The sequence below is a fragment of the Leucopleurus acutus genome (assembly GCF_964270905.1).
Source record: "Leucopleurus acutus genome assembly, chromosome: 20".
In the NCBI taxonomy this organism is placed as follows: Eukaryota; Metazoa; Chordata; class Mammalia; order Artiodactyla; family Delphinidae; genus Leucopleurus; species Leucopleurus acutus.
Genome location: NC_139162.1, coordinates 44,225,387 through 44,278,375, shown reverse-complemented (window position 1 = coordinate 44,278,375; position 52,989 = coordinate 44,225,387). Strand labels below are relative to the sequence as shown.

The 52,989-nt window shown below is 37.4% G+C and overlaps 1 protein-coding gene across 2 annotated transcripts; it reads left to right on the top strand.

Moving 5' to 3' along the window:
* Nucleotides 1-2,707: 2,707 nt before the first annotated feature.
* LOC309977045 (uncharacterized protein) lies at nt 2,708-32,296 on the top strand. 2 transcript variants are annotated; one of them, XM_082862968.1, is made up of 6 exons: nt 2,708-2,747; nt 4,447-4,539; nt 6,562-6,635; nt 26,050-26,176; nt 26,446-26,532; nt 30,093-32,296. In XM_082862968.1, exons 3-6 carry the CDS (start codon nt 6,627-6,629, stop codon nt 31,811-31,813), a joined length of 1,944 nt encoding a protein of 647 aa, XP_082719094.1. In that variant the 5' UTR covers nt 2,708-2,747; nt 4,447-4,539; nt 6,562-6,626; the 3' UTR covers nt 31,814-32,296. The 2 variants fall into 2 exon arrangements, with proteins under 2 accessions (XP_082719094.1, XP_082719095.1); XM_082862969.1 differs by lacking the exons at nt 2,708-2,747; nt 4,447-4,539 and having other exon boundaries at nt 6,486-6,635.
* The last annotated feature ends 20,693 nt before the right edge of the window (nt 32,297-52,989 follow it).

Here is a 52,989-nt window from a genome sequence, read left to right as displayed (position 1 = left end):
CTAGCCTTAGAAACTAACAAGGAAACCACATTTGCCTTGGAAATAAATTAATTAATTAATAATAAAACCTGCACATAGGAGAAGAAATGGGATTTAGGCCTGATGTGGTTAATTCAGACCATTCCGTTTATCATCAGGCAGAAAAGGAAGTTGAAAAAGTAACCTGAAGTATTAGGAGGATGACACTTTTGAAACAACACAGCAGAGATGCCCATTTCCATCTCCAGGAATCATACCAATCCTTCAAATAGCTAAGCACCCTAAAGAGTCACATTCCCCAATGAGTCATACTGATGAAAGTTAAGATGACTCCAGAATGCAGATTCTGAATTGGAAAATGGAAAAGAGATATTGTAATCAGGGAGACCCTGTTTATTAGTTAAATAAATGTATATTGGTCCTATATCACACCTATATTGAACAAATTCTTCTGAGTGGGGTGAGTCACCTATACACACTCAGCAGAAGTCAATGCCACATTCTTGAGTCTACATACCCCTGAAATGACAGGAACCCATGTTCCCCTTAAGGTCCTGGAAGGGCATGTAAAGTTGGTGAAGATGTGGGAGTTGGACAGGAAGAAGAAGGAGTTGCTCGGGAAAGTTATTGGTTAAATAAATTATAAAATAACCATGTAATAGAACATTTAGATACACAAATGCAAAGTTGTAGAAAATTTAGGATATGGAATATTTTCAAGGTATAACATCAGTAGAGAAATCACTTAACAAAGCAGGTTGACCAATACAATTGTATCAGTATAGGGTGATAGAAAATGTCTAGAAGTTTAAACAGCAGTTTCAGTTATCTATTGCTATGTAACCACCCCCAAAAGTTTGTGGCTTAAAACAAAACCATTAATTAGCTCATCATTCCGGGGGTTGGCAATTCGGGCTTGGCTTGGCTGAGTGGTGCTTCTGCTGATCTCACTCATGTGACAGCAGCCAGCTGGTGGCTTGGTGGGGGCTGGATGGACCAAATGGTCTCAATGAAACATCTGGCAGTGGTTGTTGTTAGCTTGGCCTCTGTCTCCAAGTGATCTTTTGTCTTCAAGCAAGCTAGTCTTAGCCTTTAGTACCTGGTGGTCTCAAGGCAGGAAGAGGGAAAGAGCAAAAGCTGCAAGACCTCCTAAGGCTTTATCTTGAAAGTCTCACTTCCACCACATTTTATTAGTCAAAGTACATCACAAGGCCCTGCCTAATTGTAACCTAACCATTTCAGGAGAAAGAGAGCAAATACTTCCCTTTTCTGAAAAACTAAAACAAAGAGAATAACAACAACAAAATCCCTGACCTTGAGCTTGGTTTTCAGATATGCTCTGTAACATTTTCCTTTCCCCAGGGCTTTTCTTTCAGAGAGCTGCACTGCAGGGGAAGGGTGAAGAGAAGGGGAGTAAGGACTCATGAGACACCAGACCTTTCTTAGAGCATGAACTGGCTAAACTGGAAGAAATTCTTCAACACCACCCAAGCTCAGTCATCTACCACACACATACTCAGATGGAAGTAAAGGGGAGATGGGAGTACTAGTAACCTTTCTTAGAATCAAAGGGAAAGGCCAGGGTCACTGATAACCAGAGCTGAAACTTTCTCTAAGTTCACAGCAAGTTTCCTGGGGAGACAGCTTTGGAAATGATGTGGTTCTGAAACATGGACCTTGACCTCAGCTCCCAAAAGAGATCCTCTGAGGAAGGAATCCTACTCCTAGGCTCTCTACAGGTCTTCCTAGGACTCTGCCTAAGGGACACTCCCAGCCCCAAAACTCATTCCAAAAACAGGTTTGTGCTTTCTTGCTTGTATATAACCTTTATCCCACCACTCAAATATCTGACTCCCCTTTTTGTGACTATTTCTCTGCAGCTGGTGTCCTGGCTATAAAGTGGGAGAAAAGAGAAAGCAGTGATAAAAGGATACAGATACTAAGAAACAATAGAACCTAAAATTGGCCCCTAGGCAGGCAACACTCACTCCACTGATATCTTTTGCGTTAAGCACTGGAGTCTGGGCACTGGAGGTGGAGGTGCTGACAAAAGCAGCTCAGGCCGTGCTTCAGTGCAACTCTGGTTAATAAAGGCATCGTCGTCTTGACAGACACAGATACACTCTCAGGGAGATCTTCAACAGATCGCCTCAGTCCCGACGTTAAACCAGAACTGCAGAAATGAAGCTTTACCCCGTGACACAACCAAACTCCCACCCGGTCACAAAATTAAAAGCCTCTTCCACCATACTAGGTAACAACAGCATCGTCTTCTGAAGGGCGGTCTCAAGCCCCACAGTGTCACCTACCTCAACATCACAGCCGATCACGGTCACCCAAAGGGTCCCGCATCTTGCACCAGACACGGCCTCATCACCGCACACACACCCCGCCTCGTTACTGCCACAAACGCTCACACACTCTTATACACGCCTACACATGCCTGAGCTCCAGGCTCCACACGCCCTGTGTGCGCCAGAGGGTGGGGGCTTCCTCACCGTGAGTGCCCGCCGTGCCCAGACTCAGGTTACCACTCGGAGTGCGACGACTGAGAGGACCTCAGAAGGGAATCAGAGGATGAACCAAATATCAAAGTTCTTTTCAAAAGCAGCCCAGGGGCTGTGGGAAATGTAGTTCAAGGCCGCAAAAACCCGGATGTCGAGAAGGCGCGCCTGAGACGCAGCGGCGAAGAAGGAGCCGCGGAGCCTCTTGGGAGGTAGAGGCCGCGCTGGAGTGCGCAAGCGCAGATGGCTGGCCAGTAGGCGAAGGTGAGCCTGGTGGGTCCTGCTGGCGCTGGGCAGGCTGGTGATTGTGGTACCCGGTGGGGATTGCCGAGCAGGGAGGTGGGAACCAGGACTGGGAAAAGCGAGGAAAGAAGACAGAACCTGGGCTGAGAGAAGGCCGGGGAGGAAAGCGAGGGGGGAAACAAGAACCTAGGCAGGGGAAGGAACTGGGAGCCAGGGCTGGGAACGCCGAGGCGGGTGTGAGCTCGGCCTGGCACACACAGGCGTTCTGTTTGTGTAGCTTTTTGTGCCTGGTCTTGTGTGTGTGTGTGTGTGGAACGTGTGTTACTCTGTGGAACGTTATGGAACCTATTGTTTATGAAAGTGAGAGGGTCTCTGCGTGTGTCTAATTTTTAAATTAGGTGCGAGTAGATTTGTGTTTGAGACTGTATGCGACTTTGGAGAGGCAACAGTAAGGGGTTTGTGAGTAAAATTTTGCAGCTTTGTGTAGAATGATGTAATGGGCTCTGAGAGATTATGCATGAATTGTGTCTATGGGATTGGGATTGTGTAGTGGATGATATAACTGAATATGTCAAATTTTGAAGTATTTGTGCACACAAGTAATTGCACAATTCACGGTGACTAGGAATGTGTCAGGCTCGTTGTGTGACTGAGATGGAGCATTTGAGATTGAGCATTTGAGAAAGTAGATGCAAGACTAGTTAAGTACTATGTATTGTTTATATTGTCTGAATATTGTCCATTTTATATGCCTGTAGAATTTGACTCTGGCAATTAGACAAGTAGAAAAAAAATAGAGATTTTAGAAACGGAGAGGAGGAGGTAAAATTAAAATAATTTTCAGATGGAACAATTGTATATTGTGAAACCCCATATTGACTAATGACCAGTATGTTGACATAAGTAGAACATCATTAGGAGAACACAAAAAACTTTCTCCCATAACTGCTACTCTCAGAATTTCTATTTGGGTGAATTCCTGGACAGTAAAGTTTCAATAATTTCTTCAGTCATTATGAAGATAAAAAATCTGTTGAACATTTAAACACAAGATCAGTCTCATTTAGCTGAATAAAGTATTCACTGTAGAAATCAATACTTCTATTTTTTTTAAATTTAATTTTATTTATTTTTTAAAATAAATTTATTTATTTATTTTTGGCTGCATTGGGTCTTCGTCACTGTGTGTGGGCTTTCTCTAGTTGCGGCGAGCGGGGCTACTCTTCGTTGCGGTGCGCGGGCTTCTCATTGTGGTGGCTTCTCTGTTGCAGAGCACAGGCTCTAGGCACACGGGCATCAGTAGCTGTGGCACGCCAGCTCAGTCGTGGCGCTAGAGCTTAGTAGCTCTGCGGCATGTGGGATCTTCCTGGACCAGGGCTCAAACCTGTGTCCCCTGCATTGGCAGGTGGATTCTTAACCACTGTGCCACCACGGAAGTCCCACTAACTTGTTTTGTTTTTTGTTTTTTTTTACATCTTTATTGGAGTATAGTTGCTTTACAATGGTGTGTTAGTTTCTGCTTTATAACAAAGTGAATCAGTTATACATATATATATGTTCCCATATCTCTTCCCTCTTGCATCTCCCTCCCTCCCACACTAACTTGTTTTAAAAGCAAAAACTCTCCCTCCTGTTGGAAGTCTGCTGCGCTAAAGAAAACATGATTAGTTTCTTCTCTAATTCCTCAACCTCTATTTTGTCCCCTCTTTACTCCCTCTAGATTGATAGTCTGCAGCTGGAATGGATTGGGAGCTGGAAAAGAAAAGTCAGGGACAAGAAGAGGCTAACATGACTGGTACCGTTATAATTTAGTGTAAGTCATATTTACCTTCTGAGAGACCCCACTACTGGGAACTTCCAAATACAGTTCCCTTTTCATGGGCATGGCCACTTCTCTAGATGCCTCCTCTTGGCATGCAGTGGCCCACCTACTCTGGTAGGTCTTGTTCTCTCCCATCAGTCCTCTTGGACAGGATCCAAACCAACCTAGGCATGCTCCATCCGTGGGTTCCATCTGGAGCTCAGGTGATAATTAGCCACTTTAGTCACCACCACCCTGCTCCCCCCCCCCACCACCCAAATCCTGGAAACATGTACGTTTCCCCCCCAAATTCTCTCACCACTTTGATTTATAGTGGCATCAGGGTCTGAGGAGCCCCTTGTTTATTATAAGGGAGTGAGAAGCACCTACTTTTCTTCCCCCTAGAAAACTATGTTCTAAAAATAATTTGCTCTCTTAAAGAGACATTCCCTTTTCTCAGCCTCTCGAAGTAGGAGGTAAATTAATGGTAGCAAAACATTACAGTCAGCTACTTTACAAGACTTTATCTTAGAATGAGGGACAATTGAAAGATTGTTTTGCCTATTATCTTTGGGACATCTGCTGAGTCTGAGGCAGAAAAATTTCTAAGTTACCATCCTGTTCAAAATAATGACAACAGTTAGAAAACTCAGCTTTGCTAGAAAAGACATTAACAAATCAACAGGTTTCATATATGTGTCTGTGCGTATGTGTATATATGCATCAAAAAACTATGGAAAGTTGCCAGTGGCCATCAAAATATAAGATACAAAAGACAGCATGATGTATAAAAAAATTTTTGATGGGACTCAAAAATTAAAGATTTAAATAAAAGGACCAGGGACACATGATAAATTGTCAAAACTCCCTAACATTTCATGGAGTTTCATTAAAATTTCAGTAAAATTTTTAAACTTTCTGAAGTTCTTAGGAGAAAATGAACAAGACAAAAATTGTTAAAGAAAAATAATGAAGGGGGAAGTAAGCCTACCTGATACTAAAACATGTTTGTTTGTTTGCGGTATGCGGACCTCTCACTGTTTTGGCCTGTCCTGTTGCGGAGCACAGGCTCCAGACGTGTAGGCTCAGCGGCCATGGTTCACGGGCCCAGCCACTCCACGGCATGTGGGATCTTCCCAGACCAGGGCATGAACCCGTGTCCCCTGCATTGGCAGGCGGATTCTCAACCACTGCGCCACCAGGGAAGCCCCTAAAATATGTTTTAAAGCTGTAATAACTGCAGAGTAATCCTGGCAATTAAATGAACAGATCAGTGGAACTAAATACAAAGTCCAGATACACTCAAATATGTAAAGGAAATAAAGTGTATGATAAAGAAAAACTATAAAAAATATTTTAAGTAATTATAGAATTAATTTCCTTCCTTTAAAAAAGATCTAATATCAATCCAGAAAATAAAAATAAGTTAATAGAAAAGTGAAAAAATTGAGAACTTTCACAGACAAGAAACTAAAGATGGATGGCGGTGGTGGCTGCCGTGGGGAATTTGCTGCCTGGCATGGCCTGGCTTTTATTTAAAAAACAAACAAATTAAGGTGCTTTTTAAACATTGTGAATAGAAGCTTATCTTCTCTCATAATAAGAAAAATAAGAACTAGAATCACAGTGTATACCTTGGTAAGCATCAGGAAGTTTGTATCCGTGGTACTCATGAGGGTATGGGGTGACAAGAATTTTCACGTATTGCTGGTCATGATGTAAATGGTAGAGCCTTAATGGAGAACAGCTTGGAAGTAGGTAATAATAATAGGCAGGTTAGGAGAGAAAAGATAGTTCTAGAGAGCTGGGGGCTTGCCCAAAATCTAACCCATTACCCCAGGAGCCTGTATCGCTGGCTTTGGGGATAAAATTTTTGTCTAGCTTATTCTCCCCCCATATTGGTGTGGAATATATAGAGTGAACAAGCACCAAAGCAAGGGAAATGGAGTCAGTCTTGAGTCGTAAGTCATAAGAGAGCTTAAAAGCATGTGTAGTGGCATGTGGCTTCTTTTCATCTTGCTTTTGCCTTCTTAGGAACCGCCCCTTTTCTAAAGAGGAGCCCAAAGGAAGACTGGTCATCTCTTGCAGATCTCAAAACCATGGCTCAGGTGAGATGATGGTTCCTTTCTCCTTTCTGAAATAGTTTTTTGTTGTTGTTTTTAAGAATATTTGAGCATTTCCCTTTCTTGTACTAAAATCCTCCTGTTTATCTTCCCCTTCATGAAAGCAGTCCCCACTTGTTCCCATATTGGTCAGATAAGCTTTTACCTTCCACGAGTGCTCCTTCTAATTTTAAGCAGTGTTCACACATTAAGTGGGTATAATCATTCAACATCTTTTCTCAGTGTTCTTCCAGAAGCAGTGCTAGAACAAAAATGCATTTCCTCAAGTTAAATGAGAATATATTACTTCATGAACCTGTCTTGCAAAGATAAAAACAGGGGCTTCCCTGGTGGTGCAGTTGTTGGGGGTCCGCCTGCCGATGCAGGGGACGCGGGTTCGTGCCCTGGTCCGGGAGGATCCCACATGGCTCGGAATGGCTGGGACCGTGGGCCGTGGCCACTGGGCCTGCGCGTCCGGAGCCTGTGCTCTGCAACGGGAGGGGTCGTGGCGGTGGGAGGCCCGCGTACCGCAAAAAAAAAAAAAAAAGATAAAAACAGTCAAGATGGAGATGGAATTGATAGATTGCTATTAGTTAAGTGGCAAGAAGTCCTGTCTTGAGGCTTTGAGACTAGAGCTATGCTTTGGCAGATTATGCAAAAACCAAGAATCCTGTATTTCTCCTCTCGGATCCTTGAGTTCTGCTCATAGCTGCTAATAATTCCTAAAAATCTGTGGTATGTGTTATAGATTTATTCCTATTTTTCAGTTTCTTCTAATTTTATGTTCACATGCAAGGAAGTAAATGAATATACTTAGATCACCATACTGAACTAAAAGTGTAACTCATGAAATAGTCTGCTTTTGATTTCAAAGACATTATTCTGGTTCTTTCTTTCAGAAAATTCATCTTTATGCCTGGACCTCTTTTTTTTTTTTTTTTTAATTTTTATTGGAGTATAGTTGATTTACAATGTTGTGTTAGTTTCAGGTGTACAGCAAAGTGAATCAGTTATACATATACATATATATGTCCACTCTTTTTTTAGATTCTTTTCCCATATAGGCCATTACAGAGTACTGAGTAGAGTTCCCTGTTCTATACAGTAGGTTCTTTTTTTTTTTTTTTTGCGGTACGCGGGCCTCTCACTGTTGTGGCCTCTCCCGTTGCGGAGCACAGGCTCCGGACGCGCAGGCTCAGCAACCATGGCTCACAGGCCCAGCCGCTCCGTGGCATGTGGGATCCTTCCGGACCGGGGCACGAACCCGTGTCCCCTGCATCGGCAGGCGGACTCTCAACCAGTGCGCCACCAGGGAAGCCCCAGTAGGTTCTTATTAGTTATTTTATGTATAGTAGTGTGTATATGTCAGTCCTAATCTCCCAATTTATCCCTCCCCGCTTTATCCCCTGGTAACCATAAGTTTATTTTCTATATCTGTGACTCTACTTCTGTTTTGTAAATAAGTTCATTTGTACCCTTTTTTTTAGGTTCCACATATAAGCGATATCATATGATACTTGTCTTTCTGTGTCTGACTTCTCTCAGTATGACAATCTTTAGGTTCATCCATGTTGCTGCAAATGGCATTATTTTGTTCTTTTTTATGGCTGAGTAATATTCCATTGTATATATTGGACCTCTTAAATACTGGTGTTCTCCAGATTCTGTATTGGTTCTCTTCACTGTATAGTCTCCTGTTCTTATTCACAATCTACCACTGTTATTCTAATGATGCTCAAATAATTTTAATGCTAAATCTCTGTTGTGGGTGTCAAAACTGTATCCAACCTCCAACTAGATACCACCTCCTGTGTCTTCCACAGATACTTCAGGCACATGCCCAAGATTTACCTCATTATCTCCTACCATTTTAGTCTTTTTTTTCTTCCCCTCAACCTGCTTATGGGCCCAGCCCCTACCCACCTGCTAACACAGCTAACTTGAGTTAAGTGTCTCTTTTCCACTGCACGACCATTTAGTGGTGAATCTTATTCCTTATATTTCAGTTCCCTTTATCTCCACTGATATCATCATGGGTGTCTCTCTCATACTGGTAACTTATCTTCCCGTTTAACACCTTTGCTCCTTTTCCCATCCTCCAAGTGCTCACCCCAGTGCTCCCTTATGGATGTTTGTGTTGCTTACACTTTTCTGTTTAACTCTGTGTGCGTGTGTGTGTGTGTGTGTGTGTTTTAAAATATACATGAAATAGGGCTTCCCTGGTGGCGCAGTGGTTGAGAGTCCGCCTGCCAATGCAGGGGACACGGGTTCGTGCCCCAGTCCGGGAAGATCCCACATGCCACAGAGCAGCTGGGCCCATGAGCCATGGCCGCTGAGCCTGCGCGTCCGGAGCCTATGCTCCACAACAGGAGAGGCCACAGCAGTGAGAGGCCCGCGTACTGAAAAAAAAAAAAATTGTGAGAGCTAAAATATACATGACATAAAATTTTATCATTTTAACCATCATTAAGTATATAATGTAGTTCCATTAAGTACATTCACAATGTTGTATAGCCATCACCAGTATCTATTTCCAGAACTTTTTCACATCCCAAACAGAAACTCTGTACCAATGACATTAAACAATTAACTCTTATCTTACAGTTTTCATAGAATTAGACCCGAAGCACATTTGAAGAATGTTTAAGACAATCTATTAGGGGAGAGGAAAATATTAAAATATGCATTAATAGTTTAATTCAAGAATAGTAATCAATAATGATAATATAGTTTTATAATTCATGAATATGAGGCACATCTCCTTTTATTTAGATCTTTAAATTCTCTGAGTAATGTTTTTTTGTTATCAGTGTACCAATCTTGCAAATGTTTGTTATATTAATACCTAGGTTTTATGCTATTGTAAATACTATTCATTTTTATTTCAAATTCCCATTGTTCATTGCTAGTATATGAAAATGCAATTGATTTTTTTATATTAACCTGCATTCTCAACTTATTCTAGTAATTTTTTGGTAGATTCTTTAGGATTTTCTACATAGATAATCATGTCATATGTGAATAGTTACTGTTTTCCTTCTTGCTTTCCAATATGTATTCCTTTTATTTCTGTCTTGCTTTATTTACTACATTGTCTAGAACCTTCAGTGCAATGTTGAATATAAGCGGTGAGAACAAACATTTATGCTTTATTCCTGACTGAGGGGAAAAGCATTTAGTCTTTGACAAAGTGTAACATTAGTGACAATTTTTACTTAGATGCTCTTTATCAGATTTATCAGATTGAAGAAGTTCTAGTTTGCGGATCATTCTTATCACAAATGGGTGTTGAATTTTGTCAAAAGATTTTTTGTGTCTGTTGGTTTTTCTGCATTATATGGTTTTTACCCTTTTTAAATTAACATGGTGAGTTATATTGATTGATTTTGAAGCGCTAAACCAGCTTATCCCTAGGATAAACCCCACTTGGTCATGATAGATTCTTTTTTCATATATTGCTTGATGAATTTACAAGTTTTTCTTGCAATATCTTTGTCTAGTTTCGGTATCAAGGTAATGCTGTCTTACAGAATGAGTTGGGAAGTATTATCTTATTTTCGGAAAGAATTTGTGTAGAGCTGCTATTATTTCTTCCTTCAATGTTTGTTAGAATTCACCAGTGAAGCCATCTGAGCCTGGAGATTTCTTTGTGGGAAGGTGTTTAACTAGCATTTCAATTTCCTTAATACAATTATGGCTATTCATGTTATCAATTTTTTTTCTCTTCAGTGAGCTTTTATAATTTGTGTCTTTCAAGGAATTGTCCATTTCATCCAAGTTATAAAATGTATTGTCACAAAGTTGTTCAAAAATCTACTCTTTTTATCCTCTTGATGTTTGTACAGTTTGTAGCAATGCCATTGATTCATTCCTGTTATTGGTAATTTGTGACTCATCTTTTTCCTTGGTCAGTTGGCTAGAGGTTTATCAATTTCTCTGATTTTTCAAAGTACCAACTTCTGGTTTCATTGATTTCCTCCATTATTTTTCTGTTTCCTGTTTCTTCATTTCTGCTCTTATATTTTTATTTCCTTTCCTTTTCATTACTTTGGGTTTAATTAACTCTTCTTATTTTGTATATGGGAGCTTATATCATTGATATGAGACTTATTTTTTCCAGTAGAACATTTAGTGCTATAAATTTCCCTCTAACAAATTTAGACATGTTGTATTTTCATTTTCATTCAGTTGAAAATATTTTCTAATTTCTCTCACGATTTCCTTTTTGACCCATTTGTTGTTTAGAGGAAGTGTGTTTAATTTTCAAATATTTGGGGATTTTCCAGATAGCTTTCTGTCATTGATTTCTAGTTTAATTTTGTTACAATCAGGGAACATGCTGTATATGATTTCATTCTTCTTAAATTTATGGAGACTTTTTTTGTACCATCTGATGGATGTTCTGTGTGCACTTGTAGAGGATGTATATTCTAGTGTTATTGGATGGAGTATTCTCTAAATAATCAGGTCAAATTGGTTGATTAGGATGGTAAAGTCTTCTGTATCCTTATTGATCTTTCAGTCTATTTGTTATAGCAGTGACAGAGAAGAAAGTCAAAATCTTACATTATAATTGTGGATTTGTCTATTTTTCCTTTTCAGTTCTATCAGTTTTTACTTAATATATTTTGAGGTTCTGTTTTTAGGTGTATTCATATTTAGGATTGTTATATCTTCTCATGAATTGACCCCCTCTATCATTATAAAATACCTTACTTGGGACTTCCTTTATGGTCCGGTGGCTAAGACTCCACGCTTCCAGTGCAGGAGACATGGGTTTGATCCCTGATTGGGGAACTAAGATTCCTACACCCTGCACAGTGCGGCCAAAAATAAATAAGTAAATATAAATAAAATGCCTTGCGTAATCCCTGATAATATTCTTTGTTCTGAAATCTATTTTGTTTGATACTATTGTAACCATTCTGGCGTTCTTATGATTAGTTTTTATTTTTTTGTTTGCTGTGTTGGGTCTTTGTTGCTGCGTGTGGGTTTTCTCTAGTCACGGCCAGCAGGGGCTACTCTTCATTGCAGTGTGCGGGCTTCTTATTGCAGTGGCTTTGCTTGTTGCACAGCACAGACTTTAAGTGTGCATGCTTCAGTAGTTGCAGAACATGGGCTCACTAGTTGCAGCACACAGGCTCTAGAGCTCAGGCTCAATAGTTGTGGCACACGGGCTTAGTTGCTCCATGACATGTGGGATCTTCCCAGACCAGGGATTGAACCTGTGTCCCCTGCATTGGCAGGCAGATGGATTCTAAACCACTGTGCCACCAGAGAAGTCCCTATTTTTAATTTTAATTAATATAAAATGAATTAATTTTAATTAATTAATTTCCAAAAAATGTCTTAAATGTCTTTTAATCTAGAGCATCTCCCTCCGTTTCTTTCTTGGTTTTTTTTAGTTGCAGTGTAGTTGATTTTACAACATTACATACATTTCAGGTGTACAACGTGGTGATTCACAGTTTTAAAAGGTTAAACTCCATTTATAGTTATTACAAGTATTGGCTATATTCTGTGCGCTATACAATATATCCTTATAGCTTATTTATTTTATACCTAGTAGTTTGTACCTCTTAATCCCCTACCCCTAGCTTGTTCCTCCCTCCTTCCATCTCCCCACTGGTATCCACTAGTTTGTTTTCTATGTCTGTGAGTCTTGTTTCTGTTTTGTTGTATACATTCATTTTATTTTTTAGATTCCACGTATACATGATAATGTACAGTGTTTGTCTTTCTCAGTCTGACTTGCTTCACTGAACATAATACTCTCCAAGTCCATCCATATTGTTGCAAATGGAAAATTTTCATTCTTTTTTATGGCTGAGTAATATTCCTGTGTGTGTGTGTGTGTGTGTGTGTGTGTGTGTGTGTGTGTGTACACACCACATCTTCCTTATCCATTCATCTGTTGATGGGCACCTAGGTTGCTTCCATATCTTGGTTATTGTAAGTAATGTTGCTGTGAACATTGGGGTGCATGTATCTTTTCAAATTATCATTTTTATTTTTTTCAGATACATACTGAGGAGTGGAATTGCTGGGTCATGTGGTAGTTCTATTGATAGTTTTAGTTTTTGTTTTTCCTAGTGGCTGCACCAATTTACATTCCCACCAACAGTGTATAAGGGTTCCCTTTTCTCCACATCCTTGTCAACATTTGTTGTCTGTGGTCATTTTGATGATAGCCATTCTTACAGGTGTGAGGTGATACCTTATTGTGGTTTAGATTTGCATTTCTCTGATGTTAGTGATGGTGAGTATCTTTTCATGTGCCTGTTGGCCATTTCTGTGTTTTCTTTGGAAAAATGTCCATTTAATCTAATGCCCATTGTTTAATTGGTTTTGTTTTTGGGTTTTTTTGATATTGAGTTGTATGAGCTGCTTATATTTTGGATATTAACCCCTTATTGGTCATATCATTTGCAAATATTTTCTCCCATTCTATAGGTTGCCTTTTCATTTTGTTGATGGTTTCCTTTGCTGTACAAAAGCTTTTAAAGTTTAATTACGTCCTATTTGTTTATTTTTACTTTTGTTTCCTTTGACTTAGAAGACAGATCCAAAATAATATTTCTACAAATTATGTCAGAGTGTTTTTCTGCCTATGTTTTCTTCCAGGAGTTTTATGGTTTTAGTCTTACATGTAGGTCTTTAATCTATTTTGAGTTTATTTTTATATATGGTATTAGAAAATATTCTAATTTTATTCTTTTACACATCCAATTGTCCCAGCAACCCTTATTGAAGAGACTGTCTTTTCTCCATTGTATATTCTTGCCTCCTTTGTCATAGATTAATTGACCATAAGTGCATGGGTTTATTTCTAGGCTCTCTATTCTGTTCCATTGATCTGTGTGTCTGTTCTTATGCCTGTAGCATACTGTTTTGCTTACTGTGTTTTTAGTATAGTCTGAGGTCAGGGAGTGTGATATCTCCAGATCTGTTCTTCTTTCTCAAGATTCTTTTGGCTATTCGAGGTATTTGTGTTTCCATACAGTTTTTAAATTATTTATTCTAGTTCTGTGAAAAATGTCATTGGTATTTTTTTTGTTTTCTTTTGGCTGCACCACACAGCATGTGGGATCTTAGTTCCCTGACCAGGGATCAAACCTGCACCCCCCTGCATTGGAAGCACAGAGTCTTAACCACTGGACCACCAGAGAAGTCCCACCATTGATAATTTGATAGGGGATTGCATTGAATATGTAGATTGCCTTGGGTAGTATGGTCATTTTAACAATATTAATTCTCCCAGTCCATGAACCTGGTACACCTTTCAACCTGTTTCTGTTATCTTCGATTTCTTTCATCAGTGTCTTAATACTTTTTCAAATACAGGTTTTTTACCTCAGGTAAGTTTATTCCTAGGTATTTCATTCTTTTTGATGTGATTGTAAGTGGAATTGTTTCCTTAATTTCTCTTTCTGGTAGTTCATTGTTAGTCTATAAAAATGCAACAGATTTCTGTATATTAATTTTATATCCTGCAACTTTACCAAATTCATTGATTAATTCTAGTAGTTTTTTGGTAGCGTCTTCAGGATTTTCTATGTATAGTTATCATGTCATCAGCAGTGACAGTTTTACTTCTTCCTTTCCAATTTGGATTCCTTTTATTTCTTTTTTTGTCTGATTGCTGTGGCTAGGACATTCAATACCATGTTGAATAAAAGTGGAGAGAGTGGGCACCCTTTTCTTGTTTCTGATCTTAGAGGAAATGCTTTCAACTTTTCACCATTGCGAATGATGTTTGTTGTGGGCTTATCATATATGACTTTATTATGTTGAGGCATGTTCCCTTTATATCCACTTTCTTGAGAGTTTTTTTATCATAAATGGATATTGAATTTTGTCAAAAGCTTTTTTTGCATCTATTGAAATCATATGGTTTTTATTCTTCGGTTTGTTAATGTAGTATATCACATTGATTGATTTACGAATATTGAACCATCCTGGCATCCCTGAGTTAAATCCTGCTTGGTTATGGTGTATGATGCTTTTAATGTATTGTTGAATTCAGTTTGCTATTATTTTGTTGAGGATCTTTGTATCTGTGTTCATCAGTGTTATTGGCTTGTAATTTTTTTTGTGATGTCTTTGTATAGTTTTGGTATCGGGGTGACATTGCCTTATAGAATCAGTTTGGAAGTGTTCATTCCTTTGCAATTTTTTGAATAGTTTGTGGAGGATATGTGTTAACTTTTCTTTAAATGTTCATTAGAATTCAGTTGTGAAGCCATCTAGTCTTGGAATTTTGTTTGTTGGGAATTTTCTTATTATTGATTCAGTTTCATTACTGGTAATTGGTCTGTTCATATTTTATATTTCCTGGTTCAGTCTTGGGAGATTGTGCATTTCTAAGAATTTTTCCATTTCTTTTAGGTTGTCCATTTTATTGGCATAGAGTTTTTTGTAGTATTCTCTTATGATTCTTTGTATTTCTGTGATGTCAATTGTAACTTCTTTTTCATTTCTGGTTTTATTGATTTAGACCCCCTCTTTTTTCTTGATGAGTCTGTCTAAAGGTTTATCAATTTTGTTTATCTTTCCAAAGAACCAGATCTTAGTTTCATTGATCTTTTCTATTGTTTTTGTTTGTTTGTTTTTAGTGTCTATTTCATTTATTTCTGCTCTGATCTTTATGGTTTTTTCCCTTCTACTAACTTTGGGTTTTGTTTGTTCTTTTTTAGTTCCTTTAGGTGTAAGTTTAGGTTTTTTATTTGAGATTTTTCTTGTTTCCTGAGATAAGCCTGTATTGCTATATACTTCCCACTTAGAACTGTTTTGCTGTGTCCCATAGACTTTGGATCATTGTGTTTTAATTTGTCTCCAGTTATTTTTTTATTTCCTCTTTGATTTTTTTCACTAATCCATTGGTTGTTTAGTAGTATATTATTTAGTCTCCACGTTTTTGTGTTTTTTGCAGTTTTTTTTCTTGTAGTTGATTCCTAATCTCATAGCATTGTGGTCAGAAAAGATGCTTGACATGATTTCAGTTTTCTTAAAGTTACCATGACTTGTTTTCTGTCCTATGATGTGGTCTACCCTGGAGAAATGTTCCATGTGCATTTGAAAAGAATGTGTATTCTGCTGCTTTTGGATGGAATGTTCTGTGTATATCTATTAAGTCCATGTGGACTAATGTGTCATTTAAAGCCCTTGTTTTCATATTGATTTTCTTTCTTTGTATAGACACATTGATGTATGTTAAAGTACCTTACTATTATTTTGTTACTGTCAGTGTCTCCCTTTTTATCTTAATATTTGGTTAATATATTTAGGTCTTCCTATTTGGGTGCATGTATTTTTACAATTATTACATCTTCTTGGATTGATCCCTTGATTATTATGTTTTGTCTCTTATAACACCCGTTGTTTAAAAGTCTATTTTGTCTGATATAAGTATTGCCACCTCAGCTTTCTTTTGATTTCCATTTCCATGAATGCCTTTTTCTATCTCATGTTCAGTCTGTGTCTTTATATCTGAAGTGAGTCTCTTGTAGGCAGCATATACACAGGTCTTGTTTTGTATCCATTCAGCCACTCTATCTTTTGATTGGAGTATTTAATCCATTTAAATTTGAACTAATTATTGATATATTCAATATATGTTCTCGTTGCCATTTTGTTAATTGTTTTGGGGTTGCTTTTGTAGTTCTTTTTTTGTGTGTGTGTGGTACGCGGGCCTCTCACTGTTGTGGCCTCTCCCATTGTGGAGCACAGGCTCCGGACACGCAGGCTCAGCGGCCATGGCTCATGGGCCCAGCTGCTCCACAGCATGTGGGATCTTCCCAGACTGGGGCATGAACCCATGTCCCCTGCATCGGCAGGCGGACTCTCAACCACTGCACCACCAGGGAAGCCCTGTACTTCTTTTTTGTTCCTTCTTCTTTTGTTATCTTCTCTTGTGACTTGGTGACTATCTTTAATGTTATGTTTGGATTCCTTCCTCTTTTTTGTGTGTGTATCTATTATGGATTTTTGTTCGTGGTTACCATGAGGTTTCTGTATAGCAATATATGTACATGTGTGTGTATATGTATATGTATATATGTATATTGATTGTTTTAAGTTGCTGATCTCTTAATTTCAAATGCATTTTAACAACCTTGCATTTGTTCTCTTCTCCCCTCACAATTACTGGTTTTGACATTATATTTTACATTTTTTTTTGTTTTGGATATCCCTTAACTGCTTATTGTGGATATAGATGATTTTACTACTTTTGTTTTAATCTATTAGCTTTGTGCATGGCCGATTTATTACCTTTACTGTATGAGAGTTTTCCTTTCGTAATTTTCACGTTTCTAGTTGTGGTCTTTTCTTTTTTGCTTAGAGAAGTCCCTTTAAAATTTCTTGTAAAGCTGTTTTGGTGGTACTGAACTCTTTTATCTTTTCCTTGTCTGTAAAACTTTTGCTCTTTTCACTAAATTTGAACAAGAGCCTTGCCAGGTAGAGTATTCTTGGTTTTTTTTCTAGCTTTTTCCTTTTCATCAGTTTAAATATATCGTGCCACTCCCTTCTGGCCTGTAGAGTTTCTGCTGAAAAGTCAGCTGATAGCCTTATGGGAGTTCCCTTGTGTGTAACTTGTTGCTTTTCCCTTGCTGCTTTTAATATTCTCTCTTTATCTTTAATTTTTGCCATTTTCATTACAGTATGTCTTGGTGTGTTTCTCTTTTGGTTGATCCTGTTTGGGAATCTCTGTGCTTCCTTGATTTGGATATCTATTTCCTTTCCCAAGTTAGGGTAATTTTCAGCTATTATATCTTCAAATATGTTGTTAGCTCCTTTCTCTATTCTCCTTCTGGGATGCCTGTAATGTGAATATTAGTGTCCTGATGTTGTCTCAGGGGCCTCTTAAACTTTCCTCATTTTTTTTCATTCTTTTTTCTTTCTTCTGTTCAGTGGCACTGATTGCCACTACTCTGCTTATAGCTCACTGATCTGTTCCTCTGTATCATTTAGTTTACTGTTGATTCGTTCTGCTGTATTTTAGATTTCATTTATCGTATTCATCATCTCTGTTGGGTTGTTCTTTATATTTTCTAGTAGTTTGTTAAAGACTTCTAACTTCTCGCTCTATGCATCCATTCTTCTCCCGAGTTCTTGATCATCTTTATGATCAGTATTTTGAACTCTTTCTCAGGTAAATTGCCTAACTCCCCTTCACTTAATTCTTCTTCTGGGGTTTTATCTTGTTCCTTCATTTGGAACATGTTCCTCTCTCACCTCATTTTACCCAACTTGCTGTTTTTATTTCTGTGTATCTGGTAGTTTGGTTACCTTTTCCCAACCTTGGAGAAGTGGCCTTTTGTAGATGTCCTTTGTGTCCCAGCAGTGCACTCCCATCTTATCACCAGAGCTGTATGCTCTAGGGTGCCCCCTATTGGGTTGCATGGGTCCTTCTATCATGACAGGTTGACAACTGTGGGCGGTCTTGTAGACTTGGTTGGCCTCCGGTTTGGTTGGTTGCTAGACTTTGCCTTGTGCAGAGACTGCTGGCCGCTGGTTGGTTGGGCAGGTCTTAAGGCAGCTGGCTGGGAAACCCCAGACGACCCCAGTGCTAGTGCTAGCTCACTGGTGGGCAGAATCCAGGAGACGCTGGGGCTGGTGTCCACTATTGGTGGGTGAAGCCAGGTCCTGGGGTCTGGCAGCTGAGCCCAGGGGTCCCAGAACTGGTGTCTGACCACTGGTGAGAGGGGCCATTTTCTGACACTGCAGCATGAGGCATGTTCCAAAGTTTGTGTTGGCCTGCTAATGGGTGGGGTCAGAGCCCATCCAGTCCCAGGGTAGGTGCTGGCCTGCTGGTGGATGGGCTGAGTCTACAGGCTACAGGCTGTGGTTGTCTGACTGGTGTCCACCTGCTGGTGGTTGAGACTGGTCCCAACTCTAGAACAGGCTCGCTGGTGTGTGGGACCATGGATTCTGGGGCTGGTTCCTGCCCACTGGTGAGTGGAGCAGGGTCTGGTTGCAGGGCCCTGGGGGCACTGATTCTAGTGCCTACACACTGGTGTGTGGAGCCAGGTCTTGGGACCTCTGGTGGGCAGGACCATGTTCAGGGTCGACTGTGGGGTTAGGAGGTCTTGAGGCAGCCTGTCTGCTAGTGGGTGGGGCTTTGTCCCTACCAAGTTAGTTGCTTGTCTTGAGGCGTCTATGTACTAGGACCTTTGGGCTGTTGGGTGGAGGATGGGTCCTGAGGCTGATAAGCTAGAGGGAGGAATCCAAAATGGAGGTTGCTAGCACAGTGTCTACATTGTAGAACAGCCCCAAAATGGCTGCCACCAGTGTCTTGTCCCTAGAGTGAGCTGTAATTGCCTCTGGCCTTTTTGGGAGACTCTCCAAGATGAGAAGATAGGTCTGACCCAGGCTCCTTTCAAATTACCACTTCTGCCCTGGTTCCTGGAGCATGTGAGATTTTTGTCTGTGCCTTTAAGAGTGGAGTCTCTATTTCCCCTAGCCCTCTGGTTCTCCTGAAAGTAAGCCCCACTGGCCTTCAAACCCAAATGTTCTAGGAGCTTGTCTTCCTGGCACAAGACCACTGGGGTGGGGGAGTCTGATAATGGGGCTCAGATCCCTCACTCCTTGGGGAGAGCTTCTGCAATTATAATTAGTCTCCCATTCATGGGTTGCCTACCTGGGGGGCTGGAACTTGACTACATCACAACCTCACTCCTACACATCTTGTCATACCTTCTTTATCTGTAGATCTTTTCTTGTAGGTGCCAGTCATTTTCACTGATCATTGTTCTGTAAATAGTTGTAATTTTGGTGTGCTTGTGAGAGGAAGTGAGCTCAATCAGGGTCTTTCTATTCTGCCATATTGGCTGATCTCTTTCAATTAGTATTTACATAGTATACCTGTTCTCCATTCTTTATACTTTAACCTACCTATGTTTTAATATTTATAATGAGTCTGATACTCTCCCTTTTCTGGGGTGGGGGGGGCGGGGCTGTGCCGCATGGCTTGTGGGATCTCAGTTCCCCGACCAGGGATTGAACTCAGGCCATGGCAGTGAAAGCCCAGGATCCTAACCAGGTAGCTCCTGATACTGTACCTTTTAATTAGAGTTTTTAGTCCATTTTCATTTAATGAGTTATCAATAAGTTGTTTAAATATACCATCTTGCTATTTTTTTGTTTTCCCATTTGTTTTTTGATTGTTGTCCCTATTTTTCTTTTGTTTGTTTGTTTTTTGGCTGCATTGGGTCTTAGTTGTGGCACGCGGGATCTTTGAGGCATGCGGGATCTTTTCTTGTTGTTGTGGCATGTGGGCTCTTTGTTGTGGCGCATGGGCTCCGGGGTGTGTGGGCTCTCTAGTTGTGGTGCACAGGCTCCAGAGTATGTAGGCTCTGTAGTTTGCGGCACGCAGGCTCTCTCATGGAGGTGCGCAAGCTCAATAGTTGTGGCACACACAGGCTTCGTTGCCCCACAGCATGTGGGATCTTAGTTCCCCAATCAGGGATCAAACTCATGCCCCCTGCATTGGAAGTGGACTTCACTGGACCACCAGGGAAGTCCCTCAGTATCTTTAATAGTTAAGGGTTTTCAGATTTTTTTTCTTTTGGTAACATGTTTTTTAAGTTAAAATATTTGTCCATTTCATCTACATTGTCTAATTTATTGCCTTTAATTTGTTTATAATTCTCTTATCCATTTAATATCTGTAGGATCTGATAATGGCCATGTGTAACATCCCTCTTTATTTCTTAATCCATCTAACTAGATGTTTTACAGTTTATTGATATTTTCAAGAATTTGGCTTTAGGTTTCATTGATTTTCCCCTATTGCTTATTTATTTTCTATTTTACTGATTTTTCCTAACTATTTCCTTTACTTGCTTTGGGGTTAGTTTAACTTATTCTTTTTTAAAGCTTCTTAAGATAAAAGTTTAAATTATTGATATTAAATCTTTCTTGTTTTCTAATATAAGCATTTAAACTTATAACTTTCTCTTTTAGCCTATTCTAATTACATCTTCAAAATTTGATCTATTTGTATTTAGTTTAATATATTTTATGAAAAACAATTTTTAAATTTTCTTTGACCCTAAATTGGTTACTTGGAAGTATATTGTTTAATTTCCAAACATTTGGGGCTTTTCTAGATATGCCATTTTTATTGATATCTAATTTAGTTCATGTGTGGTCAGAAAACATACTTTGTATGATTTGTCTTAAATCTGTTGAGACTTGTTTGTGTTCTATCTTGGTGCATAGTCCATTTACTCTTGAATAAAATGTGTTGTGAAATTATTGAAAGTGGTGGTCTATAAATATCAAATGCGTTAGGTGTCAGTATTCTTTAGAGATTCTAAATCTCTACAGGTTTTCCCCCTTTTGTCTAGTTCTCTCAGTTACTGACAAACATTAACACCAACCATGATTTTAGACTTTTTAAAATCTCATTTTACTTTTGTGAATTTTTGCCTCATGTTTTGAAACTGTTATTTAAGTACATATACATTTGTAGTTGCTATATTTTTCTCATGTATTTACTCTTTTATTATCAGGAAATGTTCTTTTTTGTCTGTAGTGGTAATACTCCTCAGCTTCTTTTACTATAGCCCCATCAGCTTTCCCATGTTTAATGTTTTTATGTTTTTTTCCTATCCTTTTATTTTAAACCTATTTGTGTCTATGGTATTTAAAGTATGTCTCTTGAAGACAGAATATATTTTGAGTCTTGGTTTTTTACACATTTTAATAATCTCAGTCTTTTTGTTGGAGTGTTTAGTCTTGTTGGAGTTAGGGCTGCCATTTCACTCTTTGTTTTCTGATTACCTAACCTGTTTTATTTTAATCTTTTAACCATACTTTATATTTTAGTGCAGTTTTAGGTTCAGACAAAATTAAGCAGAAAGTACAGAGAGTTTCCATTTATGCCCTTACCCCCTGACACATGCATAGCTTTCCCTACTATCAATATCTTACACCAGAGTGGTATGTTGTTAAAATCAATGAACCTACAATGATACATCATTATCATCCAAAGTCCATAGTTTACATTAGGGTTCATTCTTGGTGTTATATATTCTATGGATTTTGACAAATATATAGTGACATGTATCTACCATTATAGTATTATACAGACTAATTTCACTGCTCTAAAAATCCTCTGTGCTCTGCCTATTCATCTCTCCCTCTCCTCTATAATATGTGGCAATGGCAACCACTGATTTTTTTAAATTTTTTTTTATTTTATTTTAATTTTTGGCTGCATTGGGTCTTCGTTGCTGAGCTCAGGCTTTCTCTAGTTGCAGCAAGCAGGGGCAACTCTTTGTTGCGGTGCATGGGTTTCTCATTGCGGTGGCTTCTCTTGTTGCAGAGCACAGGCTCTAGGTGCGTGGGCTTCAGTAGTTGTGGTGCATGGGCTCAGTAGTTGTGGTGTGCAGGCTCAGTAGTTGTGGTGCACGGGCTTAGTTGCTGCACGGCATGTGCGATCTTCTTAGACCAGGGCTCGAACCCATGTCCCCTGCATTGGCAGGCGGATTCTTAACCACTGCACCACCAGGGAAGTCCCACCACTGATCTATCATCTCCATAGTTTTGCCTTTTCCAGAATGTTATATAGTTAAAATCATATATTATGTAGCCTTTTCAGATTGGGCTTCTTACATTTAATAATATGCATTTAAAATTACTCCTGGGCTTCCCTGGTGGCACAGTGGTTGAGAGTCCGCCTGCCGATGCAGGGGACATGGGTTCGTGTCCCGGTCCGGGAAGATCCCACATGCCATGGAGCAGCTGGGCCCGTGAGCTATGGCCACTGAGCCTGTGCGTCCGGAGGCTGTGCTCCACAATGGGAGAGGCCACAACAGTGAGAGGCCCGCATACCAAAAAAAAAAAAAAAAGATTACTCCTAACCTGTTTTTGTGCATCTGTTCCTATATCCTGTTTTATTTTGTGTCAAGCAGTACATTTTCATAATTAATTTTTATTTCTCTTTTGAGTTTGTAGTTATATCAGTTTGCATTATTTTTTTTGGTTGCTTTAGGGATTACAGTGTGTATCTTTAACTTAATCATGTTTTATTTAGAGATAGTACTGAATTACTTAAGGTAAAATATGTCAACTTGCAACATTGTATTTTCATTTATTGTCTTCCCCATGGTTTGTTTTTTTGTTCACCGTGTGTGTGATATTTATATTTGTAATAAATGGTGTTAGAATGCCTACTTTAAACCAAGGGTCTACAGCCCAGAGGCTAAAAACAGTCTGCTATGTGTTTTTGTACAGATTGTGAGTTTAAAATAGTTATACTTTAAATGTTTGAAAAAGTGCAAAATCAAAATATTTCTGACCTACATAATCAATATATTTCTCACCTACATAACTTATGAAATTTAAATCTCAGTGTCCATACATGAAGTTTTATTGAAACACAACTTTGCTCATTCATTTTATATACTGTCCATGGTTGCGTTCATACTAAAACAGCAGAAAGTGTTCACCAACCCCTGCTTGAAACACTCATGTTTTTTAAATAAGGAAGGAAATGAATATTTATAGTCTTTTATATACAATTTTTCTCAACCTCTTCATTCTTTCCTAAAGACCTTGTTTACCATCTGATGTCATTTTTACTTTCAGCCTGAAAACCTTTCTTTACCATTTTTGGTAGTACAGTTTTGCTAGTGATGAATTCTCTCAGATTTCTTCTGAAAGTAGCTTTATGTTGACTTTATTTTCAATAGGTAATTTTGCTCAGTACAGGATTCTTGGTTGATGTTCTCTGGCTTTTAGCAGTTTGATTAGGATTTACTGAGTGTGGTTTTCTTTTGTTTTTATCCTTTTGGGGTTCATTAAGCTTTTTCAATATGTAAGTTAAGTTTTGCTTACTTTGAATGTGTTAAGCCATTATTTCCTTAAAAATTATTCAGACCCTTTTTTTTCCCCCTATTTTTCTGGGACTCCAATTACAGCTCTGTTGGATTACTTTGAAATTGACCCACTGCTCTCTGTGTGTCTATTCATTTTTTCTTTTTCTTTCCTTTTCTATTCAGATTAATTTCTGTTGATCTAGTTATATATAGGCATACCTAATTTTATTATACTTTTATTTCACTTTGCAGATATTTCATCTTTTACAAATTGAAGGTTTGTAGCAATGCTGAGTTTAACGCAAGTCTATTGGTGCCATTTTTCCAACAGCATTTGCTCACTTCATTTCTGTCACATTGGCTATTCTTCAGTATTTCAAACTTTTTCGTTATATTTGTTATCGTCTGTGATCAGTGATCTTTGATGTTAGTATTGCAAAAAGATTACAACTCACTAAAAGCTCTGGTGATGATTAGCACATTTTAGCCATAAAGTATTTTTTAATTAAGGCATGTTCATTGTTTTTTAGACATAATGTCATTGCATTTAATAGACTACAGTAGAATGTAAATGTAACTTTTATATGCACTGGGTAACCAAAAAATTCGTGTGACTCACTTTATTGCAATAATCGTTTTATTACAGTGGTCTAGAACTGAATCTGCAATATCTCTGAGGTATGCCTGTATTTACAAGGTTACTGATTGCTCCTTTTTCTATTTCTAGTCTGCTACCTACATAGTGAAATTTTCATTTCAGTTACTGTACTCTAGAATTTTCACTTCGTGCTTTTTTAGCAGTTTATGTTTCAAGATTCCATGCCAGGTTTTTCATTACTTCTTTAGATACATTTAGAACAGCTGTTTTGAAGCCTTTGGGGCAAAATCCAATACCTGGGTCCACTAGGAATTAGTTTCCATGAACTTTTTCTGAATATGGGTCATATTCCCTCTTTTCTTTTTCTGTTTTGTTTTGTTTACATGTCTAATTTTTGCTAGAAACCAGAACGTCATGAGTAATATATTATAGTAATCTGAATTCTGTATGTCTGTTTTTCTGAGGATTATTGTTTTTTGTCGTTGTTCTAGCAGACGATTAACTTGCTTGGAATCAAACTTCAAACTCTGCCCTCCCTGCCCCTCCACCTCCACCCCAAGTGTGAAGCAGCTGATAGCTAGGTCCCTTAAGCTCCCACCTGCTGCTTTTTACCCTGGTCCCATGATGGGAGGTAGATTCCCACTGTGTTCATGTACTTTAGCTCTCAAAGAATTTGGTATATATTTATACTTAGATTTGGGGCCTGACTCTACATTCTCTTTCTTTCAGTGTTTCACCCCTTATACTTCCTGCTGCTTTTTGTTAACTCCAGCTTCTGACACCTCAGTCCATTAAGGCTTCAGTTTTCTTCTGCTTAAGCTATGAGCAGGTTGTGGAATGCTGTTAATCAAAAATGCAGAAATCTCCAAATCTCACTAGGTACACTTCTGTTTTTCAAAACTCTTTGCTGGTGTCTTTCTGTTTGCTCTTTGCTAAGCCTCCTGTTATCTCTCTAACAATTGCTTAGTTTAACTATCAACCTGGAGTTATGGCAGAGAATATACTCAGATTTGGGGTCTCATTTTTCCTGTAGTTCTCTCACTTCCAGAATTTATCACTAAATCTCCAGCTCACCTGCCAGCCCTCAATTCTGTCCCCTGTCACCTTTGAGGAAGCTCTTCACCTGAAAAGCTATGGGCTTTGGGGTACCTTCATGCAAAAAAGCCACAAACCGGGCTTCCCTGGTGGCGCAGTGGTTGAGAGTCCACCTGCCGATGCAGGGGACACGGGTTCGTGCCCCAATTCGGGAAGATCCCACATGCCGCGGAGTGGCTGGGCCCGTGAGCCATGGCCACTGAGCCTGCGCGTCCAGCGCCTGTGCTCTGCAACAGGAGAGGCCACAACAGTGAGAGGCCCACGTAACGCAGAAAGAAAAAAAAAAAGCCACAAACCTAACAATTCTTACTCATTGCTGCCTTTTAAGGATAAACTCTCCTCCAATTTTTGCTTGACCAATTCACTCTATTATTACTGAATGCCCAAAGTCACTCCCATGCATTTTAAAACTATATTCTTCCTGCATAACACATTAATCTTGAAGAGGAAAAAATTTATCTCCTCAGTGAAGCCTGAAAAATTGTTCTGCCCTTGTAATACATTGTTATCTTGTACATACTTCTGTTACAGTACCCATAACACCTTCTTGTAGATTTGTGTTGACACATACTTTCTTGAAGGTATGTGTTACATGCTTTGAGGTTGTAACTTCTTGTGAACAGGGACAGCATTTTGTATATCTTGGCACCCTAGTAAACGAGTCCAATTTGGGGTTACAAAGTGACTTCACAATAAACATTTTTAGAATGAGTTATTAAATAAATTTGGTGGCAAGTACTTCTACCTTGATTTTTGTTTCCCTTACTATTTAAATCACAAAACAAGAAAAATGGTAGGCATTCTTTACAAGTTTTCATAAGAATGCCACAAAGGAACAGGATCAAAACTAGTCTCCAATTTCTCGTCAATTTGTTCTGATCACAGTCCCAAACCATTACAGGGATCAGTGTCATTCAAAGATGTGACTGTGGACTTTAGTCAGGAGGAGTGGCAGCACCTGGATCCTGCTCAGAAGATGCTATACATGGATGTGATGTTGGAAAACTATTGCCACCTCGTTTCTGTGGGTAAGAAAAACTCTCTTTGAAGCTTTCAGCAGCATGCATTTCCTTTCAAGATGCCTAAAATATGTGTGATCTTGATTTCAGGGATAAGAGGTGATGCATTCTTTTTGGTTGACAGAAAGGATTATTGTGTCTTCACTTGCATAGTGCAAGGTGTTAAATTTACTGTTACACAAAGGAGTATCTTAATTTGCAGTACTGAAAATTCACCTTATTGATTTTTCAAAGGTATTGACGCCTAAGCAACTTAATCCAAATCTTCCCTTAATCAGGGTGTCACATGACCAAGCCTGACGTGATCCTCAAGTTGGAACGAGGAGAAGAGCCATGGACATCATTTACAGGTCATACCTGTTTAGGTGAGTTTCTGACTTGCAGGCAGATGAAATCTGTGGAAAATAAATTTAAAGTGGTCTTGTGTTGGGTGACACTTTTGAAATATTTTGGTAGTGTCTTTTTAAAGGTTCCTAACCTTTGAAATGACTATTGTGCCTGCAAAAAAATTAAATCACTTTCAAATGTCACTCTCCCTATATAATAGACTTCCTTAGTTTGCTTGGTGTTATCAAAGATAGTTGCCACTCTTAATCAAAATTAAGCCTTCCTTCTTTTAGATCTTTTTCCTTCCTTCTTATAGATCTTTTTTCTTGATTTGTATCCTTTTTTAGCTTTCTCGGTCCCTTATCTTTTAGCCATTGAATAGATTTCTTTTAGGCATTTTTAAATCTATCTTTAAGAAAGAAAAAATTCTTGGCTAATATTTCTCTTTTTAGTTGCTTTTTCTTTTCCTTTCTTTTATAGTATTTCAGATTTGTTTGCTATGCTAACTCTAAGTTCCCATTCTCACCAAGAGTCTAGCTATTAATTTTAAAGCTCACTCACCTTGGCCCAGACTGATAATTCCATGGTTACCATTTTCTTCCATTAAACTTTCATGGTTCGTTGTTATATGGCTGATCATCTTTCCTGAAATCATCCCTTGGTTTGGGTAAAACACTGAATCATTCTTATCCTGATTCTCTAAGTGATTATTTATTTCCAACTTACTCTGTTTTTTTTTACCACTCTGGCCATATTGACTGGAACAGTGCCTCATACATAATAGTCACAGAACTTTTTTTTTTTAAGGTATATTGTTTCATTGGACTCTCAGTCTTATTTCTCTAATTTGTCCTCAAGAGATCTACCTTTCAATTATATTAGTCTCATCCACTCTCAGAACTTAAGCTCCTTGTTTTATGTGGAGAACCTCTAATACCAACATACTCGGCACAATCCTCCCACCTTCACTCCAGTCCTTCACAAGTTCTGCACTATGATGCCTCACCCCTTTTGTGACAATAAGTTGAAAATGAAAATCACCAACTTTCCTAGCTCTTAAATTCATTCCCATTTAACTCTTTCCAAATTATTTTATTACTGCCTTGATACCAGCTTGATTGTCTCTGTCATAATCTCTTGTGGATCTCTTCACAATTTGTGTTTATCAGCCCGTGAAATATATTTACATCCTCCCATATTTTCATTTTTTACTCACATCATACAAAATGACGACTACCTTATTTAATGTCTTGCATATGGTAATTACAATTTGTTTTTGCTATAATTTTTGTCCTAATTTTTTCAATTTATATTGTTAACTTTCCTGACAAGCTATATCATTACTTGTTCCCCACTACTTATTATTATAGGAAATTGAAATTCTCCTTCATACAAGGACTACTATAATAAGCCCTCATCTGGTCTTTTCAACTTTATTTCTCTTGTGGAAAATGCTTGCTAATTTCCACTTTATCTAGTCTCCTAAATGTTCTCTATACATGTAGGGTCTGTCATGATGTCTGTACTTCTCATTGTGTTCACCCTTCTGTATAGTGTATATCTTTGAAGTCTTGAGATTTCTTCTCCTTTCTATTCCTTGACTACTCCCCAACATATCCACCTTTCCTTTTCCTGAATTTCCATGCTGCTCACTAACTGTAACACACACAGCTCTTGGATGTTATATAATTTGATACTTGATTGTACATTGTTTATGCTTAAGGATTCTTTCTTTCAAAGATAAGATCCTCTGTATCTTCTTTGCCATAGTATACAACATTTTAAGTAGTCAGTAGTTGCTTCATTTTCTGTTTATGGAGCTGTACAGGGGAGATCTCTTTTTCCTCCATTCATAAAGTATGTACTGATAAGTCCTTTCAGAAGTACTTGCTCAGGCCATGGTTCTGTACATTCTGATTCAAATGGTTGGATTCTAACAAACACTACCTATCTATGATATGCAGTGTTAATGTAAACTCAGAAGAGTACAAAGGCGATAACCAATAAAGTATTCCTTTATGAGAAAGGATTACTGTCAAAGTCTGCATTTTTCATGAAATATTTATGACACAGCGTAAGCTTGTAAAAAGATTTGTTAAAATTTTTTTTTCTAGACCATAATTATTTTCAAGTTATAAAGAAGTAATGAATAAAGTGGTGGTGGGATATATGTGAAGGGTTTTGATATCATGGAGTAGTAACATTTTCTTGAAGATTATCTAAATATGATTAGAAATAAGACTGGAAGGCAAGTCAACTGATTAAAAGAACATGAGCAAAAGCATGTGATTAGGGATAAGGGAGGTATTTATAGGGCAGTAAATATTAGGCTTTGATTGTTATGGGTGAAATTATTCAGATATGTGGACAACCCTGAAAACTTGTTTGAATATAAAAAGTAAGTCTAGGTAATGTAAAGTTTTGTTTACAGGAGAAATTCCTTGTGTGTTAGTATTGTGGGTAATGGACTCAAGGAAGAAATAGATTTTTGAACCTAGATTTAACATTGTTTCACTAGATGTGGATGATTGCAAAGCAAAAGAGTCAAATATCGTTCTAAATTTATAAGAGAAATAAAGGTTAAGATTAATGAGTGATTTAGAACCAGAGTGAACAATCTTTCTGGTCCCCCATATGGAAAACTGGAGTTAAGAATGTTACCGTATTGGGGAAAGACTTGAATCTTTCTTTAAACCTCTAAGTTAGCACTTAAAAAGAAGAATAGTTATAATTAATGATCATGAGAGTTTTGTTATTGAACAATTCTGAAAGAAAATAATAACAACAGCAACCTGAATACACTAGTGAACATACCCCTAGTCTGTTTTAAAGTTCCTACTGGAAGTGTTTTCCTAGTATTTCCCTCACAAGAAAAAATGATCCCCAGCTATATAGAGGATTATAAACACTAGGAAAATAGTTGATGCTTAGAAAGATTCATTGGTGGGTGTGTGGAAAGAGAGTGGTGGAACAACTGGAAGTATTTTACCTTACAGTCTAGGGATGAATATTTAAAAGTATAGGCTCAGGGGGATTCCCTGGTGATCCAGTGGTTAGGAATCCACACTTCCGCTGCAGGGGGCATGGGTTCAGTCCCTGGTCAGGGAACTAAGATCCCACATGCCACGTGGTGCGGCATAAAGAAATAAATAAAAGTATAGGCTCTGATCTGTGTCCTCCAAATGCCTTCCTCTAAAATTTTCCCTGAACAAACTTTTCTGCTAATTTTTCTTGTTCATCCTACTTAAATCTTAATGCTCTTGAAAGGTTCACTTCATTACCTCTGAATCCACCTATCCAAGCATGAATTCCTCTTCCACTATTCTTTTGTCTCTTCTCCTTACTGCTTCGTGTGTTTGTTTCACTTTCTGTATGAAGTTCTGGTGCAAAATGCAAATGTTACTAGTGTTCATTACTTATTTTTCATCTTTTTCCACACTGAGGCAGAGTTTTTAATTTAGGTTCCATGTCTTTTCCCAGGCAAGGAATAATTTGTCCTTGGTCTTTTTTGGCCTCATGTACTAGACCGTATTACAATTTCTTTCTATAGCAAATATGTGAAGATTCACAAGTTGTTATTAATTATATTCTTTCCTAGAAGAAAAGTGGAAAGCTGAAGACTTTTTAGTGAAATTCAAGGAACAAGATAAATTTTCTAGATCAGTTGTATTAATCAACCACAAAAAACTGATTAAGGAGAACAGTAGTGCATATGAAAAGACATTTACTTTAAGCAAAAACCCTATTAATTCAAAAAACCTACCTCCTGAATATGACACTCATGGAAAGATTTTAAAAAATGTTTCAGAATTAATCATCAGTAATCTAAGTCCTACAAGAAAGAGACTTAGTGAGCATAATATATATGGGAAATCACTCCTCAATACTAAGCCAGAGACAGCTCACTCTGGAGGCAAATCCCATAATCAGTGTGGTAGGACTGTCAGTCATAATGAAATGATTATGCAATATCATGAGATAGAAACTTCAGCACAGTCATTTGGATATAATGACTGTGAGAAATCCTTCCTTAAAAAAGGAGGCCTAATTACACATAATAGAGCTTACAGAAGGGAAAAACCATCTGAATATAATAAAAGGAGAAGAACAACCAATATTGAAAAAAAGCATATATGCACTGAATGTGGGAAGTCCTTCTGCAGGAAATCAGTATTGATTCTGCATCAGGGAATTCACACAGAGGAAAAACCCTACCAATGTCATCAATGTGGAAATTCATTTAGAAGGAAATCATATCTCATTGATCATCAGAGAACTCACACTGGAGAGAAACCCTTTGTTTGTAATGAATGTGGTAAGTCCTTCCGCCTAAAGACAGCCCTCACTGATCATCAGAGAACACATACAGGGGAGAAGTCATATGAATGTCCACAATGTAGGAATGCCTTCAGATTGAAGTCACACCTCATTCGTCATCAGAGAACTCACACAGGAGAGAAACCATATGAGTGTAATGACTGTGGGAAGTCTTTCCGCCAGAAGACAACACTCTCCCTACATCAGAGAATTCATACAGGAGAGAAACCGTATATTTGTAAAGAATGTGGAAAGTCCTTTCACCAGAAGGCAAATCTTACTGTACATCAGAGAACTCATACAGGGGAAAAGCCCTATATTTGTAATGAATGTGGGAAATCCTTCTCTCAGAAGACAACCCTCGCTCTTCATGAGAAGACTCATAATGAAGAGAAACCTTATATTTGTAATGAGTGTGGAAAATCCTTCCGCCAGAAGACAACCCTTGTGGCACATCAGAGAACACATACAGGGGAAAAATCCTATGAATGTCCTCACTGTGGGAAGGCTTTTAGAATGAAGTCATACCTCATTGATCATCACAGAACTCACACAGGAGAGAAACCATATGAATGTAATGAATGTGGGAAATCCTTCAGTCAGAAGACAAATCTCAATCTACATCAGCGAATTCATACAGGAGAGAAACCCTATATTTGTAATGAGTGTGGGAAGTCTTTTCGCCAGAAAGCAACCCTCACTGTACATCAGAAAATACATACAGGGCAGAAATCCTATGAATGCCCTCAGTGTGGGAAAGCCTTTAGCAGGAAGTCATATCTCATTCATCATCAAAGAACTCATACAGGAGAGAAACCATACAAGTGTAATGAATGTGGGAAGTGCTTCCGCCAGAAGACAAATCTCATTGTACATCAGAGAACTCATACAGGGGAGAAGCCTTATATTTGTAATGAGTGTGGTAAGTCCTTCAGTTATAAGAGAAACCTTATTGTCCATCAAAGAACTCACAAGGGAGAAAACATGGTAATGCAGCAATAAATGATGTGATTTCTTTGTGAAGCCTTTCTAAGTTATTGTAAAACTAGTTTTTTAAAAAAGCATGCTTAACATGTGAATAAGGTAATTTTAATCACAAATGTAATAATAATTATTAACTTAATGTACTATACCACATAACTATTTATCTACTGTTTACTAGCATATGAAATGGATATGATCATTGATATTGAACTCTTATCAGCAATGAAGCTAATTTTTTACGTTTTCAAGTTCTCCTGCTGACTCAGTTTATTTTTTTTAATTCTTATATAATACATGCAGAAGCAAGATACAAAGTGGTTTTAAGTATCAGTCTCCATAAGAGGAAGAAATTATGAAGTATATTTCTCATTGCACTCTGCGGAATAAAAGTTAGTTGTTACTTCCCCAAAGATTACCACTTCCCTGGCTTTTAACATGAAATAGTTTTTGCATGTCTTTAAACTTTATATTTTATTATACATTACAAATTTTTTGTCTTGTTTCACTCAACATTTTAAAGATTCATACATTATTGCATGTGGCAGTAGTGTACTCATTTTCATTCTGTATACTTTTCCATTTTAAGAATATACTGCTATTTATCCTCTTGATGGATATTTGTATTTTTTATAATTTTGTGTTGTAATAAAAATACTACTATAAATATTCTTGTATATGTGTGTGTGTGTATTTCTGTTGATTTTATATGAAGACTGGGATTACTCAGTCCCAGGGTGTACGTAAAGTTTTTTCAGTTATGTTAGATACTGCCAAACATCTCTCAGACCTTTCTCAATGTGAGATGATTCAGTTTGGAGAGTAACAGCTCTGTAATTCAAGTGGAGAAATGTCATTCAACTGGAGAATTCCTACTAAAAAGAAATCCTTATAATGTTATAATTGTGAGAAGGCTGTTAGTCATGAATATATGAATGTAATAAATGTAGAAAGACCTTAGCTGTGGCTTAAGCCTTACACGAAATCAGAGAATTCATATTGGAGGGCATCCTACAGTTGTCGTGATTATAGGGGTACTTTTAGCAATAGCTTATGTCTTATTCACCATCAAAGAATTTATACTAAAGAAAGGTTAAGAAGGAACATAGATGAATAAAATTTGGGAGTATAGGAGTCTATTCCCTTTAATAGAATTATGAAAAATATATATAAGTAAGCCTATGTATAATATAATAAGCCTATGTAAAGTAAGCCTTTTATACCTTGATTTATCTCACAGGAAATGTGGGTCTCGAAAATCCCAAATGAAAAATCACTGGAGATTTTGATGTGTGAGAGTTGGAAATCTAAGATAATACCATCTATAGCATCTTTTCTGTGAAAATAGTAAGCTCAACAGCAATTTGAACAGTATTTAGTTACTAAAGGCCCTTCTTGAGGGGGATTATTCATAACCAATATTCATAACCATACATGAAGTTATTGTAATAAAATTCAGTAGAAATTTAAATAAGCTGTTTTTCCCCCAATTCAGTAGAACTGTAAACTGTATCTAAGTAAGTAGGAAAATAATTGATAGTTCAAGTCTCTGACATTAAAAATGTACAACAGGCCGTCTGGCCTATAGAAAGGGGCACCAACTGCCAGTGGATTGTAAATGGAAACATGCTTGTCATTCCAGGTCTTGCAGATGATTTCAGAGCAGAAAAAGAACAGTGGGTGATGAAGCAAATCAGACATGAAAAAAATTTAGACTTGAAAGGGACGTACGATAAAAGATAAAATGCCATGTCTGACTGGACAGAACTTTGAGAAATATAGACTTAACTAATAGTTATTATTTATGTTTAGAGTTTTTTTTTCTAGTGTGTAGGCAGGATGAACATATTAGAATAAAATAGCTACAACAAGTAAGATTACAGGATCTATATTCAGAGTTATGAGAACCTAGAAATTATTTCATTTGAATAAATCTGTGTTTGTAGATGAGTAAAAATATATGCTAACGATGACGACTACCAAAAGAACTGCATTCACAACCAAGGATGCAAGCCTACCTCTTTTTCCTGAGTATGTAATGAGTTGGAAGCAAAACCCTCCACCAGCAAAAAGATTTTTGACTCACTGAAGGCTAGGATGATGGTTAGCATTTTTTAGCAATAAAGTATTTTAAAATTAAGGTATGTACATTGCTTTTTTAGACAATGCTATTGCAGACTTACTGTAGACTACAGTATAGTATAAACATAACTTTTATAGTATAAACATGACATACTGCAAAACCACAAAATGCATGTGACTCACTTTATTGCGATATTTGCTTTACTGTGGTGGTCTGGAGCCAAACCCACAATATATATGTGTATTATATATGTATATTAAAGCCACATTATGACGGACAACATATAGTTGGGGTTTTTAAGAAATTCCAGTTGGACAATGTCTTAATACTGGTTTTAAACCGTTTGCATTTAATGTATATATACTGATATTGTTGGGCTGTAGCTCTAACATTCTTTCCTGTGTCTCCCCTCTATTTTTAATTCCTCTTTCCCTTTCTTGCTTTTTCATTTGAATATATTTTATTATTCCATTTTAATTTATCTATTTAGCTTTTTACTATTTCTTTATTTTCTTTAGTGGTTCCTCTGGGGATTATAATACACATAATATATATAATTCACAATATACTTTGAGTTAACATTTTAGTACTGCATGTTGAATATGGAAACATTACCACCATATTTGTCCCTTTTAGCCTCCCCTCTTTATATTATGATTATATTTATCTACATCCATTACAAACTTCATCAGAAAGTGTTATATTCCTTGCTTTTTATCACAGTAAATATTTAAATTATTTTTAAAAACCAATAATTTGATTATTTATTCAGCAATTTGCCATTTCTGTTGCTCTTTACTTATTTCTGAAGTTTCAGGTTTTTCTTTGATATCATTTCCCTTGCATCTAAAGAGCTTCATGTAGCATTTCTTTTACAGCAAGCCTGCAAGTAACAAATCCTCTTTGTTTCCCTTTACCTAAGAATATCTTTTATTTACCCTTCATTCCTGATAATTTTCACTGGATAAAGTTTGGGGTTGACATGTCTTTCCTTAAAGCACTTAAAAAATGTTGTTGCACTATCCTTTGGCCTTCATACTTTAATGGGAATTAAGGGATTGTTCTCCTATATGTAATGCATCAATGTTCTCTGGAAGCTTTTGAGCTTTTTTTCTTTGATTTTCAGCAGTTTGGTTATGATGTGTCTCAGCAAAGGTTTCTTTTAGTTTATCCTTTTTGTGGTATGCTGTATTTCTTGAATCTGTAATTTTAAGGTCTTTTACCAAACTCGGTAGGTTTTCAACCATTGATTCTTTAAATACTTTTTTCTTCATGGCACTCCATTTTGTTGCTGAGCCCATCAAGTAAGTTCTAATTTTCACTTTTTCAGTTCTAAAATTTCCTTTTATACATCTGAAAATTATATAATAAAAATTTTAAATGTTTAATTTCCTTTTGGTTCTTTTTTTATAGCTTCTGTTTCTCTGCTTAGATATTCACTCAAGAGTTCACCTTTACATCTTGGAACATGATTCTAATTCTAATGTGGATCATGTCAGTATTGGTGTCTTTTTCTTTTCCATTGTGAGTTTTAAAATTGTCCTGTTTGTTTGTATGTGGAGTACATTTTTATTGTTTCCTAGACATTTTGAATAATTTGATTCTCTGAGTCTAGTTTAAATCCTATGAGAAACATAATTTAGGTTTGTTTGTCTTAGCAGGCAGTTTATTTAGATTCAATATGCAAGTTCCAAACTACTTTCTGTGCCCTGGGGTTCCAATGTCATTTCAGTTTTCAAAGCATTTGAAAATTGGAATTCAGTGTGCATTATCTTTTATGTGCTTCACCCAGTACCCACTCTGAGACCTGGTTGATGGTCCACCTGGTTCAGTTCTCAAGGCCTTTGGTATGCTGCCTAGTGTTGGATCTACACATGTGCACCCTCGAGTTCATATAATACTTTAAGGGATCCCTAACTTGAGTTGCTCCTCTCCCCTATCTCACTAGAACTCTTTAGTTCCCAGAGGCCCACTTCCTGGATCTAGTTAGAGCAACAGGGCTTTATTTAGCCTTCCCATTCTGCTGTGGCCTTCCCACAGCTCGGTCTTCTTCCAGTGCCAATGAGTGAGAGAATAAAGAGGAAAAAAGCAATGGGATTTCCTCCACCTTCTTCAGAACAGACTTCCACTAGTAAGATAGGATTCCCTTTCCTCAGGGTTTAAGTATTTGCTGGCAGCTGCTGCTACCACCACCTACCCAATCCAGGACTGCAGCTTTCAGGACTAGTGTTTGCCTGCAGTGAGACCAGAAAGAAAAGAAAAACAACATGGATTTCTTCTACCTTCTCTGCTCCACAAAAACCCCTTCTCCCACTCTTCCAACTACAGAGAGTTTCTTATGGAGCTCTTTCCATCCAAGTTTGGCTCACAGTTTTGGGATTCAGGTTGTTTCAGTCCAGACCAGCACACCACCAGATCAAACTTCCAACTTCTGGTTTCCTTCTCAGTCTGTCTGCTAACATTTACTTTTCAGTTTTCTCAGCTGCCTCATCCATTCTGTCTATGATTTTAGTTGTGTTCAGTGGGAGAGGCAGGATGGAACATGCTAACTATCTTAACTGATACTGCTTTTTTTTTTTTTCTTTTAAATTCTTGAGTTTGGATGCATCTTGCTTAAAGAGCTGGAAATAGAGTGCAATCATGTGGTACAATTATGTCAATTTCTGAATGGTGACTGATAGGCAAAACAAAAGTTCTGCCTCTCAAGTCATGATTTCCTCCGTGTTTGGTTTCATTTTGTTAATATTTTCCTTAGAATATTTGCATTAATATTCATAAGCTCATCTAGATCTTTTAGAAACTATCTTGATCCAGTGTTTAGACTTCTAGTATGAGCTTGTAAAATTCTTTTAGAGATTATCCTTAGTTTTTACCTGATATTTAAGTATTGTTTTGTGTGTGTGTGTGTGTGTGTGTGTGTGTGTGTGTGTGTGTGGTACGTGGGCCTCTCACTGTTGTGGCCTCTCCCGTTGCGGAGCACAGGCTCCAGACATGCAGGCTTAGCAGCCATGGCTCACGGGCCCAGCTGCTCCGCGGCATATGGGATCTTCCTGGACCGGGACACAAATCCATGTCCCCTGCATTGGCAGGCAGACTCTCAACCACTGCGCCACCAGGGAAGCCCTAAATATTGTTTTAAAGAGAGGTTTTGGACCAGATTTTCATTTTCCTGCTATGTGTATTGGACTATGCAGATTTCTACCTCATCTTGAGTCAATTTTAAAGAAAATACTTTCTGTATATAATATTACTGATATTTTTAAACTCTCCATAAATATATGTGTGTTACCTTATTAGTGCTGTCATATTTCTCACCTTTACATTGATCAAATTTATAAGTCTAGTTTAGATCAGTGTTTTTCCACAAAAATAAAGGAGGTTTTATTGCTTCTTCCACTGATTTCCAATTTTAACTGTACGAACTGTTTTCTTCTGTAGTTAGGTTAATTTGTTCTTTTTCTGGTTTCTTAGGTTTGATTGCATCATCAGTTTTATCAAGTGTCCACTATGTGACAGACACTGTTTCAGAACTAGGATTATAATAGTGTAGTCACGTGGGGCAATGATGTTAATTGTTGAATGATGATGCAAAAACAGTTCTGGCCCTATGTCTTGATTTCCCACATTTGTTAAAGGGTATTAGTGTTCTTCTAAGATGACTTTGGTCACCTCATACAGGTTTTGTTATGTAGCAACTCATTATCACTCATATCTGAGTGGTATCCTGTTTTAATACTGGTTTTCTCTTTGAATCAAACAAATAAAATATAAATTTCCAAGAGGAGGTTAGAATCACTCCACACTTTCTAATTGTAAGAATAAAAAAAACCTTTAAAATGGAGAGAGTTGACAGTCACCACCTTAACCATATGATCAAATTTAGCCTCATTTTATCAATATGTACCTTGATATACAATACAAAATACTTTACATCATTTATGAAATAGTCTTGCAAAATTGTTTGATCCAAACTTAATCTTCTCTCTATACTTAGTTTCCAATGTAAATGGCAGAATTAATTAAATGACAACATTAGGAAACGAGAACAACAATCGAAAATATGGAACATCCTACAAGACTACTGCATGGACTCTAAGAAGAAGAAGTCATGGAAAAAAAAAAAGTGAAGAACTAAACTAGCCTAAAAGAGACATATCAACTAAATGCAATTTCTGAACCTAGAGTTGACTCTAGATAAAAAACGAAAGCAAACAACTGTAAAGTCAATCTTGGGACAGCTGGGAAAACCTGAATGTGTGTCACGTGAAGATGTGGTTAAGTAGAAGATGTGGTTATAGTGGTTAAGTAGAAGATGTGGTTATAGTATGGTTATGGTTATAGTATGGTTATAGTATGGTTATGTTGAAAATTATAGGAAGATAAACCAAATATGACAAACTTTTAGCTATTAAACTAGGTGGTGGGGGGCAGGGTGGTAAATACATGTCCATTGTACTTTTCTAACTTTCCTGTTTGTTTGAAAGTTTTCATAATGGCAACTTGGAAGGTTTACTAATGGATGGTTTTCTCTTTGTTATCCTTTTGATAATTTCTAATAAACTTTGAATTGTGAGATGAGAGTGTAGATTATGGGGTATCTGTTATTAGGAATTTATTAACAGAATACTGCTTCATACCCTTTTCTACTTAAGCAACTAGCTATATTCTCAATATATATTTACAGCCACTGGTGGAGTATTTATTCCAGCATTAGTTTCCTGATGCAGCTCAGCAGGAATGAAATTGTCTCACATGTTCTCTGTATTTTACTGGACTTTATTCAAAATCAGTCATCTGAGGTTGAATAGGAGAATGAGGGTGATTGGAGGCTCTTCTAAGTTCATTACCAACATAGTGTCTTTCTCTAAGAATTTGCTAATGATAATGCTGTTAATTATCATCAGAACAACAGTAGTTAATATACTTGTCAAATAGTCTTATAAGGGTTTACACGTATTAATTCTCACAAAAACACAGGTATTGTCTTCACCATTTTACAACTGAGGCACAGAAGTAATATATTGGTATATTGCTGAATATCTTGAAGATGATGATAGGCTAGGTATGTGATGTGACCAAAGGCTTTCTTTCAGTTCCACAACTGATAGATTAAGAGATTCTCCTCTAGTATAAGTTTGCTGGTATCCAACAGGAATTGAGTGGTTTTGATCTCAGGTGACCTCAGCCTGCAGCATCTTGAAGCAGGATCTCTGTTCCCCAGCCAGAGATTGAAGTCAGGCCGTGGCAGTGAGAGTGTTGAATCCTAGCCACTAGACCATGAGGACCAGTGGCCAGTGACAAGGCCCTGGCTTGTCTGCTTTGTAGAAATGAATTTCAACAGAGGGAAAGTAGTGAAACAAGTAAAGTATTTATTCGGGGGGAAAAAAAAGTACGTGTGAATAGACACACAGGAGGCCTCAGAAAGAGAGCTGTGCCTTCATGGTAGTTTAAATCACTTAGGTGGGGCATCTCTTTCGGGTTTCCTCTGGCCAATCATCTTGCTTTGCCAGGTTCTGAGTCCGTATTTGGTATAATTCAGGGTCCTCCCCTGAGGTGCACATGCAACTCTTAGCCAAGATGGATTCCAGCCCAGAGGTCTATGGATAGGTTGACATCACCTACTATGGGGTGGTGCCCCCCCCCCTTTTGGCCTCCACAGAGGCCAAATGTGCACATGTAGTCAGGAAGGTCTTCTTGACCTCAGAATCGAAATATGTGGTCTCTTTATCTTTTATCTGGACAGGACTCAGCTCCTCTTCACTTCTGCCATTATCTCTATCTTGGAGTATCTACTCCACAGGGGACAGACTCCAGCTGCTCAGCCTGGGGCCCGTCTATCTCCTGCCTCAGGTTTGGAAGTATTTTATATATTCATTAGATTAAGATACCTGGCAAGAAATCTTTTACGCTAAATAAGTTGTAAGAATGACCAAAAAAAAAAAAAAAAAAAAAAAGGTTTCCTAAACATTTCCCCTAGTGTTAATATTCTATAAAGAGTTGAGTCAGGGCTTCCCTGGTGGCGCAGGGGTTGAGGGTCCGCCTGCCGATGCAGGGGACGCGGGTTCATGCCCCGGTCCGGGAAGATCCCACATGCCGCGGAGCGGCTGGGCCCGTGAGCCGTGGCCGCTGGGCCTGCGCGTCCAGAGCCTGTGCTCCGCAGCGGGAGAGGCCACAACAGTGAGAGGCCCGCGTACAGGAAAAAAAAAAAAAAAAAAAGAGTTGAGTCAAAGAAAAAGTACCTTTGAATTAACACTATAAGGTTATGAATTCTCAGGTGTTCATAGAGACATGAATATTTGGCCTTCACACATTTCTTACATTTTTAGAGTCTTTTGCCATTATTAATTCTCTGGTGTTCAGTAAAACATGAACAAAATCTAAAAGCATTCCCACATTCCTCACATTCAGGGTTTCTACTTAATGTACATTCACTGATGTTCATTCTGTCTAAAGGCCTTCCCACATCATCGTGCACATTCATAGGTTTGGTTTCTCACCATTATGAATTATCTAATGATCTGTAAGGATTAAATGAAGTTCAAAGGCCATTCCATAAATCTTAAATTCACACAGTTTCTCCTTAGTGTGCATTTTTTGATGTTGAATAAGTGTTGAACTCCATCTATAGGCCTTCCCACATTCATAGGGTTTCTCACCAATATGAATTCTTTAATGTTGAATCAGATGTGTCCTCTGCCTAAAGGCCTTCCTACATTCTTGACATTCATAGGTTTCTCATTAGTATGAATACTCTGATGACCTATAAGGTGTGAATGAAGTCTAAAGGTTTTCCCACATTCCTTACATTCATAAGATTTCTCATCTGTATGAATTTTTTTATGTTGACCAACTTGTGCACGTAATCTAAAGGATTTTTCGCATTCCTTACATTCATAGGGTTTTTCATCAGTATGAATTTTTTGGTGTACTCTAAAGTATCTGGAAGAACTGAAAGTCTTCCCACAGGCCTGACAGTCATAGGGTTTCTCCCCAGAATGGATATTCTGGTGTACTTTAAGGTTTTTGCCAAAACAACAGCTTTCCCACATTCTTTACATGTATAGGGTTTCACGCCACTATGAATTTTTAGAGTTGTTGACATATTCTAAATGCCTTCCCACATTCCTTACATTCTTAGGGTTTCTCCCCTGAGTGAATATTTTGGTGTACTCCAAGGTCTCTGCCAAAAAACTAAAAGCCTTCCCACATACGAGACCTTTACAGGGTTTCACTCCATTATGAATTTTCAAATGCCAAGTTGGTTGTTCACGAATTCTAAAGGCCTTCGCACATCCCTTACATGCATAAGGCTTCTCAGCAGTATGAATTCTCTCATGTTTGATTAGATCTGAGCTATAATTAAAGGTCTTCCCACATTCTTTACATTCATAAATGTTTACTAGGAATTCTGTGATGTAGGGTAAGAGATGTGTCTTTTCTGTGAATAGATATATTTTCATAGATGATTTTCATTTGGCTAAAATATTCTTTTTGAGGTTCTTGTTTCTTAATCTTGACTTTGTTCTGCCAGCTATTTTGGATAATGGAACCCTCAAGGTCAAGCATTTCACTTCTTTATCTTACATTTAGATAAATTTATTTCAAAAATGTTTTTGAAATAAATAAAGTCTTTGTATCATATCTGGTCTCCAAACGTGGAAAAATAAAGCAAGAAAACTAACAAACGTTGTTTTCCTGTACTGGGGTACAGAAGGGGGGCACAGGGGGACAGCAGAGATAAGTGATAAACTGAAAATACATTAGCAATGAATTTCGATAGTTATTATGCAGTTTGAAGAAGGCAAACAGTTTAGAGAATAATGAAAGCATACGTTGTGAGATCTGTTAACAATGAAAATAGATTAAATCATTGATTCTAAAATGTAAGTGTTCAATTAGAATCACCTCAGGAGCCTGTTGCAAGTATTAATTTCAGAGACCAACCCAGACCAAGTGAATCAGAATCTATAAGGGTAGGTCTTAGGCATCTATACTTTTAACCACTCCATCAGATGTATCAGAGGCAGATCAATGTTTGACATTCTCCGTTTTTTGTTTGTTTGTTTGTTTTGGTTTTCTTGGCCACGCTGTGTGACTTATGGGATCTCAGTTCCCCTGACCAGGGATTGAACACAGGCCACGGCAGTGAAGGCCCAGAATCCTAACCACTAGGCCACTAGGGAACTCCCTGACATTCTCTACTTACAGATTTTTTTCCAGTGGTTTTTCACTGCAGATAGAACATTATATGACAAGTTAAAGATGGAAAACAAGGCCGTTCTTATAAGAACTCATCTCAACCACTGCCCTTTTAACCTACCTTAAAAATTCCTTGAAGGCACTAAATCTGACACATTATTTCCCATCTTTTGGAACTTCGCATTATGTTGTTTCATCCCCATGAATTCCCCTGACACAGCTCTTTATAGGCCTGACTCCTCATTCTTCAGGCCCCAGATTAAAAGTCGTTTCTTCAGAGAGGCTGTATGATCAGAACCTACCAATTCCATGTTCATTATTCTCTATTCTAATATCTTGTGTTTTGATCTACTTTCACTGTTTTCAATTACATATTCTTTAATTTCTCATTTCTTAATTTATTTCCAGGTATTTTTATAGCCCTAAAACTCATGATGGGTAGATCTAATTCTACTTTATTTACTATTAAGAAACAAGAGCTAGGATACAGTAGTTTTTAAATAATTAATTTTAGAATAACGGAACCACTGAATTTAAGAATGAAAAATAAGAATAAAGGTAAATAATACAAAGATAAGCCATTGGGAAAGATAATTTGATGCCTATCAAAATACAGTTTACCATAATTACACAACAGTTACTATATATGACTCATTGCCTATAATCTCTCACATCTTCCATATACTTGTCTCACACTTTTCCTACAGTGATCAAATATATGTTTTCCTTCATCACTTTCCTTTCTGATGGGTGGAAATGAATTTGATCCAAACAAGCTCAGTTAAATGCACAAACAGAAAAGGTGACTGCATTCTTCTATCATCTTTACCCTTAAATATACAGGTATCTCACCACAGTCGACCATTCTGCCAGTGGCTACTCTTCTTTGTCCCCCATTTCAGTAAGGCAATAGGATGTTTAACTTACGATTCATTTTTAGTATTACACATCTATCCAAAGGTGATTACTAATCTCTCTTGTTCATTGAAGCTTTCTGTCAGGTCCTCCAATCTATTCCTTCATCATCAAGGCTAACCAGTAGCATACTTCCCAGCAAAGTATCTCAATGATTATTCAGGTATTATAATAGGTAATATATTATAGTAGGTATATCCAAAATTGGATACTGTGCTAAGATCAAAGTGTTGACAAGGCTGTCTTCCTTCTGGAAGCTGTAGGGGAGAATCTATTTCCGTGTCTTTTCTAGCTTTTAGTGCCTGCCTTCATTTCCTGGCTCATGGCCCCTTCCTATGTCTTCAAAGCCAGAGCATAGCATCTTCAAATCTCCTTCTATGACTCTCCTGCTTCCCTCTTTCTTTTATAGGAGCCCTTTGATTACACTGGGCCCACGAGGGTAATAATCTAGGATAATTTCCCCATCTCAGGGTCCTTAATTTAGTCATACCTGCAGAGTCTCTTTTGCATATAAGTTAACATATTCACAGGTTCTGGGGATTAGGACATGGACATTTTGGGGACATTAGTGTGTCCACTTGGATTTATTTGAAATGAAGGGATGGTCAATACTAGATAACCTGTTAATATGACTGGTTGTAATATTAGATCTAATGGGGAAATTCACATAATTCTCTCCTTAGAAGCTCAAAAAGCATGTGATAATTCAAAACCCAATCTTGTTTTTTAAAGTTCCGTAAAATAGGAATTGATATATAGATATATTGCAGCTTAAAAACCAGGGACTTAAGGAGGAAACACTGGAGGCATTCCTGCTACATTCAGAAAAAAACAAAGGTACTCACCATCAACCCTACTATTCACTGACACAGAAGGAAATTAGGTATGTAAAATTTGGGGAAAAGGGCTAAAAAACTAACAATGTACAGATATGATTGTATCTCTGGGAAACTCAAGAAAATCAAGTAAAAATCTACCACAAACAACCAGAGAATTCAGTTTGGTAGTGGGATATAAAATTAATATACTGAAATTACTAGTCTTCATATATAAAAATAATAGTTTCATATTAGAATTAGGGAATGTATTTTTAAAGCAAAAAACTTAAGGTGAAATTAGCAAAATTTATGAAGGACACAGTAAACACTCCTAAATGACAAATGCATTTGAACCTTGGGAAACATATCCTATTCTTGGATGAGAACATTCAACTGCATAAAAAGACATCGATAATTCTCTTAATTCAGTACAAACTTCATGTGATCCCCCATAAAAAAGCCAGCATGTTTTTTCTCTCAAGAACTAGACATGTTAAATTTAAAGTTCAGTGCTCGCTTCGGCAGCACATATACTAAAATTGGAATGATACAGAGAAGATTAGCATGGCCCCTGCACAAGGATGACACACAAATTCGTGAAGCATTCCATATTTTTTTTTAATTTAAAGTTCACATGGAGGGACTTGCCTGGTGGCACAGTGATTAAGAATCCACCTGCCAATGCAGAGGACATGGGTTCGAGCCCTGGTCTGGGAAGATCCCACATGCCACGGAGCAACTAAGCCCATGCGCTAAAACTACTGACCCTGCGCTCAGAGCCTGTGAGCCACAACTACTGAGCCCACATGCGCAACTACTGAAACTCGTGTACCCTAGAGCCCACGCACCACAACTACTGAAGCCCACACTCTCTAGGACCCACATGCCACAACTACTGAGCCCACGTACTGCAATTACTGAAGCCCACGTGCCTAGAGCCCATGCTCCACAAAAAGTGAAGCCACCACAATGAGAAGCCCGCGCACCACAACGAAGAGTAGCCCCCACTCACCACAATTAGAGAAAACCTGTGCACAGCGACGAAGACCCAATGCAGCCAAACATAAAATAAAATAAAAAATAAAGTTCATTTGGAAAAATAAGGAAGAATAACATGAAAATGTTTGAAAAAGAACAAGAATGGAAGAATAATCATACCAGATGTTGTTTGTGTTATGTTAAAGACTGAATAATGAAAACATTGTAGTACTGGTGAATAATTATACAGGCAATATGAATGGAACAGAATGCAAAGTTCAGAAGCATTGCAGATATTTTACAAAGTGTAGTGTATATTAAAGTGAACTTCAACTCAGTAGGACAAAGAGATTTTTACATATATGGTAAACTGAAACTATTTTACATACACACATGAACAAAAAAAACAGTTATTACCTAAGGAAACCACAAGCCAAAACACAAAACAGCACTGCTACAAAAGGTGAGAGTGACTCACCAATGGTGTTCCAAGCTCAACATTTGTCAGAATAAGAAGTAGGAAGGAAGACATAATAAACAACTGGTGTTTATTTGTTGGGGGAAGGGTACTAAGCCAAAAGCAGCAAATAGACTGAACCTGCACAGCATGTCTACATGACTACAACTGTTTGCCTTCAGAAGAAAGCAATAGGTGTGGGAACTTGGACATGATTCATAGGCCAGTTGCTGGTAATGCCCAAGAAGGAAAGGAAAGCACCCACATTCACAGTACTAACCAGTAAGGTAACCTGATACCCCATAACATGAAAATATATCTCCCCTTTATCGCTTTCTCTTTTTTTTTTTTTTTTTTTTGGCTACATTGGGTCTTCATTGCTGCACCTGGGCTTTCTCTAATTGTGGCGAGCTGGGGCTACTCTTCATTGCAGTGCACGGGCTTCTCACTGCAGTGGCTTCCCATTGCAGAGCACGGGCTCTAGGCACACGGGCTTCAGTAGTTGCAGCACACATTCTCAGTAGTTGTGGCACATGGGCCCTAGAGGGCGCGGGCTTCAGTAGTTGTGGGGCACAGGTTCAGTAGTTGTGATGCACGGGCTCTAGGGTGCATGGGCTTCAGGAATTGTGGCTCGTGGGCTCTAGAGCACAGGCTCAGGTGTTGTGGTGCACGGGCTTAGTCGCTCCACAGCATGTGGGATCTTCTCAGACCAGGGATTGAACCTGTGTCCCCTGCATTGGCAGGCAGATTTTAACTACTGCGCCACCAGGGAAGCCCTCTCCCCTTTATCTCACAAAAGCAGGTCAGCTGCAAATCCATTTTTCCACTCAAGCTGACTACAAAGAAATCAAGCTGAATGAATGGAAGACTGCCTCCAAAAAATGGTTAGAGAACAAAGAAAACCAGAATTTTAGAATAAGTTTAAATAGCATCCTCAATAGATATAAGGAACTAACAAATCTAGAAAGTGGAATCACTTAGATTATACAAAATTTTAATTTGTACTCATTGAATTAAAAGTTCAGTAGTTGGCTTGAATAGCAATAAGTACATAGTGAAAAAGTAAATCAGGACACAAAAAATAGAGAAACGAGTACCAGAATGCAGCAGAAAGGAATATAGATGTATAATGTGTATATAAATTTGACATTCAGCAATTTAAAAATTTTTGGAGTGATAGGTCACATATCTATTTGAAGATCATATTCACTATGACCCTTTACTCAGAAAAACGTACACATCTACATATACTCATGTGCTGTTATGGGCAATAGCAGGGACTTAATTAACCTCCAGCAGGACTTACTTAACCTCCAAAATTCGCAAATGGACCACACCTCCTGAATGACAATAGCCATCTAACAGAATGTCCAGGAGACAAGAACAGAGAGAATTGTGGGGAGGTCATGTTCTTCACAGGAAGATGGAGATTTCCAAAAATAAAGATGGATAAGAATGCTCAGATTAAATTAGAACCATCATGTGGTTAGCAGGAAAACATCTATATCCCCAGTTTTGAGTTGCACATTTCTTCACATTTTAACATCTCTGAAATTGAGTTTAACAAACTACGTAGCCTAGTTTAATTAGCAGTGATTTTTAAGTGATAAATAAAATAAGTGGAATTACGACACATGGCTTCTTAAATTCAATCACATGCATTAAATAAAAATACAAAAAATAAATAATACCAAGAAAGCTCTTAGAAAAAATTCAGAAACTGAATGATTAACACAAAAATTCTGAATGTTTCAAAGAGAGAAAAAACTGTGTACTTACAAAAGAACAAGAATCATATTAATATCAGACTTTAATCAGTGACAAATATTTCAGGAAAACTGTCTAAATATTTAAATTAAAAGGAAAATAATTTTGTATTTAGAATGCCATACTCTGCAAAACAGAGAAGGAGAGTCTAAGCAGAACAAAGAAATCTCTGTGCTGACAGCAAATGAATATCCAACTTCCAATCAAGAATTATAGACATTTGAAGAAGCAGAGAAACATCAGTTCATAGAAACAGATGCAGAAATGACAGAGACAATAAAAACAGCAAGGATGTTAAAACAGTTATTATAAATAAGATCCAATGCACAGGAAAATATGGACATGATAAGGAGAGAAATTTAAGATAAAAAAAACAAGTGGCCTTTCTGGAGGTGAAACTATAACATCTGAAATGATATTATATGAAATTAACAGCAGGTTAGACATTAGAAAAAGTCTAGTGAACTTATGCACATAGCAAAAGAAGGTATCTAGAAAAAAACTCAGAGGGAAAACAAACAAAATCTGGGGGGAAAAAAACCAAAACACAGCAATAATGACCTGTGGGATAATACTAAGAGGTCCAACATATGTATAATTGTAGTTCTAAACTACAAGAAGCAAAACCAGATACAACTGAAAAAGAAATAAAGAAATCTATAATTACAGTTGGAGATTTCCACACTTCTCTTTCATTGATAGGACAAGTAGACACAAAATAAAAATAAAGACTTGACCAACTGTTTGTATCAATCAACTTTACATTTATAGAGCACTTCATTCAACAACAGCAGAATACATATTCTTTTCAACTGCATATAAAATATTCATCATAATAGACCATATTTGGGGCCATAAAATAAGTCCCTATAAATTTGAAAGGCTTGAAATATATGATGTGACCACAATAGAATTAAGCTAGAAATCAAAAGTAAAGATACTTGGAAAATCTGCAAAATAATTAATATTTAAACAGCATATTTCTAAAGAATCCATAAGTCAAGAAGAAATCATGTGGAAAATGTAAAACTTTTAACCTGGTGATAAAGAAAATATACTGAAATTTGTGAGAGGAAGCTGAATAAAACTACACAGAGAGGAGGGAAATTTCTAGCTCCAAATACTTGTATTACAAAAGAAAAAAGTTATCAAAATCAATGATCTAAGAAACTATTAAAATGTGTAAATTAAACCCAAAGCAAACAAAATAATAAAGAATGGAAATCAATGACAGAGAAAAAGAAAGATATAGAGAAAATCAATTAAAATTTAATAGGTTCTGTGAAAAGATCAATAAAATTGACAAACTTATACCAGAGGTGATCAAGAGAAAAGAGAGAACACACACGTTATCAATACCAGAAATTAAAATTCTGGACATCAAAATCTCAAATAAACAACCTAACTTTACACCTAAAGGAACTAGAAAAAGAACAAACAAAATGAAAAGTTAGTAGAAGGAAAGAAATCATAAAGATCAGACCAGAAATAAAATAGACACTAAAAAAAAAAATAGAAAAAATCAATGAAACTAGGAGCTGGTTCTTTGAAAATGTAAGCAAAATTCATAAACCTTTAACCAGACTCACCAAGGAAAAAAGAGAGAGCCTAAATTAATAAAATCAGAAATAAAAAAGAAGTTAAAACTGACAACACAAAAATATAAAAAGGATCATAAGAGATTACTACAAAGAAATATGCAATAAAATGGACAACCTAGAAAAAAATGGGCAAATTCCTAGAAATGAACACTCTCCCAGGACTGAACCAGGAAGAAACAGAAAATATGAACAGACCAATTATCAGTACTGAAATTGAATCAGTTATTTTTAAAAGCTCCCAACAAACAAAAGTCCAGAACCAGACGGCTTCACAGGTAAATTCTAACAAACTTTTAGAGAACAACTAACACCAATCCTTCACAAATTATTCCCAAAAAATTGCAGAGGAAGAAATGCCCCAGACTCCAGGGCCATCAAGCCCGCAGGAGCACGCACGCATAGCCAGGTGCAGCCTATTGAGCCAGGACACCAGAGCCTGACCCAGAGCTGCAAAAGCCCAGGAGGAAGCTGGGAGCTTCAGACCTATGTGTGTTGAGCACCTTACTTTTGTTCTGGGTAGGAATGCTGATGCCCACCATGGGTGTGACCTGGAACGATGTCTGGCGGGGGCGGGGGGGGCGTGGCGGATTTTGTGTTTTGTCCCTGTGGAAGCCCAAGCGCCTGGAGCCGGGCCTGGCACGTAGCAGGTGTGACGTGTGTTTGTGTGTAGGTGTATGTTCCGAATTGGGATGGCCCTCTGTACCTGACCTGATGCTGGTCACCTCGAGCTACTCTGCAGCCAGTTGTGGAAGTGGGTGGAGTCGTGTTGCCGTGTGGTGTTTCCTCTGGTGTATCTATTTTTGGATTAAGTGTGAGTCGTGTTTGAGCTTGTGACTGGAGGAGACATTAACAGGAAGTGGTTTGTGAGTGTGATTTTTCTGTGTAGAATTACTTATATGAGGTAGAGAATGATGTGATGCCTTAGGATTTTGGTTTTGTTGAGTGGATGAGATAGTAGGTAACTGAATGTGTCTGTTTTTATAGATGTGTTAGTATTTATATGATGGTTACAGAAGGGATGTAGTTCTCTTGCATATGTTCTATGGTGGCAGACTGCTGAGCGACTCATAAACAGTGCCTGACTGTGACTAGCTGGATATCTGATACCTGCTTTTATTTGAGCCTACAGAATTGTGCTGGCAGTTAGGTAAGTGAAATAATTATAGGTGTAACAATTGAAAAGGAGATTTAGACTATCATAATTTCCAGATATCATTGTATATCTGGAAACTCAATGTCAACTAATAACAATATATTGAATTGAGTAAGACTCCACGCATTGCTTGCAAACAAAATATTTTATTAACTACTACTTTAAACACTTCTGTGTGTTTTTTCATGCTCCTAAATGAAGTCTTGGCAGATTCGATAGCTTCTTCAGTCACTGTAAGATGATAAAACTGAGGTCACTCTCAATAAGTATAATCATTTTTGCTAATTAAAATATTCTCTGGAAAAATCATTACTTCAAACTTCATTTAAAGCAAAAACTTTCCACCTCCTGCAACTTGGAATTTCTTCTCTAATATCCCAGTCTGTAATTTGACTACTTTACTTTACCTCTCTCTGTACGTGGTCTCTGGCTCTTCTGGGATTGAACCAGGGGACAAGAGAAATAAGGAGCAAGAAAAATATCACTTGATTGGTATTGCAGTAATCTAACTAAGGTTATGTCTTGCCTTGGTGGCATTCAAAGCTGACTTTTAAAAATCTATTTTACAATATTTTAATTATGAAAAACTTCAAACATACAGCCAACTTGAGGGAGTTTTACACTGAATATTTATATACTCACCACCTAGATTCTATCCTTAACATTTTATTATACTAGCTTTGTCATGTATCTATCCATCTCTCTATACATCCAGTAATCCATCTAATTATTATATGCACTTCAAAGTAAATTGCAGACATCAGTACACTACCTCCTAAATACTTCAGGAAGCATATTAATAAGAGTTCAATCTTTGTTTGCCTTTCTGTTTTGATGTACATACAGGAAAAATGCAGAAATTTTGAGTGTACTTTCTTGGTTTTGACCAATGTGTATATGTAATCCAAACCCTTATCAAGATATAGAACTTTACAATCACCCGAAGAAGTGCCTTTATGCCTCATGGTGTCAAAACTCACAACCAACCATCCAGAGGCAAATATTGTTCTTTTTGGGGGTAGGGAGCTGCAGGTTAACTTTGCCTCTTTCAGAATTTCATATAAATGAAATCTTACAAAATATACTTGTTTGTGTAAGTGTTCTTTCAATGAGAATGTTTTTGAGATTTTGTATATATATTATATATAACATATATATAATATTGTTGGGTCTATCAGTAATTCATTCCTTTTTATTGCTAAGCAGTGTTTTATTGTATGAATAATGTATGGTTTATCAGTTCTTACAGAGATGTACACTTGGGTTGTTTTGGCTAAAAGCTTCTAATAACATTCTTTTACAAGTCTTTCTGTGATTATAGTTTTCATCCTCTTGGGTAAATAGCCAGGAGTGGAATTGTTGAGTCATAGGGTGGGTATATGTTTAGTTTTATAAGAAACTTTCCAGATCTTTCTCCATTGTCAAGCCCCACCAACAAGGTCTGAGAATTCCAGTTGTTCCACAAAATCCAGGTTTAGGAGTTATTAACCTTTTTCACTTTAACCATTCTGGTGAGCGTGCAGTGGTATCTTAGTGGTTTTAATTTGCATTTCCCTGATAATTAATAATGTTGAGTTCTCTTACATAAGATTTTTGGCTATTTGTATATTTTTATAAAATGTCCAAAAATTATTGATTTGCAGAGTTCTCTATGTATCCTGGATACCAGTCCTTTGTCAGATATATGTTTTATGAATATTTTCTCCTACTCTGTTCCTTGCCTGTTTGTTTTTGTAAAGATGTCTTTTGGTGAGAAGTTTTTAAGTTTGATGAACTCTGAATTTATCACTTTAACCTTTAATGGTTTTTGTCTTCTGTGACCTAAGAAACATTTGCCTGTCCCTAAATCACAAAATCTTATGTTTTCCAATAATCACTCTTTTGTTTTAGCTTTTATGTTTAAGTGTATGACCAAACTCTTATTATTAATTATTATTATTATTTGGTATGATGGTTAGATAGGGTAAGTAATCATGTCCTCTGCAAAAATATAGTTTTACTTCTTTCTGATCTATATGCCTTTTAAAAAACAAATAACTCAATCGAAAAATGAGCAGAAGACCTTAATAGACTTTTCTCCAAAGAAGACATACAGATGACCAGTAGGCACATGAAAAGATGCTCAGCATCACTTATTATTAGAGAAATGCAAATCAAAACCACAATGAGACATCACCCCACACCTGTCAGAATGGCCATCATTAAAAAGTCTACAAATAACAAATGTTGGAGAGGATGTGCAGAAAAGGGAACCCTCGTACACTGTTGGTGGGAATGTAAGTTGGTACAGCCACTATGGAAAACAGTATGAAGGTTCCTCAGAAAACTAAAAATAGAATTACCATATGATCCAGCAATCCCACTCCTGGGAATATACCCAGACAAAACTATAATTCAGAAAGATACATGCACCCCTATGTTCATAGCAGCACTGTTCACAATATCCAAAACATGGAAACAACCTAAATGTCCATTGACAGATGAATGGATAAAGAAGATGTGGTACATATATACAATGGAATACTACTCAGCCATAAAAAGAATGAAATAATGCCATTTGCAGCAACATGGATGCAACTAGAGATTATCATACTAAGTGAAATAAGTCAGAAAGAGAAAGATAAATACCATATGATATCACTTATATGTGGAATCTAAAATATGGCACAAGTGAACTTATCTATGAAACAGAAACAGACTCATAGACATAGAGAATAGACTTGTGGTTGCCAAGCAGGGAGGGAGAGAGAGGGAGGACTGGGAGTTTGGGGTTAGTAGCTCCAAACTATTATGTTTAGAATGGATAAATAACAAGGTCCTAATGTGTAGCGCAGGGAACTATATTCAATAACCTGTGATAAACCATAATAGAAAAGAATATTTAAAAAAAGAATGCATATATGTGTATAACTGAGTCACTTTGCTGTACAGCAGAGATAGGGCACAACATTGTAAACCAACTATACTTCAATTTTTAAAAAAATTTTAAAAAAGAACATAAGGACACAAATGTGATATGGTTAGACCATCTATTAAATATGTACTTGAAGTCCCAGAAAGAGGACTGAGACAATAGGGCAGATGTAATATCTGAAAAGAGAGTAGCTGTTAATTTTCCAAAACTGATTTTTTTTAGAAAATCAAGAAGCCCTACAAATCCCAAACAGGAAAAATCACATATATGCCAAAAAACAAAACAAAATCTAAAAACACTGAGAGAAGAAAG

Coding starts and splice junctions, on each gene's coding strand:
- LOC309977045 (XM_082862968.1), top strand. Junction 26,177..26,445: donor TTGCCACCTCGTTTCTGTGG/GTAAGAAAAACT, acceptor TCCCTTAATCAG/GGTGTCACATGACCAAGCCT. Junction 26,533..30,092: donor TACAGGTCATACCTGTTTAG/GTGAGTTTCTGA, acceptor ATTCTTTCCTAG/AAGAAAAGTGGAAAGCTGAA.